This window comes from Mytilus californianus, unplaced genomic scaffold, assembly GCF_021869535.1.
Source record: "Mytilus californianus isolate M0D057914Y unplaced genomic scaffold, xbMytCali1.0.p SCAF_10, whole genome shotgun sequence".
NCBI lineage: Eukaryota > Metazoa > Mollusca > Bivalvia > Mytilida > Mytilidae > Mytilus > Mytilus californianus.
Window position 1 is genome coordinate 62605070 of NW_026262582.1, and position 72089 is coordinate 62677158.

Genomic DNA, 72089 nt, shown 5'->3' on the forward strand with positions numbered 1-72089 from the left:
CACTTCATTTTATTGCCCGGACTGACCTATATTTTTTTTCCGCCAAGAATTTTATGTGAGCCCGAACTTAAGAGCACACAAAATGAATACACATCGACAGAAATGTTACTTAGAATTTGTTTATGTATAAATATAATACTGGCATACAGTATGCTTAGAAAACCACTCCAATAAAAAGACATTGAAATACCTTCAAATACATGACAATCCATCCGTTATGCCGCATTATATCTATATACAGGAAACAAACATGATTTTTATGAACATATACTTAGGTTTTATGCATATATTATTTTAAAAACTCATATATTGATTTTGTGAACATATATTTCGTTTTCATGAACATATACTCCATTTTACGAACAATTATTTAATTCAATGAACATATATTTCATTTAATGTGAATATTGCAACGTTTGATACGCCAAAGCAGACCAAAGGTGGCATAATATCTGTCGAATATACATACAAGAAAACAGGTAGCGCAGACCAATTGTGGCAAAATAAAATGTATTTGTTGTATATGTTGTGTACAAATTGTAATGTTGTACAGATTATATTAATTTAAACAGAATTTCAAGTTATCAGTGTTTTATGAACCGCTTAACACAAATGGATGATACAAGCACACAGTCTTTTATTTCGCATATTTCTGTCATATTTACATGACTACATGATACAGTCTAATATTGAGCATTGATACAAAAAACATAATAAGAACACAAAAAGAATTTTATGGATATGATTTTGGTATAAGAAGAAAAATAAAAATAGAATTTAAACCATTCAGTTGTCCTTATTTCCAGTTTTAGGACAAACAGAATGGCACTAAATGTTAGGTTAAAGTATATAAATTTAAATGTAAGACATTAAGCTGATAAATTTTAGAAGATAATTTTTTATCACCTGGTAAAAAGGTATGTGTTAAAAAACTTATAACTTGTACAAAAACCCTGTACAAATTATAATTTGTACAAACTTGCATCTTGTACACAACATATATACAAATAAATAAAAAAGAAGTGCGGACCAAAGGTGGCATAATACCTGTAGTATTAACTGGCAAATAAAAAGGTAGGGTGGACCAAATGTGGCATAATATCTGTCTTATAAACTGGCAAATACCCGTAAAAACTTATTTCAAACGGGATAGCACATCCTCCTTTTTACGGAGATGTTGTTTACCGAGCCTAGAAATTTTTAAACGATCCGGGTAAACTTATCAATCCTTTAAATAAACTTAGTCTAAAAGACTATCAACTAAACACTGTAATTAGATCTTTGAAAATTGTTTTTATTGGTATTGATAATGATTTTGTTATCATTAAATTAAAATCAAACTATATATTATTGTTAAATACACATGCACAATCTTTCGATACCTGTATCTTGGCATTGCACAAGGTCATGTTTTCTCTGACTGCTTATGGCGTCTTTACACTAAATCCATTGGATGTTGGATGTGTACTGATTGGTAATTCAGTCTTAGATGCATGATTTTCTTTTTATTAGTTGTCATTAGCTTTGAACTAGCTGTCAGTAACTACGAGTTCTCTCAGATCTGTGTCTTGTGTCTTTTGGTTGTTTGGATGTACAAGTACCCGGCCACGTCCACTCTGTGTTTTTGCTAGATGTGTTTCTATTTGTATCCATCTAATCAGTAAAGCCTTTTTCAACTGATTTTTATAGTTTGTTCTTATGTTGTACTGTTACACCCCTGTCCCAGGTTAAGGGAGGGTTGGGCGCCTGCTAACATGTTTAACCCCGCCACATTCTGTATGTATGTATGTATGTGCCTGTCCCAAGTCAGGAGCCTGTAACTCAGTGGTTGTCGTTTGTTGCTATGTTATATATTTGTTTTTCGTTTATTATTTTGTACATAAATTAGGCCGTTAGTTTTCTCGTGAATTGTTTTACATTTGTCATTTTGGGGCCTTTTATAGCTGACTATGCGGTATGGGCTTTGCTCATTGTTGAAGGCCGTACGGTGACCTATAGTTGTTATATTCTGTGTTATTTGGTCTCTTGTGAAGAGTTGTCTCATCAGCAATCATACCACTTCTTCTTTTTTAATATTTAAGTCATTGGTTAATTATTTGTTTTGCAATAAAAATAAATATCGTTCAAATCCCATTTCAATAGCAGGAGGCAACCATAGCAAATGAACCTCATTGTCTTGAGACATCTTGATATGTCTCGAGACAAATTTCCAAGACGCGTCTTGAGACGGACTTAAAGACGCGTCTTATAGACACCGTGTCTTAAAGACATGTCTTAAAGACATCTTGAGACATATAAAACTGTGTCTTGAGATATGTCTCAAGACACATTTTTGTCACATCCATGTCTTGAGACATTGGTTTAGAATAGTGTTTGGTGTATTTGAAAACACACCACATCCTTTATTCTGTGTATGAATTAAGGAAGATGTTTGCCATAATGAAAACTTAAGGCAATGAAATTCAAAATAAACCCCCAAATAAACCAAATAAATAACACAACCCCCTCCCCCTTTCTCCATTTTTTTTTAAATCAATAAATCTAAATCTTTATGGTTAGTTATGGGTTTTCAATAAGTTAGAATTTGACATCTTCAGCTAAGATGTAAATTTAATTTTTAAGTTATATGAAGAAAGAGTTAAAAAGAAAACGAAGACGGGAATGGGGGAAATGTCAAAACTCATAACTTGGTTGAATGATGAATTATGAATACTGGTGAATAAACATTTTTAAGCAATTGACTGCATAAGGCATATTTATAAAAATCTTGATAAATGCTGAACAATGATCAACAAGAGCAGCAATTGACTGCAATAAAAACTTTGTTGTGTTCAGACTACTGAAATCTGCAGGAAAAAATCATCATGAAAATTTCTGAAATTTCAATTCTATCTTCAAAATCACACAGACACAGCCGATGAATATTTTAACAATAAAAGTTTAAATCCATCTAGAATTGAAAAACATTGAGCAATCCAAAGGTACCATTCTTACAAAAAGATACAACACATTGTTGATTTTCCACCAAACCTACCCAGTCAATGATCAGTTTTAACATTCAATTTAAATCAAAATCTGATCACTTCCCAGAGAGGAGTGGATTATTATAAGTCTAGAAAAGAAACCAAATGAGCAAGCAAGCCACAAGAAACATACATGAAAGAATATATGAAAAATACCAATTTAGAGACTTATCTGACCTTTTAAACAATTCAAATTGAGCTCTCAGTCTCATAAATGCAATATATAGATCCATGTCTGTTCCTTAAATTGATGTCCAAAATGACGTCATTATAGGGCAGGATTCCAAATCTATGTCAGATTTTATGCACTTCTAATAGGTCTTCTTATATTCCTAAATCAATGTCTAGATCTTGGCACTACTCTGAAAAAAATAATGAAAAATTATTTTATTTAATTTATAAAGTTTGGTTATCATTCTTTTATCCTTGAGATAAACAGAAAATGACATTAAGGGGGCATAAATCAAATTTTTTCTGAAATATAGGATATCGCTATTTTTTGGTATAAATTAACTTCATCCATTACTTAACAGAAAAATAAAATAAAAATATGGGGTTACCGTTCATTTAAGCTCACAATCTGCCTTCAAAAAAAGCATGCATTTTTGTTAAGGTACTTTTTTTCTGTTGAACTAATAAGAGAAAAAGGTAATATCGAAATTTAAAAAAGAACCTAAAAAGACAGAAAATAGTTTAAATTTTACAATAGTTTAGTGAAAGTACAGCTTGTATGAAAAAAATAATTAAAAATATAGGTCACCGATGAGTTAAAAAAGATATTTAAATTTTAATGCAAAAAAAATGGCATTTTTTCACCAAAGGGAGATAATTTGGAGCTTTTTTTTTAATGATATAAACATTTTAAAAGTCATCTGGGGCCAAAACGAATTGATGTTTTTGGTTGATTTTTGTACCATATCATGAAGTTACAATTAATAGTGTAATAAATAAAATTTGTAATGAAAACAAAAATGTTAATATTTTTGCTGAATTGTTTGTACCCTCGAGCCTCCTTAATTCTTAATTGAAATACTAATTTTTCATCAGCTCCTTGGCAAGGTAGTAACTCTACAAATTGTTATAATTATTTTTCTAAACTATTTCCATGACCCAAGTTCAGAACCTCTTCTGTAGTTGTTTGCAATATCTGAATATTTTCCATTAGTCTAAAAAGTTAGGATATATCAGCTCTAGTATTATTCATCACTTTCGATTAAGAACTCGACACATTGTATAAGCAGCTAGCTATTGAAGCCTGTATTTTACCCATGCACATGCTTTTATTATGTTTTATTTGATTCTGTTGGATGGAATGTTTTCCCCCGTTATTTCTTTTTATAAGTTAACTGAATCATTATGATTTGAAGCCTATTTTGTAAGTACTAGCATAGTTTTTCTGCTAGAATTGAAATACTAGGTCTACTTATACAAGAAATGTTTTTAGTAAAATCCAACAGTAATCAAAGTCAACTATAAAAAGTATATTCTTGTCAGATTCAGGATTCCCAGATGAAATCATGTTAAAAAAATTTTGTATAGTTGGAAGTTATATATATATTTATGGTGAAAAAATATCCAAAATATCTTTGGGGTCAGACAATACATTAGGATCTGTCAAAAAACCCAAACATAATATATCTGAAAAAATCACAGGTTTTATTCGGGGTTTTATACATTATGTATGTAATTATAAATACTTACTTGTCAGAATAGCTCTCTTCTTTTTAAAAACTCAGTTGAACATACATACTTATTATGAAAAACTTTTTGCTTTAAAAAATCTACAAGTAATCAAAGTGGACAAATGTTACAATTTGTTAACACAAGTTATTTTTGGCCCAATACAATAAAAACCAAGCAGCAAACCAAGCTTAAGACATTATTTTTTTTGTTCTGTGCATCTGTTTGTTCGTCCGTCTGTCTGTCTCGCTTCAGGTGAAATTTTTTGGTCAAGGTAGTTTTTGATGAAGTTGAAGTCCAATCAACTTGAAACTAAGTACACATGTTAGGAACTTCCCCATGACATGTATGATATGACTCTTCTAATTTTAATGCATAGAAAATGATAGTTCAAGTGTTCAGGTTACAATTTTTGGTCAAGGCAGTTTTTGATGAAGTTGAAGTCAAATTGACTTGAAACTTGATACACATGTTCCTTATGACATGATCTTTCAAATTTTAATGCTAAATCAGAGTTTTGACCACAATTTCACCGTCCACTGAACATAGAAGAAGATAGTGTGCATGGTTCACCTGTGTACTATGGACACATTCTTGTTCATTTAAATTGGGATGTGTGTAGGTATATATATGTATAATATAACAAGCATTCTGTTAGTATTGCATCACAATACATAGTCCCCTACTGGTTAAAAATTCATTGTAATGGAACGAAATTCTAACTTGATCTATAACTTGTCATGGTGTAAACTACATAAAATAACAAACAAACCTACCACTAAATTCTGCAAACAATTTACTAAGGAAAAGGAAAAAAATCCAAAATGTCATTTATCTTAATACAATGTCTTTTACAAATCTTTTAAAAAATGAGTTATTTCCCTTTGAACAGAAATCTAGTAATTAATAAGTATTTCATCAAAATTTAATTCTAGGGAAAGGGCTTTAACTGAACAAGGAGAAAAGCTAAAATCGTGAAAAAAGGAACTTGACCTGTAACTTGATATGATAAAACAATACACCAAATATCAAATCAATACCTTCAAGCATGAAGAAAAAAAGTCTGGAAAACTGATTTGCCGGACTGACGGATGGACAGACGGACAGAGTGCAAACCTAAAGTCCCCTTCGACTTCGTCGGTAGGGGACTAATAAAATAGGAAACATTGGCTCCATGAATGAATGAGGAATGTGTCCATGGGACATATATGATGCCCCCGCTTGTCTATCATATAAAGTTATAAAAGTACAAAAAATGGTAATAGTGACAGTACTAAAATTTGTACTTGATCTGTATTTCGTGCTTATAAGCATAGTGTATAAGTTTCATAACATTTGGTTGAGGCAATCTAAAGTTAGAGAATGGAAACCAGCTTTGAGACTTACGTACAGACGGACAAGGGTAAAACTTCATATTAACAAGTTATTGTAGAATCCTGAAACTTGATATGTAGCACAAAACTTGAATAAGGTTTAGAAATATTTCTTTCATATAATTTTCAAAACTTTTAAAACAAGGATAAAACACCCATTGGTGGCCTTCGGCTGTTGTCTGCTCTATGGTCTGGTTGTTGTCGCTTTGACACATTCCCCATTTCCATTCTCAATTTTAAAGAAGGAGATAATGAAGTTATACAAGTTTGCCTGTTTTAAATTAAATATTCACAATTTGTCCCTATCAAATATTGTTTTATAACCTCCATATCTTCTGTGAAATTACAGTCACCTTCAGAAAATTGCATGTCCCCTTCTGTGTCACCTGTATATAACATTTTATGCTATGTTAAAAAAGATAGCTGTTCAGTGGTTGGTGAATTATTTAAAATATTGGTCCATTCTGTAAACCTCCACTGAATCATCCCTGAAGTCTTATAAGAATGATTCCAGTTCATTAAATTGTCTTCTAGGCACATGAGGCAGGCTTGGCTTGGTTTCCTTTAAAGGGCTTTGATTTTTTTGTTAATGTGATATCCCATTAGTAGTGAGGCAATTTACTGTTGAGTCAAAAACCAGTTATTTTGTATCAATTTTGTTTGTTGTTATTCTTTGATGCCATCTTGAAACTTGACTAAATCTGCCCTGACCCAGGGTTGATGATGAATTAACTCGTGTAGGTTCAAAAGGTCAAACTAGGGGGGCTCGGTTGTCAGTCGAGTAAACTCAACAGACTCTACTAACCTGAGTTGGACAATTCAAAGAAGGCCTTGAAGACCCATTGGTGGTCTTTGGCTGTTTTCCGCACTTTCATCAGGTTGTTGTCTCTTTGACACATTCCTAATTTCCATTCTCAATTTTTTTAGTAGTCTCTAAATCTGTCACAAATGTCTTGTTTGCTCTGCTAGTTTCAATTGTCTCTGAACTACATACATTTTTTTTGTTTCTGGTAAATTTTCTCACAAATAATGACAATTGCTGATGAGTCATTTATTGAGAGCAGTATAATATCTCCAATATTCAAAATCTGTATAAGGTGGGATCTTTTTTTGTCATACAAATGAGAGTGAAATTTACGTATCATTGATTGAAACTGAAAAGACTTATAAAATCTAGTACTGTTGTTTCAATCTGTTTCTGTGGCCTGGATAATCTTGATAATAGCCGTTAGTTTTCTAGTTTGAATTAATAGTTATATTTTTTTCTTTCAGGGCCTTTTATAGCTGACTTTGTGGTATGGGCTTTGCTCATTGTTAAAGGACGTACGAAAATTGTTGAAAATGTCTGTTTGCCTTAGTATCAGTTGTTTCCAGTTGCTACTCTATGAGGTTTCTCTAAACAGTCAGGGGACTTACTTAAATGAGTGATATTTAAATCACTGATTCATGTAACATTGTGTCCACAAATGTTGGAAGTAAGAGTTGTCTTTCTTTAATAATCACCTATTTAAGTAGTACAAATAAATCACCAGACTAAGTGATTTAATTTTATTGTAGCTTTAAATATAAAATACTAATGATCCAGGGACTAATTATGTTGCTAAAATTATCAGAACCACCATCTGTGTTGATAGGATGACCAGGTCATGTCAGGTGATGACCTTGTTCTGAATCTGGGATAATGACATGAAATCACTTGTTTAGGTATCAAACCTCTATTTTCTTAAAAAAAAATCACTTCTTTAAGTATTATTATTTTAATTACCCCCACTAATTTCAACAATCCCGAACAGTGAAATTTTGACCGTGAACAGTAAAATTTTATTACATAATCTGTAAGATGAAACCTTGAATTTTACAGGAAAATTACTCCCACTGTTTGGAAAAATCTGTTAAGAAAGTATCAGATCATTATGTAAAGTCTTCATTACAGCATTTTTTCAACAAATATAGAATTTACATCTAAAGGATTGCATCAAAGGCATAAACCATGCTATTTAAAAAAAGAAAAAGGTTAATTTTTTCCAATTTTACTAATGATAAGATATAATCTAAACCTATATGTTTAAAATTTTGGTAAAACTACAAAATCACAAATTGTGACAAAATTTCGAATTTGCTACTTAAATAAGTGATTTTAAAATCACTTATTTCAGTAAGTCCTCTGACTGCTAAATCATAAGCACTTCTTCAAGCTTCAAACTTCATATTTTTTGAAGCAGTATGGTTCATCTGTTTTTCATTATTTTACAAGTAAGACTTCACTATCGCTCATGGAAAAATATTTAGCATAAAGAGCCAACATATGGTAAAATCAGAATAAATTCAAGCCTCATGAATTATTTCTTAATTGACGTCTTGTATATATATATCAAATGTATGGGTAATTGTGAGCCTCCAGCTACCCCATGATGTTATCCAAAGATTGCAATAGTGTGGTAGATGCATGATATGTGTTCGGTGTAGAATGAATCCTCAATGGCTGATAAAGTTGATCCGGTGTCAAATATATTTGGTATTTTTCTACCATTTAAAATATCTCGGTCTAAGGAGGTGCTCCAAAAAATGCAGTTGATATTTTATTTTGAAATTACTTGCCACTGGACAGGAAAAGATATCTTCTATTTCAGCATAATGCTCAGCTGGTACCTCCAGTAGGGTTCCTGTCGTAAAAGTGTTGCCATATGAGTGGTCCAATCTAAATAGAGTCCTAACATCTTGTGTCTTTTCCCCCCCTCTTTCCTCTACATTAAACTACTGTTTTTATAATTAATCATCATTGTTGGTTGGTCAATTGGTATTATTGAGCTCTATCTAAGTTGAAGGTACTATTTAATTCCTGTTCTTGTTCCTTGTTTAAAAACATGATGTGTAAACTTTTGACCATTCCTGTGAACTCATTACAGTCTGTCAGTATGGTTTGTTGTTGTAGTAAACTCTTTCTTTCCTAATCCCTGACTAATCCAATATACATGATATATGTCAATTAATTTTGTGAAACATGTAAAATCATCATCCTCTCTTTACTTACTCTGATCAACTCTTTAAGAAGCTAACCCTTGACTAGTAGTAATATTGTACTGTACTATACCTTCATTTATAACCCTCAATCCTTTAAAAAAAAAATTATGTGATCATTTTAAAAGGGATTTTCTTATGGACAAACTCTTTTGCTGTCTGCTTTAAAAAAAATAATGTTTTTTGTATACTGATTTAATCATAATTAATTCATTTTTAATGTCATACTGACCTTAGCAGTTTTCTTTTCTTTTAACCAATACATCTATTCACACATGTATTCGGTTCTTCTTCAATTTTTGGTCCATAGATCAGTGTAGATTCAAATGCCTGGAATATTTGATAATAAATATGATGAATGAGTAACAATTGGTTGTAAAGTGACAAGTAATTAATTTTATTTAGTAATTTTTTATAAAAAAATATCATGAATATCTGATCACACAAATGACAAGTATAAATAAATAAAATGTGTCTTTACCATGAGGTCAGAAGTCCTAGAGTTAACATATCGTTATTCATTTATAGAAATATCAAATGGAATAAATTGGGAAAGTATCATTTCAATTAAATTCCTTTTATTAGTTTTAACCGTGGATCAGTGTATTTATGTGTGAGCTCTGGGTACAAAACTTCAAATCTATCGGTCACAATTTTCAGTGAAAGTTTATAGTTATTCTAATTCTAACATATATATCCTAGGAATGAAAATGAGATATGTGCATGAAAAAGGTGCATTTAAATCTCAATATTAAATTTCTAATTCGTGGTGTGTAAATTTCTTATTCAAATTATTTGAAAAGAGGTTACATTCTACAAATGATGCCCAAGACTAGTAAATATTGATTTGGACTAGTGTAAATTTTCAAAATTTTATAGTCATATAGGGACAATTTTTGATATTTAGTTTCCGGACTAGTACATGAAAAAGTTTTTGGGGCAGACTGCATTAATGAACCATGAAAATGCAGTCGAGGTCAGATGAACCCTGCCAGGCAGCCATGTGTACCTTAATAATACAATCATTCCATACATCAAATACCTTATCACTTAAAGTATCTGAGAAACTGACTTAAGCAGGAAAAGTTAACATTGAATGATGAACCATGAAAATGAGGTCAAAGTCAGATGAACCCTGCCAGGCAGACATGTGCACCTTACAATCATTCCATACATCAATTATATATGACCTTATTACTGAATTGTATCTGAGAAACTGACTTGAGCAGGAAAACTAAACATTGGCCAAGGAACCATGAAAATGTGGTCATGGTCAGATTAACAGTGACTGCCAAACTTACATGTACATCTTACAATCATTCCATACATCAAATTTAGCTGACCTTAAGGTTTATTACTGATACCGGTACATGTAGTGTCTGAAAAACTGACTTAAGGTGGTATGGGTGTCTTCCGCCATCTTGGATTGTAAAAAACACAGAACCTAAGGTCCAGATTTTCTATCAAGTTAGCAAAATTTGATGCAGGAATGCAGATATTTAATGTGAATTTCCATTTAAAAGAACCAATTTATAAGAATATAACTTATGAATATTAATATTTTTACAAGTGTAGATTATTTTTGGTTTTTTTTCAATGTTTTTAAATTGGCATTTTAACAGGAGGTAACTCTAAAACAGTGCATTTTCTGAAGGAATCTACATGGAGTTTTCCTATTTTGTATTTTAGCCAGAAAAAACGTACGGTGACCCTATCTTTTCTTTTGATATTCTCAAAGCATTGTCTGAAAGCTATCTTTTCCTAAATTAGTAATTTATTTTACAATTTTATCATTTTGTTTAGTTTCTAATCACAAAATGGTGTTTTTTCCTGTATAATCCATACAAAATGTGTCATTTTGTCACAACCTGTACATAGCTTGAGAAAATGCGTGGTGACCTATCATTTTTATTATATTTTTGAACATATATCAATAGATACTACATTTTGGCAAAGTATGAAAAAATTCTATCATTTTTATTTTAGACTCCCAATACCACCTTAAGCTGGAAGACTAAACACTGACCAATGAAACATAAATTAGCTCAGTAGTTTTTCTGAATAGAATGGCGTCATATTTTTCATGTTGGGTTCCTTAACAGCTAACTATACAGTCAGTATGGGTTTTTCTCATTGCTGAAGGCTACAAAATATGATTGCCAATAAATAATTGCTTACATCTACTCATTTGAACTTTGGTGAATTATAAGCTGTCTCATTTAATAGGAATCATATCTCCTTATTTTATATTGGTGTTACAAAGAATTGTACAAATATGAGCTTGTATTTGTGACCATTTGATTCTGACAATGTCTGATGGAGGAGGGGCCTGGCAGATTCTGGAAATAAATATTCTGTCCCCCATTATTAGCAATTAGCAAATGTTAAGTTGGAAAGAAATAATCTTGCCTTATCACAAATGAAAATAATAAGTATTCTGGCCACAAAAAAGAAAATATTATAAAATAATTGTCTCTGTCTGCTTTCCATATAATATTCACACTTATTTCTATCATGATTAATAGAATAATAGAATAGAATACAAAAAATGAATTGCTAATCACAGCCTCTGAGATCACAGCATCCAAAGCTGAGCTGAATAATTACATTAAATTTAAATGCAATGATTACAATGATTGTTTAAACAATTGCAGAAATAAAAACTAAATCAAATCAAATAATATATCAAACTATTCAATTAGGACCAGCAATAGCAACCAGAAAAATCAACATTATAACCTCAACAAATTTAACATCACCTCCCCCCCTCCCTTTTTCCACACAGGTAGTCCCCTATTTTTATAACTGTATCCTACCAGAGTGGGATCTCAGACTCAGTGGCGGATCCAGAAATTTTCATAAGTGGGGGCCCACTGACTGCCTAAGAGGGGGCCCGCTCCAGTCATGCTTCAGTGATTCCCTATATAATCAACATATTTTTTTTCCAGAAAAGGGGGCCCCTGCCCCACCTACATGACCTAAATCCGCCTCAGGATCTGAACCATATAACTTATACACCTAATCGCTATTTATTCCATTCCGGATAAGTTCTAAAATTACACAACTTTTTCATCCAGTTGACGCTATCTGGGACCCTGTTTAAACAATGCACCATGCATGATACTTTTTAATGAGACCTGTTTAAAACATCGTAAATACTTCAAACACAATATTTTTTTGACTTTAATTTGAGTTTGGAAAAAGTGGATCATAATCTATCAAAGTTTCCTATTAACACTGGACACTTTTAATTTGCAAAACACTCATTTGCAAATCCGCCGCCTCTCCTTAGACCTACAATGTCGTGTATATAACCAAAATGTGCGGAATTACATGGGATTCAATAATTTCATTGCTTTTCTACTGTTATTATTATATATATTCTGTAATTTGATTTAGAAAAACATGGGATTTTCAATATCCCATGGGATAAGGCAAATCCCATGGGATTGACCATTATCCCATGGGATTTTGGTTAAATCCCATAGGATTTTTTTGGGTCCCATGGGATAATTGTAGTCCCATGGGATATTTGTTGTCCCATGGGACAAAAAAAAATCCCATGGGATTTTTAATATCCCATGGGACAAAATAAAATCCTATGGAATTCAAATTATAAATATACAGTAATGTGTATGTTACAATGAATTCTGTTTGGTAGTAAAAAGTTTATAATATATATATGACATGTATGAGTGTATTTTGGTTGTTTTCATTTTGTCACAAACATGTTTTAAATTTGTTTATATGACAATAAAGATTATTATTATTTTGGAAAGTATAATACTATTTAAAGTCAAAAAATAAAATCCTTTAACTGAAATAAAATGATGACATGTCTTAATAAAAGAAAAAAAATATTGATTTGAAATCTTTGTCTTGTTTGTTTTATTATGAAAAATAGAACTGAAAAAAATATATCATATTCTGACTGAATAAATTGACAAAGCACAGTTAATAGTTTACTCTTTTCATGAGTTAAAGTTTTCTTTGTTATAGTTCCATTGCAATACATGAATATGCAAACGATTTGAATCTTATACCTTTGTGGTGTTCATAATATTACGTTTATATTTGCAAATTTATAAAATAAACACTTTTCCTGTTAAGTTTTAGTTTTTCTTGTTTCAGCTTGCTATGTACAATTATTCAGTCCACTATATAAGAGTCAAGTAAATAAATTATTTCATCCACTAGAATATTCCTACAATTCTAAGACAAAACCTCTTTTGCAATCTGTTCTTCAAAAATCTTCCACCGTACATCTTTATTGGATGGAGCGATTTAAATGAGTGGATAAAGCAAGTTCATTTGGACAACAAAATACTAATATATTTTTTCATTACTCCCTTCTTTCAATTGATAATTACGTTGTTGCATTTACATGATTAAGTTCTTGTGCATCTATGATCATGATAATATGACGCCTTTTTGTTTATAGTCATTATGATGAAATTTCCTCTTTCTTATGTAGGAAAAAAACACATTCCATTTCAAATTAATAAAAAAGTCACACTATGTAGAAAAATATCAACTTTAAGTTTTCTGTTCAGTATTGACTTGTTGAATGATGATCATGAAAACCAAGATGTCTGACCTGCAAATACACAAAACTCAAAAATTATAAATGAAGCGAAATACAGCAATAAAATGGCTATTTTATCATGTTTATGTACATTTTGATAAAACTTTCATTTGAATATTTAAAATTGTAAGAACTCTTATTTCAGTGCTTTGTGTCTATGGTTTTCATATTAGTTGTTTTTTGTGCCTTGTTGCAGTCTTTTGAGTTAAGCCAATTGCAACAAATGTTTACAGTTTGTTCAAATGTTGTGCTGTTATTAAAACCACTGTCCCAGGTTAGGGGTGGGTTGGGTGCTCACAAAATGTTTATTTTATTAGTTGATATTTGCTTTGAATTAGCTGTCAGTAACTGTCAGTACTAATAGATCTGTATGTTGAGTCGTTTTTGTTAAAGGGAAAGAATAAATTTCCAGCCACATCCGGTCTGTGTTTTTGGTAGCTGTTTTTCTGCTTTGTTGCATTCTAATGAGTTAATAAAATTGAAAATGAAAACGGGAATGTATCAAAATAACCTGACCAAAGAGCAGAAAATAGCCCTTTTCAACTGATTTTATAGTTTTTATATTTAAATGAACTGACACTTACACCACTGTCCATAATTAGAGGAGGATTTGGCGCCAGCAAACATGTTAAACCATGCCACATTTTGTAAGTGGCTGTCCCAAGTCAGGGGCCTGTTATTCAGTGGTTGTCAATTGTTGCTATATATCATATTTGTTTTTTATTTTTTGTTTTGTGCAAAAATCAGGCACTTAGCTTTCGCCTTTGTGGTGTTTCCCCCAAGCATGTTTAGCATGGATAGACACCATGCCCTTTTTAAATTGTTTTACATTTGTTATTTCATGGCCTTTTATAGATTACTATGCAGTATAGGGTTTGCTCATTGTCGAAGGCTGTACAGTGAACTAATTTTGTTAAATTTAATGTCATTTGATCTCTATTGGAGAAAAGTCTCATTGGCAATCATACCGCTTCTTATTTTTATATCAACCCTGCCATATTTTGCCTGTCCAAAATCAGGAGCCTGTACATAGTTCAGTGGTTGATGTTGGTTCAAGTCCGTCATATTTGTTTTTTCATAACTTGTTTCTTTTTATAAATTAGTCTGGTATATTTGAAGTTTGAATTGATGTTTTGTTCCAAATTTTGTTTGTGGTGTCTTTTATAGATGACTATATCATGTATAGGGTATGGGTTTTCTCATTATTTACAGGTCATCATTGGCCTCTAATAAGTAATTGCATTGCTTACATCCACTTAATTGAACTCTGGTGGATAGTTTTCTTATTTATCATACCACATCTTATTTTCATAATAATCATTATTCAAGGGCAATAACTTTTATAGAAGTGGACTTACCATTTAGGCTTTGTTGACATCTGTAAATCTATTTTTGTTGATAATTTCTTTTGTTTATAGTTTCCCTTTATCTTTAATGTCCTTGCCCTACACATAAAAGGGTAAACATTATCATTTAATGACAATAACTACTATCACATAATTAGTCCTAGTAGGCAACTGACAATTTTGGATCATTTGTATATCTTGTCTTGCTCATCATTTTTGCTGTTTAATATTATCAATATTCTATGAAAATGAGGTCACAGCAATATTAACCTTGGCAGACAGACATCTTGTTATTTTTATATGACACCTTGCAGTCATTCCATACACCAACAAGTAGACATATGCTTATAATATCTGATAAAATGAAAAAAACCAAGAAAACTTAGCATTGACCAAAGAACCATAAAATGCGGTCATGGTTATATGAATCTGCCAGACAGACATGCATACCTTACAATCGTTACATCCACCAAATATAATTTACCTGTTGCTTAAAGCATATGATAAACTGACAAAACAATGCAAACTTTTCATTGACCAATGAACCATGAAAATGAGGTCAAGGTCATATAAAACATGCCAGACAGACATGTGCTTCTTACAATCATTCCATTCACCAAATATAGGGGCCTTATTGCTAACAGTATCCGAAAAATAGATCAAACCACAAAAACTAAACATTGTCCAATGTACTATGAAAATAAAGTCAAGGTAAGATGAAACTTCTCAGTCAGACATATGCACCTTACAATCATTCCATACACCAAATATAGTTGACCTATTGCTAATTTGAAAATAAGGAAATAGAAAAAGTGACCAAAAAACAAACAAAAAAAATAACATTGAGCAATGAACCATAAAAATGAGGTCAAGGTTGAATAAAAACATGCTAGACAAACATGACAAACATACATCCTTAAAAATTTTCATACACCAAATATACTTGACATGATGCATACAGTATTAGAATAAAATGCTCCGCAGGGCGCAGCTTGATACGACCGCAGAGGTCGAACCCTGAACAGTTGGGGCAAGTATGGACACAACATTCAAGCTTGATACAGCTTTGCATTTGGATTGTGATTAAATATTTGACACAGCATAGGTTTCTGACACAGAATGAATGTGATCTAAGAACTTAAAAATTTTAAATTGGACATTCACCTATTATGGTCCAATATTCAAAATCTAAATACATGGTTAGATTCAGCATATCAAAGAACCCCAAGAATTCAATTTTTGATGAAATCAAACAAAGTTTAATTTTGGACTCTTTTGACCTCAATGTGGACAAAGTTGATAACGGGGCCCAAAAAACAAAAATCTAAATACATGGTTAGATTCAGCATATCAAAGAACCCCATATATTCAATTTTTGTTGAAATCAAACAAAGTTTAATTTTGGACCTCGATTTGGACCAACTTGAAAACTGGGCCCATAATCAAAAATCTAAATACATGTTTAGATTCAGCATATCAAAGAACCCTAAGAATTCAATTTTTGTTAAAATCAAACTAAGTTTAATTTTGGACCCTTTGGACCTTAATGTAGACCAATTTGAAAACGGAACCAAAAATTAAGAATCTAAATACATGGTTAGATTCGGCATATCAAAGAACCCCAATAATTCAATTTTTGATGAAATCAAACAAAGTTTAATTTTGGACCCTTTGGACCTCAATGTGGACCAATTTAAAAACGGGGCCCAAAATCCAAAAACTAAATGCACTGTTAGATTCAGCATATTAAAGAAACCCAAGAATTCAAGAATAAAACCCCATTGAAATTGGTCAAGAAATAAGCAATTTATACGAAGTATCTTCTTTTGCACAATACTGTGCAATTAAATATTTCTTGCTATTGCGCAATACTGTACAATTGACAATTTCTTGCTATTGCGCAATATTGTGCTATTGGATATTTCTTGCTATTGCGCAATACTGTGCAATTGAAGATTTCTTGCTATTGCGCAATACAGTGCAATTGAAGATTTCTTGCTATTGTGCAATACTGCGCAATTGAAAATTTCTTGCTATTGCACAATACTTATTATATAATAATTTACACATCCTGTTTGGTGTGTATCTCCTACCATATCATTATTATTTGCTTTTAAATATAAATCAGAAATAACCAACTTAAAATGGAAAATTTTAAAAGAAAAAAAAAAGGAAAAAAAAAAAAAATCCTGCCCCCCCAAATTTTTTGAACCCCCTTATGATTCATCACCCCCAAACTCAATCCCAGCCTTCCCTTTGTGGAATGGTACCTTGCAGTACAATTTCAGAGAGATCCATACACTTGAACACAAGTTATTGTCTGGAAACTAGAAAAATGCTTATTTTTGGCCCCTTTTAGGCCCCCAATTCCTAAACGTTTCGGCAATTACCCCCAAACTCAATTCCAGCTTTCCCTTTGTGATATGGAACCTTGTAGTACAATTTCAGAAAGATCCATATACACTTACACACAAGTTATTGTTATGAAACCAGAAAAATGCTTGTTTTTTGTCCCTTTTTTGGCCACTAATTCCTAAAATTTTGAGGCAATTACCCCCAAAATCATTCCCAGCATTCCTTTTGTGATATGGAACCTTGTGGTACAATGTCAGAGAGATCCATACACTAACACACAAGTTATGCCTGGAAGTTACAAAAATGCTTATTTTTTGGCCCCTTTTTGGCCCCTAATTCCTTCACTGTTGGTACCATAACCCCCAAAATCAATCCCAACCTTCCTTTTGTGGTATTGAACCTTGTGGTAAAATTTCATAGAGATCCATTCACTTAAACTAAAGTTATAAGGCGAAAACCAATGTGTCTTCGGACGACGCCGGACGACGACGACGACGACGACGACGCCAACGTCATACCAATATACGACCACAAAAATTTTTTTGCGGTCGTATAAAAACTGGACATTTTTACCTCGGAATAGTGATGTCATGGACTAGGAAAATTAGTCTGGGGACATAAATTACTGACATCGGACTAAATCTACTAGTAAATTCTGTATCCATGGACTTTTAATACTAGTTATATTTGTCTGACCAGACAATTTTCATTATTTTTACCAGGACTAATTTATCTCTTACACTAGTTCTCTGAGAGACATGTCACCTTACCTTGACACATTATTCCGACTCTGAACAAACCAGTATTTGCTCTTACACCTTAATAATACAGCGTGCTTAAGGGAGAAGCAGCAAATACCAACTTTAAAGTCTTTGGTTTTACCTGGTTGGGTTCAAAATAAACAACCTTCTGCACTTGAGGTGAACACGCTACCACCAGACCAGGCAGTATAATATAAGGAGTTTACCCAAGATCTAAAATGGACAGTAGATTTTTTTTTCAACATTCTGGACATTTCTACCCTTGTCAGATATTGTCTATCTATTTTGGCCTTTTGTAGCTTATTACGCAGTTTGCCTTTTTAGCCCATTGTTGAAATCTGTACGGTGACCTATGTAGTTGTTAACTTCTCATCTTTAGTTTCTGTTGAAGAGCCGTCAAATTGTCATGATACCATATTTGTATATATTTTTGTCATGTAGGTGTAAGGAGACAACCTTTTGATATTCTGGTGGGATAAAAAGGGGAGACAGATTTTTTATCACCTGGCCTGGTTAGTTTTTCCGGATTCGTAAGGATAGAAAACCCGGTAAATTGTAACAAACCCCTGTGGTACGACCATAAAATTGAGAATGGAAATGGGGAATGTGTCAAAGAGACAACAACCCACCCGACCATAGAACAGACAACAGCAGAAGGTCACCAACAGGTCTTCAATGCAGCGAGAAATTCCCGCACCAGGAGGTGACCTTCAGCTGGCCCCTAAACAAATATATATACTAGTTCAGTGATAATGAACGCCATACTAAACTCCAAATTGTACACAAGAAACTAAAATTAAAAATAATACAAGACTGACAAAGGCTAGAGGCTCCTGACTTCGGACACAATTGTTGGGACAGGCGCAAAAATGCGGCAGGGTTAAACATGTTTATGAGATCTCAACCCTCCCCCTATACCTCTAGCCAATGTAGAAAAGTAAACGCATAACAATACGCACATTAAAATTCAGTTCAAGAGAAGTCCGAGTCTGTTGTCAGGAGATGTAACCAAAGAAAATAAACAAAATATTTGCCAAAAGATTAGTCCAAATAATTATGACGTCTTGCAAGGCTATTTTAACTTTTTTCTGGGCATGTGATAGTCAAAGGTGTGACTGAGTGCGGAAATATGAAGATAGATAGATAGAAAAAAAAATTAAAATAGCCTTGCAAGACGTCATAATTATTTGGACTACCAAAAGATGTAACCTAATTCTTACTTGTTTGGGGAAGAGGGGATTAACCGAACCACTATTCAATCTAAATCAGTGAACTGAATTATTGTCTTTTGCAGTAGTCCGAGTCGACATCTGTAACTAATCGTGCAAACTGATAGTCAACAGTGTACCTTTTTTCAGAATGTCAGCTTACAACAAAGAATCACTGGTGATAGGGGAGTGTAACCGATAAATTGATCCTGAATCAGAAAAGATTTTCCCAGTAACGGAGAACCCCTTTCTTTGAGTGAATATAAATAGTGACGGGGGTCTCACAAATAAATATAAATCTGAATTACAGGAACATCGATTAGCAAAGTAAACTTACATATTAATCTCGAAGTTATTTACGGTAAAGAGAGACTGTGCTCCTGAATTAAGGTATTATACATTTGTGTATTTTACTCGGGGGGGGCACATAGCCAGAAATTAGTAGTACTTTTGCTAATTAATATTCATAATATGTAAATGAGAATTGTACCACGTGATAATAGTTTGAACTGGACTGGCTTGATATCATTAAAATCTTTAAAACACGGATATTATAAGTTGCCCGTCACAGAGTCCTTGTTTATAATCACTCTGATATTTCCGTAAAGTTGTCAGGCGGTCAAAATCAAAACAATGAACGCGAATTTAGTGAATTTTTCGTGTTTTCGTGAATTTATTCTTCTTGAAATAGAGGCATTTTAACTTAACGTGGGAACCTAGAGTTCACCGACTACACATACAAGGTTTGGACTTTCTTATTCTTTGGACATTCAAGTTTCAAGTTTCACCCCGGCAACCTGTATTTCTAATGACCTTGTTAGCCAATTTTCAACACGAAGTTTGCAAATTTGACGTTTCAGCCATTTTAGCCTGTATTTTATACTGCAATGTTAAAAGCCTCTCGCTTCGATTTTTAAAATAGCTCAGGAACCTTGATTTTTGCAACGCCAGTCATTATATTTCGTTTAAATGGTGTATATTGTTGTGTATATTTATTTTCTGCCCCGGCAACCTGTCTATCACTTAAATCAAAGTTAAAACAGAAATTTTTTCTAAATTCCCTATCATTTTAATATAATTTCCGTAACCCGTATCCGATTTCTTTAGTATAATATTCAAATAAGCAAAGTGGCGTTGATTTCTGGATATGACTTCCTATAGCTTTCATGTCGATCCGGCCCCACGTCGATCCGGCCCAAGTCGATTCGTCCCACGTCGATCCGGCCCAACGTCGATCCGGCCCATATTTAAAGTCGATCCGGCCCAATAAAAAAATATATTTATAAGGAATAAAAATAAAGATATATATTAATTGTAATTCATAAATGTTTATGAATTTTATTACAATGTAAAAGGTGTACGGTAAAAAAAAAGGCCTTTGACAAATATTTTCTTTAGATGAGTTTTAAAACAACTATGTTGATTATGTTTTCATTACAAGTTTTCAAGATTATTGGGTATAATTATAATAAAAACGTATATAACAGAATTTAGTACCAGACATCAACACTAATCAGCAGTAATTAGCATTTTCTTTCAATTGACTGTGATCTTAACAAGTCTTTCATCCTGTGTAATAACAAATAGTTACATACACAACGGTACAAGCCGATCCCCAAGCTGATACATGGGTCATTTTAAAAAAAATGTCGAATTTTTAAATTGCAAAATTGATTTAAAGTTACTTATTCAAACAACCCTCGTCATAAGCAAATCAAAACAAACAGTACTTATAGAACAACATATAAAAAGATGCAATCTTGATAATGTCATACAAGAATATATTGAAACATTTTTTATAGGTGGTGCAATATTTTGTCTCTCCTATTACCATGTTCAAAAGAAATTTCTGGTTATTAAAAATAGGTTTCGATAGAATTTTAAGCTTGTATTTCGTAGCCAATAAGATGGTTTTCAAGAGTAAAAACTTCTATATATATTCATTCTGAAAAAATACAATTAATTATTATAACACATAACACCAAACAAAAGATCAAACTATAAAGACCTTGTTGATTACGTAACTTTAATCAATCAGGATTTGATTGAATTAAGTAATTACGAGTGGTATTACCTTAGCTCACAATCATTAGACAATTGTTGAATAAACAAACCAATTATAGACTAATGATTTGATTAAACAAGTCATAATGATGAGTTAAATTTTATAGGTTCCATTGGACTGTAAATATTTATTTAGCTATTCTGTGTGTGAATTAAATAAAATAAAATCGCCATGACATTCAAAGTTATCATGGAAAATAACTTCATATTAATATGTTGAAGCTGCTATACAAACAGACACAATCACACTCATTTTCGTATCGATGTCATCCATCAACGATACTTTTTACAAATTCCATTTATACTGTTAAAATTTGTCACAAAATCCTCCAAAGTCAATATAGTTTATTCATATTTTATTATGGGCCGGATCGACGTAGGGACGGATCGACGTGGGCCGGATCGACTTGGGACGGATCGACTTTGGGCCGGATCGACTTGGGGCCGGATCGGTTTGGGGACGGAACGACCGGATACCTTCCTATATACAAGATGATAGGACGTGCCGCTGGAATAGGTAACTTTTTCCTGCTTGAAAATATGGGAATAGGTGCAGGGGAAAACTATCAGAAATATATGATAAGGTCGATAACGTTCCAATTACTTGTATATGAAAAGCCCTGTCATTTTTTCACAGCCGAAAGTCTCGCCGTAAGTAAACATTACACACAGAATCTTAGCCTTAAATATTCCACTTTTCCAACACACCCCACGAAACCCAATCAATATGGGAAAAGGTTACAATTTTACCCACGCAATATATGAAAAGGTATACATTTTTAAGATCTTAATTATATGAAAAGGGTGGGGTAACAGAACCCCAGCGACACCCCCTATATCAATTAAATATTGAAGTGCGTAGGTTCATATCGTTTGATTCAACGTTTTTTCGGATATTTTTTAGGACCGTTGTCAACATAGTCAAATCCTACCTGCCACTTTGCAACCTGACCTGCAAAAATATAATTCGACTAAAAACAATGCCAGTCAAAATTGCTTTTTGAGACTGGGCGACTGAAAAAGTTTTAAAATGTGACCTTGTGACCCTATTTTGGATTCTCCATTCGTCGGTGTGGCTAAAAAGGGGGCATCTTTATTAAAAAAAAAACCAAGACCAATCATAAACTTTGTTTTCAAAACTCAGTGTCGTATTTTATTGTCTTCCCAACAATTTTTAATAAAAGCTTAAAATGTTTGTTTCACTTCCCTCCTGATATTTTTTTCTCAAGAAATTATAGAATCAGTAAATGTATATATATATATATATATATATATATATATGTCTGTGGTCACCGTCATGCATTTAGATAAGAAATTCCAGCATGCATCATCAAATAATTCATGTGTATTTGTGACATAAACATAACTGAAACATTATATTATTTCCCAGTAATTAGGTAAATCATTTTGATTTACAATTATATATGTCTGGGACTTATGCATGTATATGTCTCACAGGCACTTGTCTCAGAAAAAAAATCCTATATACATTAATAAAGGTATATAGGAAATAAAATTCTGAGACAAGTGCCTGTGATATATCTGTCAGTCCCAGAATAATAAATATTATTGTATCTTAATCTTTGGAAAAATCCGATTAGTCAATTGTTAAATTCTTTTACTTCATAATTATGTCAAAGTATACTTTTAAAGTTTTAAATTTTAAGTTAAAATGAATATTCCGTTTTGATCTGAGGAAAAACTTTTTAAACTGTAATGACATGGTCAGTCAACTGATTTGTTACATGGCTGATTACAGGTAATTAAAGCATGCAGTAATTTTCTATTACGACAGTGCGTGTACCCTGGGGTGTGTATAACGTATTAGAAATACCATAGTTATCTAGAGAACATCCTGTCTATGTGTAATACAGATTGATGACATTACACAAAATTTCTTTCGTTAAATGTAGTTAAGTATCTGTGTTCATTCCCTATTGCAACACTACAAATTTTTCGTAGAAAAAAATGTTAAAATTAAAAAAAAAAATCATTTATATAAAATAAAGAAGAAAAAAGTAGCAAATAAACTTATGTAACTACGCATTTAGTAAACATAATTTCACTTTACATGTACAAACCCTTGCGAAAACGTGTATATAGTTGTGTTTAAAAAGGCCAATTCCCAGTGGATTTATTTCACACTAGGACCACAGGCACTTGTCTCAGAATTTTGTTTCCTATATACTTTAATATAACATTAAAAGTACATAGGAAATTTTTTTTCTGAGACAAGTGCCTGTGACTAGGACCTAAGATAACTAGAACTAAGTTCTTTGGAAAGTTTTTTGTCTGATACATGTATACCTATAGATAATGTACATAATTAAGAACAGCTTCAAATATATGCCTATAAATTAACGGTACGTCTAAAAACCGCTCAGGATCTCCTGAGTGCAGACAGGACATAAAAAGTCACTCAGGACATGTATATATGTTTTACGTCTAGTAATGGACTTCTGGTTTTAGTGAGCGTTGTATTATTTTAGAGATATTTAGTTTTTTGTAAAAAAAAAAAGGGGGTTTTCGCATGTCACGCCGTATGTCAGAAACTATTTATGCTTATTGCATAAAAATTCACACACAAGACGACGGGCGTATCATGCGCTCATGGCGCATGCTGTTTATTGATCTTATAATTTTGGTTTTGATAAAATCAAACCAACATTAAAGAAGTTATTTGGGATACGTCATGCATAACCGATGATCACATTCAATACCAATCATCATTTTGATTAGGTCGTTTGATCTTTAATAATTAGGACTGATTGGTGATGGTTATAAACACATACAAGTAAACTTTACGCATTTAGTAAACATAATTTCACTTTACATGTACAAACCCTTGCGAAAACGTGTATATAGTTGTGTTTAAAAAGGCCAATTCCCAGTGGATTTATTTCACACTAGGACCACAGGCACTTGTCTCAGAATTTTGTTTCCTATATACCTTAATATAACATTAAAAGTACATAGGAAATTTTTTTTCTGAGACAAGTGCCTGTGACTAGGACCTAAGATAACTAGAACTAAGTTCTTTGGAAAGTTTTTTGTCTGATACATGTATACCTATAGATAATGTACATAATTAAGAACAGCTTCAAATATATGCCTATAAATTAACGGTACGTCTAAAAACCGCTCAGGATCTCCTGAGTGCAGACAGGACAAAAAAAGTCACTCAGGACATGTATATATGTTTTACGTCTAGTAATGGACTTCTGGTTTTAGTGAGCGTTGTATTATTTTAGAGATATTTAGTTTTTTGTAAAAAAAAAAGGGGGGTTTTCGCATGTCACGCCGTATGTCAGAAACTATTTATGCTTATTGCATAAAAATTCACACACAAGACGACGGGCGTATCATGCGCTCATGGCGCATGCTGTTTATTGATCTTATAATTTTGGTTTTGATAAAATCAAACCAATATTAAAGAAGTTATTTGGGATACGTCATGCATAACCGATGATCACATTCAATACCAATCATCATTTTGATTAGGTCGTTTGATCTTTAATAATTAGGACTGATTGGTGATGGTTATAAACACATACAAGTAAACTTTGCAAAAAAAAAAAAAAGAAAGCGTTTCCTTGGAAAAATTATAATAATACATGAATATTGTTTTTACAAAAAAAATTTTTTTCGTTTTGTATGTAATAATTGAAGCCATTTAGAAATATAAGAAATCTTCACATAGTCGGGAAATTTTCAATTCAAGTTATTTCATTTGAAAACGTTAAAAAATATAGATCTTATTCGATGTAAAATGTGGGGTCCTTGGAGATCAAAACCCCGTTTAAATAGGGTTTGTCTACTTTCGTCAATGCCGAACATTCTATAATCAAGGATTTGTACAAATCCTTGCTATAATATAATGAATCGCGTCTCCAATATCACCACCATTACATAAAGTACAAATACAATCTTCTCCTAAATATTTGGAATCTAACAATTTCATTAGGAAATTTTGAGTCACGATTTAGTTTTGGGATATTTTTTTCTTTGAATAAACTTAATTTTAAAAACGTTTCAGTATTTTTCTGAAACATTTTTAAAAGGAAACGGACTTGTAAACAAAATTTATTTTTTAATATTAATATTGAACAATGATTGTTAAGAAAACAATCTGCCAAAGTGGTTTGGTAATTAACTGGCTTCATGCTGTCAAAAATGTCTCCTTTTTATAAGTTAATGATAAAAAATAAACTATTTGAAAGCGAATTAATCATTTCCTCAACTAAATACCATCTATAAATAAAGTCAATACGTCAAGAACTTTCTCTCATATATTTAAACAATTGTAAAATAATTAATTTAAACTTTTGTACTGCGACTTTCTGTCCGTTTACCGATACTTATTCCTTGTTAAGTTTTTTCATATCCATTTACGAATACTTATAATGTGATAATTTTTCCGGATGCTTTTTATCCTATTTTCATATCAAACAACCATGTTACCAGTAGAACGGAGTTAAGTACAAATTTAGGAATTAAGTACTTAAAATTTTCAACAACAAAATTTTACACTTTCATTTACCTGGATTTTTTTCTACGCTTCGAAGCCGCCACCCTGTTTCAAACATAGCCAACACCTCGCATGGCGTATTCACGATGTTGAGGGATTGACAATATACAGCAAGTAAGTAATTGGGTGTTGAATGCCAGTAGATCTGAATTTGTAAATTTGTAAATTGAATTTAACCTGTTTAGAACGTGTATTGTTGAATTGTTTAATAAAATTACACACACAATCTGGGCTGATATGCATAAAACCACTTTAAGTTCAAGGTATCAATGAAACTGGGTCTGCATGAAAAATGACTTATCACATAGTACCAGAACCTATGTTTACTGTTAGATGATAAGAAAATATAGCTGTAGGCCTAGTTGAAAATCTTTACAAATTATTTATTCTTTAAATTTCTATTTGACTGTCTGGGTGCTTCTTATGTGTTTTAAATGTTTGCGTTTTGTATGCTATAGTTAAGTTTTATAGACTGTTGTACGTCATTTGGTCGTTTTTAAGTTTTTGTCATGGCGTTGTCAGTATGTCTTCGACTTATAAGTTTTATATAATCTGCATCTCTTGTGCTTTATGTTAAAATGTATCTACACAATTGCTGCATCTTTACACATTCATCAATACACCTAAAAATATGAATAAAGCTTTCGTATATATAAAAAATAAGGAGATGTGGTATGATTGGTAATGAAACAACTATCCGCCAGTTCAATTCAAAAACCTGATATAAGCAAATGTGACTTACTTATTTTAATCAGAGAGATCTTGAATCTGAATTCAATGATACGAAGTGGGAAGGGGTAGAGGTGGATTAAGGTGAGGACATGGGAGCCCGTCCCTTTTTTGGAAAAAAATGGTTTATTATTTAGAGAATCACTGAAGCGGGCCCCCTCTTTATGCATGACAGTTAGTGCCTCCTTATGACATTTTTTGGATCCGCAACTGGTGAGGACTTCATAAAAAAATATTTAGTAAGTTTTTGTTTTGTGATAGATAAAGTATTTACATTCACATAGACAGAAATAGGATAAAATAAACTACCGAAAGCTTAATCTTAAACTTTGATCTGAGGAAAAACTTTTTAAACTGTAATGACATGGTCAGTCAACTGATTTGTTACATGGCTGATTACAGGTAATTAAAGCATGCAGTAATTTTCCATTACGACAGTGCGTGTACCCTGGGGTGTGTATAACGTATTAGAAATACCATAGTTATCTAGAGAACATCCTGTCTATGTGTAATACAGATTAATGACATTACATAAAATTTCTTTCGTTAAATGTAGTTAAGTATCTGTGTTCATTCCCTATTGCAACACTACAAATTTTTCGTAGAAAAAAATGTTAAAATTAAAAAAAAAAATCATTTATATAAAATAAAGAAGAAAAAAGTAGCAAATAATCTTATGTAACTACGCATTTAGTAAACATAATTTCACTTTACATGTACAAACCCTTGCGAAAACGTGTATATAGTTGTGTTTAAAAAGGCCAATTCCCAGTGGATTTATTTCACACTAGGACCACAGGCACTTGTCTCAGAATTTTGTTTCCTATATACCTTAATATAACATTAAAAGTACATAGGAAATTTTTTTTCTGAGACAAGTGCCTGTGACTAGGACCTAAGATAACTAGAACTAAGTTCTTTGGAAAGTTTTTTGTCTGATACATGTATACCTATAGATAATGTACATAATTAAGAACAGCTTCAAATATATGCCTATAAATTAACGGTACGTCTAAAAACCGCTCAGGATCTCCTGAGTGCAGACAGGACATAAAAAGTCACTCAGGACATGTATATATGTTTTACGTCTAGTAATGGACTTCTGGTTTTAGTGAGCGTTGTATTATTTTAGAGATATTTAGTTTTTTGTAAAAAAAAAAAGGGGGTTTTCGCATGTCACGCCGTATGTCAGAAACTATTTATGCTTATTGCATAAAAATTCACACACAAGACGACAGGCGTATCATGCGCTCATGGCGCATGCTGTTTATTGATCTTATAATTTTGGTTTTGATAAAATCAAACCAACATTAAAGAAGTTATTTGGGATACGTCATGCATAACCGATGATCACATTCAATACCAATCATCATTTTGATTAGGTCGTTTGATCTTTAATAATTAGGACTGATTGGTGATGGTTATAAACACATACAAGTAAACTTTACGCATTTAGTAAACATAATTTCACTTTACATGTACAAACCCTTGCGAAAATGTGTATATAGTTGTGTTTAAAAAGGCCAATTCCCAGTGGATTTATTTCACACTAGGACCACAGGCACTTGTCTCAGAATTTTGTTTCCTATATACCTTAATATAACATTAAAAGTACATAGGAAATTTTTTTTCTGAGACAAGTGCCTGTGACTAGGACCTAAGATAACTAGAACTAAGTTCTTTGGAAAGTTTTTTGTCTGATACATGTATACCTATAGATAATGTACATAATTAAGAACAGCTTCAAATATATGCCTATAAATTAACGGTACGTCTAAAAACCGCTCAGGATCTCCTGAGTGCAGACAGGACAAAAAAAGTCACTCAGGACATGTATATATGTTTTACGTCTAGTAATGGACTTCTGGTTTTAGTGAGCGTTGTATTATTTTAGAGATATTTAGTTTTTTGTAAAAAAAAAAGGGGGGTTTTCGCATGTCACGCCGTATGTCAGAAACTATTTATGCTTATTGCATAAAAATTCACACACAAGACGACGGGCGTATCATGCGCTCATGGCGCATGCTGTTTATTGATCTTATAATTTTGGTTTTGATAAAATCAAACCAATATTAAAGAAGTTATTTGGGATACGTCATGCATAACCGATGATCACATTCAATACCAATCATCATTTTGATTAGGTCGTTTGATCTTTAATAATTAGGACTGATTGGTGATGGTTATAAACACATACAAGTAAACTTTGCAAAAAAAAAAAAAAAGAAAGCGTTTCCTTGGAAAAATTATAATAATACATGAATATTGTTTTTACAAAAAAAAATTTTTTCGTTTTGTATGTAATAATTGAAGCCATTTAGAAATATAAGAAATCTTCACATAGTCGGGAAATTTTCAATTCAAGTTATTTCATTTGAAAACGTTAAAAAATATAGATCTTATTCGATGTAAAATGTGGGGTCCTTGGAGATCAAAACCCCGTTTAAATAGGGTTTGTCACCTACTAAAGACATTGTGAAACCAACTATATTTTATGGAAATCTGGACGAAGATATTGACAGTTGGCTGAAAAATTTTGATAGAATTGCAACTGCAAATGAATGGAGCCGTGAAAGAAAATCAAATACGCTTCCTGCATTTTTGAGAGACCGTGCAGCGGAATTCTACGAATCTCTAGAGGACGACAAAAAGGAAGATATAGCAACATTATGTGAATCTCTAAGGAAAAGATTTATGCCCAAGGAATTACAATCATTGTATTACAGTAACCTTTTTCAGGCAAGACAACGTGAAGGACAAAATGTTGAAGATTTCGCATCAGAAATTAATAAACTTGCAACACGTGCATATTCCGATATGAAAAGAGACCAGAAAGACGTTCTAATTAAAGAGCATTTTATTCAAGGACTCAAGCAGGATATTAAACGATTCGTCATGTTATCGAACCCTACAACATTTGAAGAAGCGTTCAGGTCAGCGAAAAGAGAGGAATGCAACAATACTTTGACAAATCGGGACAGACAAACAGTTGCAGCATGCGCAATAAGTACTAACAATTTGGAGGACAACATTAAAGATCTTTCTGAACAAATGAAAGTGTTGGCAATGCAGATGAACAATATACCCACGAGAGGAAGAGGTGGTTTTGGAAATCGTGGGAATAGATTTCAACAATCGAGAGGACAAGGAAGAGGACGAGGATATGGAAGTAACAGAAATTTACGTGCATCAGACGGTAGGCCGATTTGCAATTACTGTATGAAAGTTGGACACGTAGAGAGAAGTTGTGATGAGAAGAATTCTACTTATGCGTCGGGAAACTAAGAGCTGCTTCCTTAATAGGAGGGAAGGCAGCAGGAAAGGAAATGAATCCTCCTAATGTATGTGGAAATAGGAATTTCGGAAATTCGTCTGTCGCGACGTCTGTTCTGAATGATTTAGATATTAGTTCTGAAAAATCTTGTCTCGCCAAGGTTAGTTCAGATGTTTTAAAGGAAAATGAAATGAATCCTCCTGAAGTACGTGGAAATAGAAATTTCGGAAATTCGTCTGTCGCGACGTCTGTTCTGAATGATGTGGTTATTTCCGATGTTGTAAAGGAAAATGTTATTTCCTGTGAATTAAATCCAAAGTTTTGTGTCGCCAAAATTAGAGGATTAGTCAATGAGAAAAGTGTTTTAATGTTAGTTGATACGGGATCAACAGTTAGTATTGTAAATGATTGCTTTGTTAATAGGAGGGATGTATCTGAAGTAAATAATGTATGTATCACTTCGGCAGCAGGTGATAAAATTGAAATAATTGGAAAAGCAAATGTGGAATTCAAGTTTGGAAAAAAGTGTGATTTTGTGTATAATGTTTATGTAGCTAGTAATTTTTCTTATCAGTGTATTATAGGATTAGATATTCTGTGTGATTTTTCATGCAATGTAGATTTAGGAAATAATTGTATTGTGATTAATAATGAGGAATCTATTAATTTTGAATGTTTAGAAGATATGCAGTTATCCGATAGCGATAATTTACAGTATGATTCTATGAATGGAATAGATATAGTAGAAAGTATTGATGAAAATACAAATACATTCAATATAGATGAAGGATTAGAGAAAAGTGAACTAGAGAAATTAGAAGTTCTTTTGCAAAAGTACAAGTCTATATTCGCATTTTCTGATAATCAGCTTGGAAATACTACATTGATGGAACATTCGATTGATATTGGTGAAAGCAAACCAATCTATCAACGTCCGTTTAGAATCCCATTCAGTGAAAGGAATGTGATAGATAATAAAATTAAAGTTTTATGTGATAATTGATAAACTTTCAGATGTGAACTATAAGATTCAAATATGTGATTCGAAAAAGTCTGAACAAACTGTACACGTTAATCGCATCAAACAATTTGTTGATCCAGATGATAGGCCCATTATAGACGGAGAGGACATTGTTCCGAACATTAATCCAATTGAAAATAGTGACAATACAATGGTGAAAATTTTAGATACAATGCGATCACGAAATGAGTCTAAGAGATTAGAAAAACATTATTTTGTACAATATGAGAATGGTGAGACCCAGTGGGTAAAAGAGGATGCTATTAAAGATTTTGCCATTATAAATGACTTTCATATTTCAAATGAGAACAATGATTAGACTTTGAATTTGTTTAAATGTGTTATAAAAGAAAATTAAAAGAACGAAATTTATTAAAAAGAAAAAAAAAATATTGTGTATGTATATATATATCATGTATGAGTAAGCGTGTGTTTGTGTGTCGGGACGTCACAGTTAATTGGGGAGGTATGTCATAGAGTGAAACTTTGCACATTTATTTCTTATCTCAGATCAGTATTTAATTGCCCACATTAATTTACTATGGTCAAGCGTGTTAAGTATTTGTAGATTTATTGTTTTCATGAACTTTAGCAGACTGTCTGATTGACCGTTAAATTTAATGTATGATGCAGCTGTGTTTTAACTGTAATCATTTCTAATTAGTAGCCGTATAATTTATGGTTCTGTTTGTTTATATTCTGTCCCTATACTTGTGTGATCTTGAGGCGAAAGACGATTTAATGTGTGAGAAAGTCATGAAAGTAGGAAAGGCCTTTTCGATGATAAAAAGTAGGTGAATGTTGAGATGCGGGAGAGTTTAAGATAGTTAGTGTTAGAGAATGGATGTGTCTCTATATTGAACAATGTAATTAAATGAAAGTGTATATATATGAACTTGTACATAATAAATATGTATATATGAAAATTAGTTTTTAAAGCCAGTGCCTTAGAATAGCTCCGTGACACTTGTTAAGTTTTTTCATATCCATTTACGAATACTTATAATGTGATAATTTTTCCGGATGCTTTTTATCCTATTTTCATATCAAACAACCATGTTACCAGTAGAACGGAGTTAAGTACAAATTTAGGAATTAAGTACTTAAAATTTTCAACAACAAAATTTTACACTTTCATTTACCTGGATTTTTTTCTACGCTTCGAAGCCGCCACCCTGTTTCAAACATAGCCAACACCTCGCATGGCGTATTCACGATGTTGAGGGATTGACAATATACAGCAAGTAAGTAATTGGGTGTTGAATGCCAGTAGATCTGAATTTGTAAATTTGTAAATTGAATTTAACCTGTTTAGAACGTGTATTGTTGAATTGTTTAATAAAATTACACACACAATCTGGGCTGATATGCATAAAACCACTTTAAGTTCAAGGTATCAATGAAACTGGGTCTGCATGAAAAATGACTTATCACATAGTACCAGAACCTATGTTTACTGTTAGATGATAAGAAAATATAGCTGTAGGCCTAGTTGAAAATCTTTACAAATTATTTATTCTTTAAATTTCTATTTGACTGTCTGGGTGCTTCTTATGTGTTTTAAATGTTTGCGTTTTGTATGCTATAGTTAATTTTTATAGACTGTTGTACGTCATTTGTTTTTTTTTAGTTTTTGTCATGGCGTTGTCAGTATGTCTTCGACTTATAAGTTTTATATAATCTGCATCTCTTGTGCTTTATGTTAAAATGTATCTACACAATTGCTGCATCTTTACACATTCATCAATACACCTAAAAATATGAATAAAGCTTTCGTATATATAAAAAATAAGGAGATGTGGTATGATTGGTAATGAAACAACTATCCGCCAGTTCAATTCAAAAACCTGATATAAGCAAATGTGACTTACTTACTTTAATCAGAGAGATCTTGAATCTGAATTCAATGATACGAAGTGGGAAGGGGTAGAGGTGGATTAAGGTGAGGACATGGGAGCCCGTCCCTTTTTTGGAAAAAAATGGTTTATTATTTAGAGAATCACTGAAGCGGGCCCCCTCTTTATGCATGACAGTTAGTGCCTCCTTATGACATTTTTTGGATCCGCAACTGGTGAGGACTTCATAAAAAAATATTTAGTAAGTTTTTGTTTTGTGATAGATAAAGTATTTACATTCACATAGACAGAAATAGGATAAAATAAACTACCGAAAGCTTAAGTCCACATAAGAGGGTATGGATGGGGGTTAACAGAATAGAGAATAACGGGCAAACAATAAAGATTAAAGAATAATGAAATGCTAAAATATGAGGAAAGAGAGTAATGATCAAAAAGTGTAAGTTTGTAGAAATATAGCTAAAAAAATAAAGAACACAGAAAAAGAAGACCCCCCTCCCAAGATCCTGACTTCAACTTTAACGCTGCCGGGATATTTTGAGACAAAGTGCACGTATTAGTAGTCAGCCGAAACCACTACTGAAGCGTTTTGCATCCATACGTTTTTTTTTCGGGATACTGACTGCATAGTAAATTATCAATGTACTAGTTAATGTTCTCGAGAGATGACCCTATTACAGAGACATATATACACATATGTGTATATATGTCTCTGCCCTATTACGTGTCAGTAACCTTCTCGACACGGTACATTTTACGGCGGCTCATTTTTGTCTTAAGAATAAACATAATTGATAAGTTTCTTTCCCCTGCATTCCTCGATCGCACTTGTAAATAGCACATTGGTCTCAAGACATTGGTACACTATACGTTACAACACTTGGCGTCAGTACTCAAAATTGGAAAAATATTAAATAAGAAGGTATAGAAAATTAATGCACACACACTACTATCAACCACAGACATGATGTTTTTCTCAATTTGCCTAAATCGTTATTCCGCAATACAACGAGGGTGATGAAAACACGGGCACCGGCATGCTGTGAATTTGAAAGTTTCCCAAATGAGTAACTATCCCTTACTTTTCTAGTGTAAAGTTTTATTAATACACATTTGATTTGAAATGGGATATCAGAGATATATATAAACACATATATCATAGGCTGATCCAGGGGGGAGGTTGGGGGCCCGGGCCCCCCTTTCTTTGGAAAAATTTGGTTGATTATTTAGGGAATCACTAAAGCATGACTGGAGCCGGCACTCCCTTATGAAAAGTTCTGGATCCGCTAAATGAGAAACTCAAGAAATTGTTTTCAATTAAGATAAATACATGCAGTTTATAATGGTTTTCAGTTGTTTTTTAAAGGAGAGGCGGATTTAGTGGGCGGGGGGGGGACAGGAGTTCGGGGCCCCCTTTTCTTGAAAAAATTTGGTTGATTATAAAGGGAATCACTGAAGCATGACAGGAGCCGGCCCCCTCTTAGGCAATCACTTATGAAAATTTCTGGAGCCGCCACTGTAAAATCGTCTTCAGTTGTATTATATTAAAAATTTTATACCTGTATTCTATAGTACAAATCACAGGAAAATAATGTAAATTATCTGGTAGAAGCAATACAATTTAATATTGAGCAAAATTTCTACAAACTTTACCATACTCTATTCAAAAATAAACATTATACATCAAGATAACAAAATAAAATTTAAAATCAGGGCGGATGGACCCAGGGCAAACAGATATTAACTTATTCAGGCTAACAAGTAATTAAGGTTGAATGTGAATCAGGGCGAATGGACCTAGATCCAAACTCCAGTAGGGTAACTCCTATAGTTCAAAAGTTCGATCATGTTTATAAATTTCGTCAGGTCACCAGTACCTCACTAATAAAAATGAAACAACATGTTACAGACAATTTACATCTTTAATTTCAGCATAATTTTGGTTTTGGTTATGAATATCTTTCTTCTACATTTTTGGATAAATACTCATTATCCGACAAATTCCAAGTTGAACCTTCTTCAGTAGGCCTATCCCCACCAGAGACCAAATGATGCACAAGTTAGGTATAGGTAACAATATAAATGCAACAATGAGCAAAAGCTATACCATCTAGCTAGCTATAAAAGGCTTTGAATAATATAAAATAAATCAAACAAGGAATTTAATGGTTTTGGGCAACTGTTTTGAATTTTAAAAAAAAGCTTTAACAATGTTAATTTTTGTGTGCATTAATTTTTGCTAATTTTGAATAATGGACAAAAATGTGAGATTGATTATTGTGATTTAAGAAAAATCTGCATACATAAAATTGAAAATGGAAATAGGGAATATGTCAAAGAGACAACAACCCAACCAAAGAGCAGACAACAGCGGAAGGCCACTTACGGGTCTTCAACGCGGCGAGAATATCACGCACCCGGAGGTAGTCTTCAGCTCATAAATATGTATTAGATATAAGAATGCAATACAGCTCTCAGTCGCATTAATAAAAACCTCACAATAAGTTCTGAAAATCAGAATAAAAAGTATTGTAAGATTCTCAAAGTGTACACATGGAGTTATGAAACTTAAATTAATCATGCTAATTAAACATGTTAAAGATTGGCATACAACTTGGAGTAGCCTTATGGCATTGTATAGTGTAATGAATTCAGGGGATAATGGCACTACGTCTGATTTTAAAGTCCTCAGAATCAATCTTTAATATTAATATGCATACTCTTGTACAAAGGAATATAAGTATGCAATAGACATATGGTCTTCAAAAATAAGAGGTATCCATGCTATACATTTATGACAAGATCTTAATCAAGTATTAATTTTGGTTTGTTTAAATATTTCGGAAGTTAGTATGACGTCCTTTCTAATGATGATGTTTTCGTTTAAAGTTGGAAAAAATTGTTTGTACCAACAAAAATAAATACACGAAGTTTATCCAGAATTATGTGTTTATCATTTTTTTTATGTTTAGGTTGCCAGCAAGATGAAAAGAACAATGCAGTTCAAAAGTCAAAATGTGGATAAGCTGAGATACAAGGTCCTACTTTTGCAGATTTTCATATTTTGCATGAATGAATTTGAAGTTTATATCATGGAGGGCAGAGAAAGAAAAGAAACACTTCAATTTTCCTGCTTCTGAAGAATAAATGTAAAACATCTTGTTCGGTAAGTTTTATGCTCTGTTTTGATAGTGTTTGTGCATTCATCTGTCTTTCTCTAAATTGTATTCACTTAAAGTTTTTGGTTACAGTTCACCATGAACTTCAGTTAGTAACTTGTGGTTTTACATGTATATACTCAAAATTTAGTACTTTAAAATGTTCATGTATTTTTGTCGAGCCTGCGACTTTTGTTGCACAAAGCTCGACATAGGGATAGTGATCCGGCGTTGGCATTAGCTAACTTCCTAAAAGCTTTATATTTTAGAAGGTGGAAGACCTGGATGCTTCATACTTTGTATATAGATGCCTCATGATACGAATTCTGTCTGTCAAATGTCCATTGTCCTTGACCTCATTTTCATGGTTCAGTGACTACTTGAATAAAAAGTTCAGATTTTTTGTAATGTTAATTTCTCTCTTATTATGAGTAATAGGATAACTATATTTGGTATGTGCGTACCTTGCAAGGTCCTCATGCTCGTCAGAGAGTTTTCACTTGACCTAGACCTCATTTCATGGATCAGTAAACAAGAACAGTCTTAGATGCATGATTTTTTTATTAGTTGTTAGTGGTTTTGAACTAGCTGTCAGTAACTGCGAGTACTCTCAGATCTGTACTTAGTGTCTTTTTGTTGTTTGGATGTACAAGTACCCAGCCACGTCCACTTGTATTTGTAGTATTTTTATCTATCTGATGAGTTAAGCCTCTTTCAACTGATTTTTATACGACCGCAAAAATTTTTTTTGGGGTTCATATAATGCTATGATGTTGTCGTCGTCGTCGTCGTCCGAAGACACATTTGGTTTCCGGACAATAACTTTAGTTTAAGTGAATGGATCTCTATGAAATTTTACAAGAAGATTCAATACCACAAAAGGAAAGTTTTGATTAGTTTTGGGGGTTATGGTACCAACAGTTTAGGAATGAGGGGCCAAAAAGGGGCCAAAAAGAAGCATTTTTGTAGTTTCCGGACAATAACTTGTGTGTTAGTGTATGGATCTCACTGAAATTGTACCATAAGGTTCCATATCACAAAGGGAAGGCTGGGATTGAGTTTGGGGGTAATTGCCCCAAACATGCAGTAATTAGGGGCAAAAAGGGGCCAAAAACAAGCATTTTTCTAGTTTCTAGACAATAACTTGTGTTTAAGTGTATGGATCTCTCTAAAATTGTACTACAAGGTTCCATACCTCAAAGGAAAGGCTTGGATTGAGTTTGGGGGTAATTACTCCAAGGGGGGGGGGATTTTTTTTCCCAATTTTTTTTTCTTCAATATTTTTGAAATTTCAAATTTTTTGAAAAGTTTCAAGAAGAAATCTTCAATTGAAAGTATTGCGCAATAGATTTTTAAGATCTTTGACCACATTTATTTTGTGTCAGAAACCTATATTATGTCAAAAATTTGATCACAATCCAAATTCAGACAGTATCAAGCTTGAATATTGTGTCCAAATTGCCCCAATTGTTCAGGGATCGACCTCTGCGGTCGTATCAGGCTGCACTCAGCAAAGCATTTTATTATAGTTCGTTCTTATGTTGTACTGTTACACCACTGTCCCAGGTTAGGAGGAGGGTTGGGATCCCGCTAACATGTTTAACCCCGCCACATTCTGTATGTATGTGCCTGTCCCAAGTCAGGAGCCTGTAATTCAGTGGTTGTCGTTTGTTTATGTGTTACATATTTGTTTTTCATTCATTTTTTGTACATAAATTAGGCTGTTAGTTTTCTCGTTTGAATTGTTTTACATTGTCATTTCTGGGCCTTTTATAGCTGACTGTGCGGTATGGGCTTTGCTCATTGTTGAAGGCCGTACAGTGACCTATAGTTGTTAATTTCTGTGTCATTTGGTCTCTTGTGGAGAGTTGTCTCATTGGCAATCATACCACATCTTCTTTTTTATATTTAAGGTTAAGGTTTGGTGGTCAAGTCCATATCTCAGATACTATAAGCAATAGGTCTAGTATATTCGATGTATGGAAGGACTGTAAGATGTACATGACCAACTGGCAGGTGTCATCTGACCATGACCTCATTTTCATGGTTCAGTGGTTATAGTTAAGTTTTTGTGTTTTGGTCTGTTTTTCTTATACTGTATGCAATAGGTCTACTATATTTGGTGTATGGAATGATTGTAAGGTGTACATGTCTAGCTGGCAGGTGTCATCTGACCTTGACCTCATTTTAATGGTTCAGTAGTCAAAGTTAATTTTTTGAGTTTTGGTCTTTTTTCTATTACTAAATGCAATAGGTCAACTATATTTGGTGTATGGAAACATTTTATGATGTACATGTCAGTCTCGCAGGTTTTATTTGACATTTTCACGGTTCATTGCTCAGTGTTAAGGTTTTGTGTTTTGGTCTGTTTTTCTTAATCTTTAAGCAATAGGTCAACTACCGGTATATGTGTTGTATGGAAGGATTGTAAGCTGTACATGTCTGCCTGGCATGGTTCATCAGATTTTCACCTCATTTCCATGGTTCATTGGTCAATGTTTAGTTTTCTTGTTTAAGTCTGCTTCTTAGAAACTATAAGCAATAGGTCAACTGTATTTAGTATATTGAATGATTGTAAGGTGTACATGTATTTCTTGTCGGGTTTATATGACCTTGAATTCATTTTCTTGAATCATGTTGAGTTTATGTGATAGTTGTAGTAAAGCTTTATATTTAGGACTATCAACATGATATCAATGATTAGTAAAGAAGGCGCAACATTTCAGCGTGTGCACTCTTGTTTATACATTATACACCACATTTACTGTTTTTACCCTGATTTTATGGATCACTGAACATAGAAATGTCATAATGTGAAATTATAGTACATTCTTAGGTTAAAGTTTTAGGTTAAGGTACATAGCTTACCATGAAGTTGAATTTCATACACATGTTCATTATGTGGTGAACTTTTAAATTCAGTGCCAAACTAAGAGTTTGAGCCTGATTACATGATTGACTAGACATTGACACATGCTAGTGTTTGCCAGGCATGGTGTCCTGTACTAAGAACTTTAATAGTACTCGCTGAGTATGGAGTTTTTGTGAAAGTTTAATATTAGTGAGATTTTTGCATGACATCCTGTCAACTGCTTGTTGATCATGTTTATACACGTCTTAAAATTAATATCTGACACATTGGTGTTTTGTGAACTTGGAAATAAGTTATTTGATAGAATAATAATGTTTTGAGATTATCAAAATAAAAAATATCCCATTTTTACTATTAATAATTAAGTGTTAACAAAAAGAAGATTTAGGATATATGTATAACCATATATAAAAATGAGACAGCAACCGAACAACACAAAAATAAGAAAAAAAAACAATATAATTTTTTGTATCAATGTTATAATTTCCAACATGTCAAAAGAGTTCAAGGTATTTTCTCATTGAAATAAAACACAAGTGGAACTCTTTCAGAACTTCAGAAGCTTAAAGAAGTGCTGTTTCTATTGTTGGCGTTTTGTATAATATATTGCAAATTCTTGTGAAAAATGGAATGTTATTGTAATTGCCTAAAGTTTTAACATTGATCTATATATATATATATATAACTGGGGAAAATACCCAAATGTTATAAAGAAGAATACATAAATTGATTGTTATATAATATTAGAATAGGAAGATGTGGTATATTGCTAATTTGACAACTCTCCATCAGAGACCAAAGGATGTAGGAGGTTAGCAACTGATGACACTGGACAACCTTCAACAATCAGTAATTCCATACCTCATAGCTATTTTTATTGAAAATCATATGTTATTGCATGTATGCAAACAATTTTTTATAATGCATAACTTCGGATTTTATTGGTTCTTTTTCAGAAGGATTGAAATTCATCACTTAGAATAAAAGGAGAAAACACAGAAACAAGACCAGAATAAATTCAAAGACAAATGTCATATCAGTTATTATTTTCATCACTCAGTCAATGAATCGAAGTTCTATTAAATATCTAAAGATATTAAAACCACAATAATGACAATGTTCTGTGCTGAATGGCCAAAAAGTGGACTATACATTAAGATCACACAATGCTGGATGATAAGAAACTATTAATTTTTTGGATGGAGGGATATCCTGAAAAAAAATTAGATTTATGTAAAAAGCTACTAGTATGTTAAGCCTAATAATAGAGTTTTCATTGATTCCAAATGGGAAAAAAATGGGTTTCAAAAAAGTATTCTAGAATTCATAAATAAACATATATTGATACTTACATTATCTGCTTTGTTGTTTAAAAGTTTAGTTTTGAACAATTATAGAACAATATGATTGCATTAACATTTCCAAGGAAAAAAAGATATTCAACTAAAAAGATTCATCTTAAAACAATTTACTACCAAACAGAATTCATTGTAACATACACATTACTGTATATTTATAATTTGAATCCCATAGGATTAATTGGATTTTATTTTGTCCCATGGGATATTAAAAATCCCATGGGATAATTATAGTCCCATGGGATTTTTTTTGTCCCATGGGACAACAAATATCCCATGGGACTACAATTATCCCATGGGACCCAAAAAAATCCTATGGGATTTAACCAAAATCCCATGGGATAATGGTCAATCCCATGGGATTTGCCTTATCCCATGGGATATTGAAAATCCCATGTTTTTCTAAATCAAATAAAAAAATATATATAATAATGACAGCAGAAAAGCAATGAATTTATTGAATCCCATGTAATTCCGCACATTTTGGTTATATACACGACACTGTAGCTCTAAGGAGAGGCGGCGGTGGATTTGCAAATGAGTGTTTTGCAAATTAAAAGTGTCCAGTGTTTATTGATCGCTTTCTAAATTTTTTCCCTCCCTCAGCTCGTTACTGATGACCTTTGTTTGCGGCCTGTTGACCCAAACAGGAAGTTGTCTAAATGACTGTTTTTTCCGGATTGGACTAAATAGGGGTTACACTAAAGACCTGAAAGTGGACCTGAAAAGACCTGAATAGACCTGAAGATATACGACTCAAATTATTCAAATTGCGATAACTTCTTTATTTTTCAATGGAATTTCTTCAAGTTAGAATTTTATTAAATGTAAAGATCCACATTTCTTCAAAAATAAAATGTTTTAAATAAAAAACAAGTTTTTGAGGCCAAAACATGGACCTGAACGGAGAAATGAAAAGACCTGAACGGACCTGAAAATCTATGGTCGGACTTATTCAAACTTCAATAACTTTTTAAATTTTCAATGGATTTCTTTCAACTTCAGATTTTGTGAAACGAATATTTCAATATACTAATAATATTTAAAAAAAAATATGAAAAATATCGTTGGGGTGTTAAAACTCGGACCTGAACGGGAAATTAAATTACATGAATTGACCTGAAAATCTGCGGGCAGATTTATTCAAGTTCTATAACTGTTTTAGTTTTCAAGCAATCTCCTTGAAATATGAATTTTGTTATAGGAAAGGTATAATATTTCATCGAAAATAAAGAATTTTATCGAAAAATATATTTGTTTAGTTATCGGACCTTGTCGGGGAAATAAAAAGACCTGAATGGTCAAGACCTGAATGGACCACACGGGAAGATGTATTTAAACTGACGCAACCTAATTTTTCAATTTGTTTTTATTTTAAATAAAATTATATTAAAGAGAAAGAATGACTTTATATATATATACAGGAACAAATTTATGACAGGGTATTGATTGTTTTATTGAATACTGTGCGTATCAGTTTTGAGTATATCCTATTGGTATCTCCCGTCAGTTTTGATATATGTTTTTCTTTTGATAAAATATTAGAACTTGAGAAAAAAACAAGATGTGGTTTGATCCCAATGAGACAAATCTCCACAAGAGACCAAATGACATAGAACGAATCCATGACAACTCGCCCCACTGGCAAATCGCCCCACACCAAATCGCCCCACTTTTCCACCAACTCGCCCCACTTTTTAAAAAATCGCCCCACTCTTGTTTACCAACTCGCCAAAAAGGGTAAAATCCAGTTGAATATAGGTCTGACAACTCGCCCCACTTATGAAAAGGGTTAAAATCCCGCTGAATATAGGTCTGCCAAGTTCAAAAATAAATTCTGTAAACTCCTCAAGAAAATTGTTTTACTATTAAATTTATCTGTACCTATGATTTCTTTTATTCATCATTCATTTCGATTCCTTTATGTTCCCATCCTGACCCTCATACATTATGTTATGTAAATGTTACCCCCCCCCTTTTTTTTTAAATCGGCCCACTTATGAAAAAGGGTAAAATCCCGTTGAATATAGGTCTGAAAACTCGCCCACTTATGAAAAGGGTTAATATCCCGCTGAATATAGGTCTGCCAAGTCGCCCCACCTATGGAAAATAGAAAAATCCCGATAAAATTTTGCATGCCAACTCGCCCAACTGATGAAAAATGATGCAATCCCGTTGAATATAGGTCTGCCAACTCGCCCCACTTATGAATAAAAGAATTAAACTGTACTGAATTGTGGCCTACCATATATATCGCCCCACTTATGAATAAAAGAATTAAACTGTACTGAATTATGGCCTACCAACTCGCCCCACTTATGAACTAAATGAATACCTATGAAAACCTTAGAAATTTTTTTTTGTATTCTGGGTACATGTAGATAAGTTTTCATTTAAGTGGGGCGAGTTGGCAGACCTTTATTATATATTCATCTGGATTTTACCCATTTTCATAAGTGGGGCGAGTTGGCAGGAGTATATTTAACGGGATTTAACCCTTTTTCATAAGTGGGGCGAGTTGGTAAACAAGAGTTGGGCGATTTTTTAAAATGTGGGGCGAGTTGGTGAAAAAGTGGGGCGATTTGGTGTGGGGCGATTTTCCAGTGGGGCGAGTTGTCTTGCTTCCACATAGAACCTCTGAGAAGTTAACAACTATAGGTCATCGTACGGCTTTCAAAAATCTATTTTCAGGTTTGTTCAGGTCAAAAACTTGTCACCAAAATAATATTTTTCGTCAATATTTTTTATTTTTTCGTTTTGAAAAAAAAAATATTAGCGGAATTTCAGGTTCATTCAGATTTTTAATTCTCCGTTCAGGTCCGAGTTTTGACACCCCAACGATATTTTTCATAATGTTTTTTTTTTAATATTATTAGTTGATTGAACTTTTAGTTTCACAAAATCTAAAGTTGAAGGAAATCCATTGAATATTTAAAAAGTTATTGAAGTTTGAATAAGTCCGACCATAGATTTTCAGGTCCGTTCAGGTCTTTTCATTTCTCCGTTCAGCTCCATGTTTTGGCATCAAAAACTTGATTTTTATTTAAAACATTTTTTTTTGATGAAATGTGGATCTTTACATTTAATAAAATTCTAACTTGAAGAAATTCCATTGAAAAATAAAGAAGTAATTGCAATTTGAATAATTTGAGTCGTATATCTTCAGGTCTATTCAGGGCTTTTCAGGTCCACTTTCAGGTCTTTAGTGTAACCCACTAAATAGCGATAAGGTGTATTATAAGCCTGCAGGGATTTTCTACTGAAGGGATTTTCTAAGGGTACGACCATTTGGGGGGAGAGGGTTGCAGATTTTATGTCACTTCTAGAGTAGCAGAAAATAATTATGCTGGTCCTGGTCTGGCCACCTTCTAGTTCTAATTGAAAATAAATAATAAAATATTCTGACACTCAAAGACTATGTTTCTACATTCCGTCTTTAATTTCTGATATAAGTGCAAATTAGAAAAAAAATGGCTAAATAAAAAATGCTACTAAGTAAACAGCACTATGTTTCCAAAGGAGATAACACCTTTACATACATATCAGATTCATATTTTTTGTTTGTTTGGCCTCACCTTAATATTTTCGTCTGCACGATTTTTGTCAAACTACGTCATACCGGAAGTGAAAGATACAGCAACACTTGTAAAAATGTTACCAGTGAAAATGCATCTTGACCAGTTTCCAGAGTTAGATAAAGATAGATATGATAGCATCGTTAAGGAGAACGAAGAAAAGGTAATTTCTTTACAGATAGAGATATTTTATTTCCACCTTTCAATAATTTCATGCAGTTAGAATCCATTTATAACAACTCGCCCCATTGGAAAATCGCCCCACTTTTTCACCAACTCGTCCCACCTTCTAAAACATCGCCCCTCTCTTGTTTACCAACTCGCCCCACTTATGAAAAAGTGGAAAATGCGATTGCAAATAGGTCTGACAACTCATTAAATGGGTTAAGGTTCATCATCACAAACGGACAAAAGTGGATGTATTCACTGTTTTACACCTCAAAAACTCTCCTGTGTACAGACTTACCTGTGCAGTTCGGAAAGTTTTAAGGCCTGTCATCCATTAGATATTTAAAAGTTAAATGCATTTTGTGTTTCAGAAAGAATGAAGTCTGTGGAATATAAAAAAAGAAGTGACATGTCATGGTATGATTGCCAATGAGACAACTCTTCTCAAGAGACCAAATGGCACAGAAATTAGAAAGTATAGATCACTGTAAGGCCTTCAACAATGAGGAAGTGTGTTCAAGTTGGGTTGCGTCTGCAGGCTTGAAATTGGTTTATTTGTGCTATTAACAATGATTTATAGTTCATCCTGTGGACCCTTTAACAAAAATTGCTGTTTTCATCTCAAAATTTACTTTCAGCATGATCAGTACAAGCTAATCTGTTAATCTGGAAAAATCTTGAGGCATATTTCATGCCATGCATGCCCTAGAATAGATATATAAATAAAATTAAAATGTGTTTATTTTTTTTAGAAAATTACAAACTAAAACCCAGCAATTTTAGCCCCCCCTTTTTACAGTGCTGCAACATATAAGGTTAATGCACAGAATATTTTACATGTTCCACTCCAACATGTCCAAACATTGTGCTAATTTCGGGGGCCTCAGGACCCCCTTTTTTGAAAATCCTGGATCTGCATCTTGAATATATATATTTACATGTAAGTTGACAGCTTGTGGTTAATCGTGAAGATTGCATGTAACATTAAACAATCATCATTGGGGTATATAGTTTAAAAAATGTGTCCGGTGACCCGGCCAATCAACCAAGATGGCCACCATGGCTAAAAATAGAACATAGGGATAAAATGTAGATTTTGGCTTATATCTCTGAAACCAAAGCATTTAGAGCAAATCGGACACGGGTAAAATTGTTCATTAGGGTAAGATCTATCTGCTCTGAAATTTTCAGATTAATCGGACAACCCGTTGTTGGGTTGCTGCCCCTGAATGGTTAATTTTTAGGAAATTTTGCTGTTTTTGGTTATTATCTTGTATATATTATTATAGATAGAGATAATCTGAAAACAGCAATAATGTACAGCAAAGTAAGACCTACAATTAAGTCAACGTGACCAAAATGGTCAGTTGACCTCTTAAGGAATTATTGCCCTTTATAGTCAGTTTTTAACAATTTTTCGTAAATTTTTGTAATCTTTTACAAAAATCTTCTCCTCAAAAACTACTGAGACAAATTTAACAAAACTTGTCCACAATCATCATTAAGGTATTTAGTTCAAAAAATGTGTCCGAAGACCCCGCTCACAAACCAAGATGGCCGACATGGCTAAAATTAGTACATAGGGTAAAATGCAGTTTTTGGCTAATATCTCTGAATCCAAAGCATTAAGAACAAATCTGACATGGGGAAAAAATATTCATTATGTCACAATCTATCTGCCCTGAAATTTTCAGATGAATCAGACAACCCGTTGTTGGGTTGCTGCCTCTGAATTGGTAATTTTCGAAAATTTTGCAGCTTTTTAGTAATTATCTTCAATATTATTATAGATAACGATAAACTGTAAACAGCAATAATGTACAGCAAAGTAAGACCTACATATAAGTCAACATGATCAAAATGGTCAATTGACCCATTAAGAAGTTATTGCCCTTTATAGTCATTTTTTTACAATTTTCATAAATTTTGGTAAATTTTTACAAAATATTTTCCTCTAAAACTACTTGGCAAAGTGCATTATAGATAGAGATAATTGTTAGAAGCAAGAATGTTCAGTAAATTAAGATCTACAAACACATCACCATCACCAAAACACAATTTTGTCATGAATCCATCTGTGTCCTTTGTTTAATATGCACATAGACCAAGGTGAGCGACACAGGCTCTTTAGAGCCTCTAGTTTTCTTTTTCAAATTGTGACTTGGAGTGAGAGTTGTCTCATTGGCACTCAAACCACATCTTCTTGTAATATATCTATATTATGACCCTTTAAAAAATGGAAAAATTGCTGAATTTTTCCTTTCAGTTCACTAACTTGAGTTTGCCTTGACAAAATGTTATGAAACTTATACACCATACTTATTACCACAAAACTCTGTCGTCTGATCAAGTACAAATTTGGGTAGCATCGCTTTTACATGTTCTTCAGTTATGTCCCTTTATGAATTTATATGATATCTGTTTCACATGAACACATTCACCATTTATTGAGGTATTGCCCTTGTATTTAATAGATAAGATATATGCAAAAGTGGGGACATTGGAACTATGTTCTTTTATTGATTTTCATTTTTGCTTTTCTTCAGTTATGCAAAGATAGTACAGTGTAATACTATATGTTGGAATTCATATCAAGAACAGATAATACACCTATAAGTAGATACTGTTGTGAATTTTTTTTAAAGCTGAAATTATTAATAAACAAACTCATAAATGCCACGTAAATTAATATTTTATTTCAATCTATATTTACAGATAAGAAAACAACTCCAGCATGCAAGAATGAAGAAACATAGTTTGGAATCAAATCTTTGACATTAATTTAATTCATTTTTGTTGCTTATACAATTCTATTTATTTGAAAATTAAAGTTGACTAAAACATAACTGAAATATTTGTCATCTGTGAATATTAGTAAAGGGTGAGAAACATTTATTTTGGAAGGTATGGCTTTCAAAAAAAGATATTACAACTGAAGTCATGGAAGTGTTCATATATTTTCGATAAAGATCAATAATAGTTTAAATGCATGAACCACTGTATCAGGTTAGGGTGAAGGTTGGTGCCAGGTAAAACGTTTAAACCCAGTGCATTTGTTTGCACCTTCCCTATGTCAGGAACCTGATGTTCAGTGGGCTGTTTTATGTGGTTAATAATTGTTTCTCAATTTTTATATATCTTCGACCATTGATTTTCCTGTCTGAAAGGCCCTTTATTGCTTGCTGTTTGGTGTGAGCCTTGGCTCTGTGTTGAAGGCCGTACTTTGACCTATAATGGTTTATTTTTACCAATTGTGACTTGGATGGAGAGTTGTCTCATTGGCACTCAAACCACATATTTTTATATCTATATACATATGAAGGTAGTCATATTTGAGAGGAAGTGTATAGACCTCTCTACCAAGAAATTTGTTTAGCATGCATACATATAATATTTGCGGTTTTTATCCAATGCAATCATGGGTTTGAACGTTGTTTTTAATTTAGACTTGTTTACATTAAGATCCATTTTGTACATCTAGTGATCCGTTTATTTTGCAATCAATGCAATCAGCAGGGTTTAAGATCATCTGTTGGTGGACCTGCTAGTCAAATGCGGTTGTTAAAATATACTTTTTCATTTTTTTGGTGATTGAAAATGTTGTTTGTGCTGTATTTATACCCCTCTTCCAAGAAATTTATTTATGCACACATATACAATCGCAATCATAGGTTTGAAGATTATTTTTATTTAAGGCTTGTATATATAATATGAATGATGCTTAGACAAAATATGATGATAATGCTGATGGGACAGGGTTCGTGTTTTAAGGCCAGTAGCAAATACCTGAATATCAGAATGAGAATATGTCAATGTGATTGATTGATTGGTTAACATTTGCAGTGTCAAATATTTCATGCCTGTTTAGAAGAATAAATGAACAATACCGGTATATGATATTAGGAAGTTCTTAATAAAAGCCATCAGGGATGAAGGTCAGGGAAATTTAAACTGCCACTAAAAAATGAGGGTTTAGTGGAAAGGAACAGAAATGATGCCTTGCAATAGGCCACCTGCGGAATTCCTCTTGTTGCAAGGGTTCTTAACATGCAAAGGGTGGCACTGTCTCTACACAAGGAATCGAATTAAACATCCCCATTCTGTCTGCTTACTTGTACATCCTGCACAGTCAAATGGATGGCTCACTTTGGCAATGGTTTTACTGCTGGTACAAAGAAGACCAAGAGTGACCATACTTCTATTCTCAAGTCACTACTGGAGGTTCAATGGGATATGATCATGAATGTGAAGGAAACATTCTATCTAGGACATACGTTTTCTAGAGATGTTATCTTTGAATGGGTTATTTGTGGAGCAACATCCCATTATCTCTTGAGCGAAGTATAAAAAATTCAATCCTCCATGACATGTTTTGACCCAGAATATCAGAGGAACTTTGGAATTCTAGTTTTCCCTTAAAAAAAATTAATCCGGAAGCATTGTTGATCTCAGAAGAAGTGAAAATTCATCAATTTTATTGTAAAAAAAATTACAATGTCATAAAAAAAAGATCTTGTCCTTATTCACGGAAATCACCTTAAATTATCTTGTCAATTAGTTGTCTTCTAACAAAATAAATTTTGCATATAAAAACGTTTTTTATGTGTTTAAAATATATTTTAAGGGCCACTGGTAATTTTTTGTTTCAATGTCTTCAAGGCACCAACAAATTTTTTCAAGACGTCTTGGGTGAGAGGATACACTTTTTGAAGTTTCAATAATGTCTTAAAGATACATGTCTTAAGACAGAATCCATGTCTCAAGACACATCTTAAATGGTTTCATGTCTTAAGACGTATGCGCTATGTCTCAAGACATAAGGTGTATGTCTCAAGACTGTCTCGAGACGTCTTAAGACAATGAGGTTCATTTGCTATGACGTTATGCATATCCTTTACAGTGGACTGACTGCACATGTCTCTAGTAAAGGATTTCTGATATAATAAATATACAGAAAATTAATTTATTACTATTGTGTCAGAAAGGTGAAACATTATAATATGTAGAACATCTATCAATTTTTTACTTGAAGTGATCAATAATATTTTATCCCAAAACACTTGAACATCATTTCTAAAATATACTTTTCTTACAATTCGGATATAGTATCAAACGATTAACACTGATTGTTTTTAAAAACATAATTGAACAATTATTGGAGTCACTGCAAAGTGTTTCCACTGAAACATATATTACATTGTCATTTAACAAAAACTATTCAAATGTCTCAAAATTCTAAAAACGACAGGAAACATGAAGATTTGGAAATATGTAAATGTACTGAACGCAAACCTTAAATTAAAATTACCGTGATAGCAAAACTCATTTAGTATAACATTAAACAGTACAACTGAACTGTGGATATTGACAAAAGAGAGGCGAAAGACACCAAACTCATAGGTTGAAAATGAACCGACAACAACATGGCAAAAAAGAGAAAGACCAAAAAACAAACAAAAGTACACAACACGACATGGAAAACTATGAACAGATTGAGCAACACGAACCTCACCAAAAGATCGGGAGTGATATCAGGTGCTCTACACGTGGCACCTGTCGTGTTGCTCATGGCAAAAAATTTCTTCAATAATGTGTCAGGCCAACATTTTTTTTCCATCTTAACCTCGCATGTAAAACAAACGTTAAAGAACTGATTTAACCGAAAAGGGACAAAAGTATTGTCAAAATCAAGACATCAGAGCTTTTCATGATATAAAAAAGAAATTTGGTATGATTGCCACAGAGACAAATAATTAACAGAGTCCGAATAACAGGGTTTCAAAGCAACTAAAAGTCACGGTACGGCCTTCAACAATTGTATCCCTCTTAAATAAGTATTCTACAGGAAACAAATGGTATAACGTATAGTATGAGTAACTATTAAAGGCCCCGATATGATAAAATGTGAAGCAATTCAAAGGCATGATTTATAGCAAAGCAATAAACGAATAAAAAATATTATAGGCAGCTATCAACGACAACAATTGTATTTGGACTTGGGACATACACGTATAGAATGTGGCGGGGTAAAAACAGAAATCACCTTGTGCAATGCCAAAAAATATCGACATGATGTAGAACCATAAGCTTACATAAATGTATAGCAATACAAATTTAATTATGTTTTAAATGGAAACTCCGCAAAAAAATTAAAAAATGATATTTTGTTCTTTAAGCATAATAAAGCACATGTTCATAAATAAAAAAGTTATATTCTCTTTGTAAAGATATCAAAATCGATTTTTGAAATTGACTATCAGTTCTCGACATGCCGCCATTTTGTCGGCATCCCCGATCTAAAAACTCACGAGATATCTATAAACCACAACGTACCAAAAGAATCGGGAATTTACCGACCGTGCGTTAAAAACTCCCATCATCAATCGGGGATTACCGTAGTCGTCATTCAGTGTCAAAATGTCTTGTCATGTATAGGATAATTCCATATTTAGACAAGATAATTTTTTTAATTAATAAAGTTATACGTCGGATGAATAACATTTTTTTTATTATGATAACTCACAGCTAATGACAAGGAGCAGTGTTAGGAAGAGGTTTAAGCTGGGACATAACATGTTGATATAGTATAATATTCCCAGATTATAGATATGTAAATGTCGGAATATCGGACATCTCAACTTTTATCATATATGGTGTGTATTATCAAGTATGTTTTTATTTTAACTAAGCTTTATATGATATCAAATTGATACGGGATCAGTTCAGAACGGTCACTTATAAAGAACCTTTACAGGTTTTAATTCTGTTTAACGTGTGACCCTATCTGGTATGTTCGATGTAAAATTAATAGGTTTTTTTCTTTTTATAAATGTTTTGGCTTCCTCCCGAATTGATAATCGGCATGTCAGACTAAATGAATTATTGATTGAGGTCGTGTCAAAGCGACACATTCAGGTAGGTATTCCATGGCTAGTGACATCCTGTCGACTTAAATTCGTATTACACAATTACATAATACAGGTCCATGCATGGCCTCTCTATTGAGGTACCCGGCAGTGTGTTATTGAACCATAAAACTATCAGCTGTAACATACATAATGTGCACAATTTATGTATTTGTGTCTGAAAAGGCATTATGAACGTTAATCGTTGATCGTGTTCGTGATTGAAATTTTAAATTCCACCTGTTAATGAATGATATTCTGATATTAATTATCCATTTTTTTTTGCTGATAATAAGTTAAAAACAAAATTTTAGACATGACCTTTAAAAATTGTCGATTGGCAAACATGCAAATATAAAGTAATGCATCATTTATCGTCACTATCGAAGATTAGAGAGCCCCTTCCATGTGTAATGTCCCTATCTTTATAAGGATTATGAGGACAGGGGAAATAGTCATTGTAAAGGAGCGGAGATAAAGTGTGGCATAGTGAAAAAAAAATATTAACCGAATAGAGAACAATATAGAGAATGTGCGACGAAAGGGGAAATAGTGATTGTAAGGAAGAGGATATAAAGAGAGGCATTGTGAAAAAAAAATTTTGCTTGACAAAGTTATTTCTCGATTATATATGTTTTGTTATACAAAATCACACATCGTGTACCTAATTGGTGTTCACGTGCACTACACTTGATGTGTTAAGTTTCTGCATAGCAAAATAATTATGTATCTCATTTGTTATATCGTAGTTGCACTGTGTTTCTTTGTTAAATTTATTTACTTTGTAAATGATTGTGTAAATAAGAATAAATCTGTATGAAAACTTCAAACTCGTTTAGTTATTGCCTAGGAATTTGATTAGTGTTACATTAAAGATATATATATATATATATAAAAGAAAAAAAAAAGTGAAAAAGTCTATTTTAACAAAACGCATTTGACTAACAGGTCGAACCACTGATGTTCTTAAACCCTGCTGATTGCCATTGGCGATTGCCAAATAAATTGATCACCAGATCTAACAAAATGGATCCTGTTAGTCAAATGCGTTTTGTTAAAATAGACTTTTTCACCGGATATGGTGTACAAATTTTTGCACCTCATGTTTGTGGTAAACCATCTTTTCCACAAGTTTATTGTTTTCTGTTTGGTATTAAATTAATATTTAGATCCATTTTGTTAGATCTGGTGATCAATTTATTTGGCAATCGCCAATGGCAGTCAGCAGGGTTTAAGAACATCAGTTGTTCGACCTGTTAGTCAAATGCGTTTTGTTAAAATAGACTTTTTCACTTTTTTTTGGTCTTTTGGAAATTGTTGTTTGTGCTGTATTTAGACCCCTCTACCACGAAATTTGTTTTACATGCACACGTATAAAAATTGCGGTTTTTATCCAACGCAATCATAGGTTTGAACGTTGTTTTCAATTTAGACTTTTATATATTTTTTCGTTTGGGCTTGTATTATATTTTCCATCGGGTTTATATGATCCGTTCATCCTATTTCGACTCTTTAAATTCAAGAGTCTTTCCTAAATTGAGGTAAATTATATGGCCTTCCAAATACCGTTTCGATCCCTAACATCACTGAAGAGACATTAATTGTCGAAATCCGGATATGGTGTACAAATTTTTGCACCTTATGTTTGTGGTATACCATCTTTTCCACAAGTTTATTGTTTTCTGTTTGGTATTAAATTAATATTTAGATCCATTTTGTTAGATCTGGTGATCAATTTATTTGGCAATCGCCAATGGCAGTCAGCAGGGTTTTAGAACATCAGTTGTTCGACCTGTTAGTCAAATGCGTTTTGTTAAAATAGACTTTTTCACTTTTTTTGGTCTTTTGGAAATTGTTGTTTGTGCTGTATTTAGACCCCTCTACCACGAAATTTGTTTTACATGCACACGTTTAAAAATTGCGGTTTTTATCCAACGCAATCATAGGTTTAAACGTTGTTTTCAATTTAGACTTTTATATATTTTTTCGTTTGGGCTTGTATTATATTTTCCTTCGGGTTTATATGATCCGTTCATCCTATTTCGACTCTTTAAATTCAAGAGTCTTTCCTAAATTGAGGTAAATCATATGGCCTTCCAAATACCGTTTCGATCCCTAACATCACTGAAGAGACATTAATTGTCGAAATCTAGATATGGTGTACAAATTTTTGCACCTCATGTTTGTGGTATACCATCTTTTCCACAAGTTTATTTTTTTCTATTTGGTATTAAATCAATATTTAGATCCATTTTGTTAAATCTGGTGATCAATTTATTTGGCAATCGCCAATGGCAGTCAGCAGGGTTTAAGAACATCAGTTGTTCGACCTGTTAGTCAAATGCGTTTTGTTAAAATAGACTTTTTCACTTTTTTTTGGTCTTTTGGAAATTGTTGTTTGTGCTGTATTTAGACCCCTCTACCACGAAATTTGTTTTACATGCACACGTATAAAAATTGCGGTTTTTATCCAACGCAATCATAGGTTTAAACGTTGTTTTCAATTTAGACTTTTATATATATATATATATATATATATATATAGAACCATTCATACTTAAAGTAAAAGATGTGTGTCGGAGTCAATTGACATGAGAACCCTGTAATACTTGTACGAGTATAGCATGTAAAAATTCCTACTCAATATGGCTGTATTGGAATAAAATTATGACGCTCATATTTCTTTATACCAGTCTCATCTGATTCATAAAAAAAAAAGTAAAATCACAAAAATACTGAACTCCGAGGAAAATTCAATCGGAAAGTCCCTAATCACATGGCAAAATTAAATGACAAAACACATCAAACGAATGGACAACAGCTGTCATATTCCTGACTTGGTACAGGCATTTTCAAATGTAGAAAATGGTGGATTGAACCTGGTTTTATAGCGCTAAACCTCTCACTTGTACGACAGTCTTATCAAATTCCGTTATATTTACAACGATGCGTGAACAAAACAGACATTATAAATAAAATAGTCAAAATATGGGTACAGCAGTCATCACTGTGTTACAATATCAAAACAAACAATTATTTACAAAAAAAGCACAAAAGCATCTATCAAATTAAAAACCACATTCATTGCTTCGCGTGTCTGACGTCAGAAAATGTAAACGTCACATAAGAAAAAAGTTTGTCATTTAATGTTTATTCAAAACAATTTTATAATTTCACATGGGGAATGTTGGTATACAGGGTTAAAAAATCAAAAGTTATGTTAGAATTAATTTCAGAAATAGACCGAGATTTAAAATTGTCCAGAAGTTCTTTAGAATTTTTAAGAATCCACATATGGTAAATACCACTACGCGAGTAAAATAAATTTGTCGGTTGTCGTTCAAAGTATTTTCAAATTTATAATAGAACAATAACATAATGACATATAATAGAACAATAACATAATGACGAGATCTTTTAAAGTACAGAGTCACGTTATAAGAACCACAGAAACACAAAAAGTCGCATATACAAAACACACCAGCAAAAATGAAAGATAATACAAACACATTGACGGGATGTATAAGTACCTAGCCACGTCAAATGGATATCACAGAAAACAAACCAAACAGTAAAAGTAATATTAATAATAGAACAAAGACAAATGAAAGAACAATATTACACGTTGTTAAGATAATAAAATATTGCTGTTAACAAATATTAGGAGTTATATACAATTGGAGCTTCTCCGTGGTATACACCTGTGAAATATATATATATACGAACTTCTGTATTGAATCTACATCTCACAAACATTATTTTTGAATTACGATTTTGAGTGTACTTCCACCAAACCAATAAAAACGTATGGCAAGATATAACCATGCAGGCATTTAGTTTTTGTCGGGCACAAGATAAATAATCACTCTCATAAACGTACATGCATGCTGTTTATAATATCAAGAATTAAAGGTCGATGTCTGTAGATCATTGTTAAGTCCGTCAGTTACTCCGGGAACAGTATATATATATATATATATATATATATATAAAGTAAACTTATACTAAGAAAGGCTTGTTTCAAGAACAACGAGGTTGAGACGAAAATCGTCAATATCAGAAATACATTACTTAGCTATGCCTTTAATTACAACTATTACTAGTTTGGATTAATGACGACTACCTTGTAAAGCATTGCACTAAATTATCACAGAATATAAAAATGGTTATATTTAATTTTCATGTTTTCAAACTTAAAAACATTTATAACACCTCATAAAAAAGGATTATAAGAAAACGAATAAGCGAGTAAAAGTTCATTTGTTGGGAAATTAGTCTCCTTTGATCTCGGATTAACTTGTAAAAAATAATCATACAAAATAAATAATTAATTTATTAGTTTAGATTTATAATGAATGTGAATCCATTAATGAAATAAATGATAATTGTCATTCTTTTCACAAATAATTCGTCTAAGATTTAAATACAAGTTAAAGAATTCCGGTAAAGTAAATTAAACAGATGTGCAATAGTATCTCTCTATATAATTGGGAAAATATAACATTTTTTTTTTAAATTAAAAGTACTATTCTTTTAACTTCATTTTGAATCTTTATGCTAATTGCATAGAACGTAATCGAAATTGTTTCATTTTTATTTTATACACTTCCGGAATTAAAAAGTTGAATGTTATTTTCAAATAATTTATACAATTTTATTATTGTATCTCTATTGTCATCGGGTATTCGATCTTGGTGTATTAAACATGCCATACACTTTCTGTTAATCAATTCAAAATGACAACAATCACACCAGTGTACGCCTTGAGGCTAAATTGCTCCAAGGTAAAGTTCAAACGAAACGTCCTGAAATCGAGAAATAGACAATGACAAAATAATATACACTCTCTATTCACACAGATTTTGCTTTGAAAGGAAAATAAAAGCGGAAAATATTTTCAGTTTAACATCAATAAAAATGTTCAATAGATATTTTATGCAAAAATCTCAACAATAATTTATGAAATTAATTCGGAAATAATTATATATTTCATATAGGAAGTTTTATTCAATCAATGCAAAACGGTACACGTGTGTTCATTTTCTTTCATTCTTATAGTGTGGTTATTAGCTACGAGAAATGGTCATTTGTGCCCTTTTAATTATGTAAAATATCGATAAGCAATTAAGACTTTAACAGATTTAATTTTTTCCCAGCATTCAATAAATCGGGTTAAAACGTCACAACCCACTAATGTATGTCAACCAAAAAAGTTACAAATACTCGATTTTCTACGTTATTAGAAGGAATACAAATTTAAAACTTTGTGAATGTGTTTTTTATGTTAAGATGAACATATTTAGATGATAAGTAAAAAATCGCGGATTTTCCCTTTAATTTGTCAAAAGCAAAATGAATGTACCGATAAAAACAATACTCCAGAATCTCAATACGGTGCTTATTTGATACCATTTCAAAATAAGTTTATTCAAAGGATCAATGGGAGTGCATTGATCGTACATGTCGTATCTAAATTAGTAAACAACATTACCATTGTACAAACATTACATTCATTGAAGCAAACACATCATCTAGGTAACGATAAGTGTTATTAAGTATACCAATTAAATGGAATTAATACGAATCTTTACTGAGTTTGGTCATAAGGTATTTATTCATAACAATACAGAAAGACGTCTGCACTTTAAGGGGCACAATTAGTGACCATAGGAAAACCAACAACTATTACATGTATTAAATATCATTGCAGTCTGTGAGTCATGTTCATAACATGCTGACCAATAGATATACACTTAACTTTTTATCTGTAACTGTATTAAGAAATATGTTTCTCTACAATCTTAGTGTTACTGTTATCCTCTAGAAGAATGTTAACTATTTACTTCAATTGTATTTTTTTTTAAATTAGAGATGTTTCTGAAGAAAATGTACAATTTCATAGAAATGTAATTCACGGGCAATATCTAACGGTGTATTACCTTTTTTATTACACATCTGCTTTCGATGCAATTAATAATTGTACAATTTCAAGACAGTCTGGATCTTTCTTCTTATATCTTCTTTTAGGTATACCTGGAAATGATGAACTGCTATCACACACCACATGTAAAGGTGAGTTTCCACCATAGTATTCACACTGAGAGACATCAGCAAAGCTCTGGAGTAAAAGTTTTACTGTATCTTTATGTCCTTCTTTGCAGGCGACAAACAATGGAGACTCTCCTTTATTGTTACACAGGGCAACACCAGCTTTGTTCTGCAGTAACAATTTTGCTGTAGATGTATGTCCTCCTTCGCATGCAACATACAATGGAGACTCTTTATTCCTATTACACTGAGATATATCAGTTTTGTATTTCATTAACAGTTTTACTGTATCTTTATATCCTCGTCTACAGGCCGCATGTAATGGTGAGATTCCACTACTGGTACCTTCAGAAACATCAGCTTTGCTCTCGAGTAATAATTTCACTGAATCTGTATGACCCCCTGCACAGGCCACATATAATGCAGTGTCTCCTCTCCTTTCACACTTTGAATCCATTGTCAAGTCCGTTATTAGTATGTTTAATGATTTCAAATTGGCTCCTTTACATGCAATATACAATGAAAGCGTCTCAATAAAGTTAAAATGAGAGACATCAGTATTTTATTGTAATAACAGTTTCACTGTATCTATATGCCCTCCTAAACAGGCCACGTGCAATAAAGATCCTCCAATATCATCACACAGAGAAACATCAGAACTGTGCTGTAATAACAATTTCACTGTATCTGTGTGTCCTCTTGCACAGGCCACAAACAAAGGAGACATTCCGTAATTGTTACATTGAGAGACTTCAGCATTGTTCTGAAGTAATATTTTCACAGTTTCGGTATGTCCACCTTTACAGGCCACAAACAATGGAGAGAATCCAAAAATGCTACACTTAGAGACTTCGGCATTATTTTGGAGTAATAGCTTCAGTGTATCGGTATGTCCTCTTTTACAGGCCGCATACAATGGCGACTTTTCAGCATTGTTACACTGGGAAACATTAGCAAAGTTCTGCAATAAAAGTTTCACAATATCGGTATGCCCTCTTCTACATGCCACATACAATGGAGACTCTTCATTCAAGTTACACTGATAGACATCGGCATCATTCTGGAGTAGCAATCTCACTATTTCAATATGGCCTTCTAAACAGGCCACAAACAATGGGAACTCTCGATACATGTCACTCTCAGTCTGATATACATTAGCATCATCCTGTAATAACAGTTTCACTACACCTGTTTTTCCTCCTTCGCATGCTTTATATAAAGGTGACTTGCCTTCAAAGTTTATCTGATTCACATCACATTTAACAGTTTTAATCAGAAAATAAACTATTTCAAAGTAACCACGTGATGCAGATTCCATTAAAGGTGTCGTATCATTCATAAACGAACAAAAGTCCTTTTTATCTGATTTTACTACGCAACCCTCTCGATCAACTTCATCAAATTCCAATAATAATTGTTTGGCATCATCACTTCTTCCAAAAAAGCTAATCAACTTATCTCTAAATGACTGATATATTAATTGTTTATTGTAAAACGTACTTACACTGATAGATTCTTTTAAATCCATTAACAATCTTTTAAAATAATCTTCTTCTTTGTCTTGTGATAGTATAACTAAATCATCATTTGCTGATGCCTCAATAATTGATTCAAAGATGAAGTGATCACGAATAAATACAGTAGGAGCATATCTAATGAAACATTCTGTAAGGTGATTTCCGCAGATAATGGCTGCCATTTTATAGATTACGTCATGTATCATTCTGTACTCTTTACCTCGTCGCTTAAAATAGGTTTCATCTAATGTAGAAAATCCTGCTTTCACTGTATTTCGTGCTATTTCGCTTGATAAGTCTATTTCAAATTCTTTAACAATGTTTACAAGTTTGCATTTCTTATTATCAGGAGCTGATTTTAACATTAGCCAATCTGTATTGAATCCATCATCGAATAGAATACATAGAACAAGAGCACAGAATTGGGCCTTGTTATTAAGAACAATATGATTTAAAGTTTGTGTAATACTGTCCACAGGAGCCGTTAGAAGTTTGATAACTTCATCAGATGATTTCCCTTTTGATAATTTACATATTAATGGAAAGAAATAATCATCGTCAGTGACGTGTTTTACATTGTCAATAAAATTAATGTCACCTGGCAGGTATTTTTGCATCATATTCATTCTTTCCTGTTGTTGTAGGCACCACTCTGGTGATAATAAATTGCATTCTTTTCTTGTAAGCAACTTTAATAGTTGAAACTGGGCTTCTTTATATATATGTAATCTACACGAGATCAGTAGTTTTGAACCTGAAAATTCTGAAATTTTGCCATCTCTTTCATTCTCTGCATCATTGTCAACAGTTTTAAAAAATTTCTCCAATTTTTCTGAATAGTCTCTCCACATGTGTAATGTCTGTAAGTTGATCGATTCCTTTCCACAAATGTCATCTTCAACAAACACTTGTTTCTTGTTTTCATTGTTATAATTGATAATATCTGAAGGTCCTGTTAAAACAGGTATTATCTCATATCCAAACCTGTCATGTAAATATAGGGCAGCATGGTGAATGTTGGAAGATTTACCACAACCGGAGCTCCCTGTGACAATAATGACATCATTGGAAAGTAAAGATGTAAGTATATGTTTTGTTGCTCTGGTTTCAAGAAAGGTAGCCTCATCATTCTTCCATTCTTGTATTTCTCGATTATACTGTGCTACAAAGAAAATACATTCATTTATTGATAAAACAACTTATTTACTGTTAGATATATATCATGTTCAGCATAATAAATATCTAATAAGGAAATGGAAATTTAACTAGAAGATAAAAATATAAACCATCAGTGAGTAGCCCTGTTTCATCTGAATATGTAAATACTGATGGAATTTTAGAAGTAATTAAGGTTATACGTTTATTAAGATAGCTAGTATCATAGACAACAGTTACTTTACTGACACATCGCTAATGCAAGTAATAATTTTGCATTTCATTTAGCAAGATGTAATATTTTTACAATGAAATATGTAATAGTACAGAGCGGAAATATGATACTTTTTACAATGACCTTCATTGCACCCTTTTTGCACGTGTATAGTTTACAGGAGGGTCTGGGTTATTTTACTTTACATGATCATAAACGTAAATCTTTATTCTATGTACGTGAAATGTAATGTGTTATGATGAAGAGATTAATCATTTTTTTGACATTTTATGTAGAAACGTGAAATAGAGATCCATATGCAAATTGTATCTATTTTTGTTAATCTATAGTTGCTCGATGTACCCACTTAACGAGATTGGTGCCACGTTACTAGAATATATTTGAAGCTAACATCGGTATGCGTAAATCAAAGAAGTGCCGTAAGAATATTTGAAAAATTCACCACAATTCGGTAGAGCGGAACAGAATCTGTTAATTCTGATAAAGGTTCGAACAATATAGACACTTTGAAAAAGAAAAAGAAACAAGTGTTGCTGCAAAACAATACGAAAATATAGTTCAGGATTTCCATCTAGAGGAGATTGAAACAGAAATCGTGGACTCAACTGAGTATTCATTTAATTTAGAAACAAAAGTACGTCAAATAGCACAATCATCAACGCTAAAAACAAATGCCACAAATTTTACAACCTCTAGATGCAACGCTCCGCCGTCAGATACTAGTAATTCTTTTAGCACAGAAAATCAGCACTTCACACATTACTGTTACGATATCCGCTCATATTTCCCAGTTGTTGGCGAGTACAATAAGCTCGCTTAGCTCAATCTTCCAAATTTTAATATTGACATTCAACAAATATCGCAGTCCTTTTTGGAACCGGACGAAACAATCATTATTTTTTCGTCTTATTAGAAACTACTCCTTGTAAGCGCATACGTTTTGAGATTTATAAAAAAACTACAGAAAAGACAATCAAAGTGAAATGTTTACCGTATCAAAAATTCAGGACATGTCTACAATAATGTTGATTCGAAACTCAACACAGAAACGATGCCAAATAACGGATGACTGAAAGAAGAAAGGAACTACCCTTATAAGCAAGCAAAACTGTATTTAAAAAAACAAAATACAATACGCTAAGGTGGAGGAAATAATGCAAATTAAGTTTCCCGTTTTATTGCAATCCAAAGACAAGTTGAGCGATCTTATCACAATTTGTGCGCATACAAGAAATGTTCATTATGGACAAGAAAGTACTGTGACTGTATGTTTGCACTAGTACTTCTGGATTCTAACGATCAGACGAAACGTTAAGACATTATCGCGACGAGTTACAGAGAAACCCTTCCCCGTTCTGAGCCCATCGCGTAAATCAAATCACAGTTTCAGGAATGGATTTCACAGGAATATTACCTATAAGATCTAAACAAGGACAGAATTGAAAAGTATATATCTGTCTTTTTACTTGTACTTGTACAAACGCAGTCCATTTAGTAATCGTTCAGTACTTGTCACTTGATACATTTATTTTAGCTTTTGCATTTTCACCATAAGAAATTCACTCCGAAAGTTCATGACCTCGGAAAACAATACTACGTTATGTTGCAGGAGCAAAGGTGATTGAACATATTTGACAAAGTCATATGTAACCGAGAAGCTTAATTGCCATGAAACAACTTGGCGATTTATTCCGAAAGAGCACTTTGGTCTGGTTGGTAGTGGGAGAGATTAATTAAATTAATAAAAAAATTACATCTTAAACTTATAAGATTGAGTACTGGTGCACAGCAACATTCTCAACATGAATATAACTGAAATAGAATGTAAACGCAAAGATATTCCACAAAAATACATTTCATCGGACCCAAAAAAGTATATCAAAAATACCGAACTCCAAGGTAAACCCGCAAAATCAAACGTTATCAACCAACAGAACGAGTGAAAACCAACTGTCATATTCCTGACTTGGTACAAGCATTTCCGAAGAAAATTATGGTTTTAACCTGGTTTTATAGCTAGCCAAACCGCCAACTTGTATGAAAGGACGACAAACCTCTTATTCTTGTACATTTACTATATGGGAGACGAATCAGGGCACTATCGAATAATGGACTTGAAGACAGTACGTATGAATCACTAGACAATCAAAATTTATGTCGGAATATAATATACTTCATTAAAAGATGGAAACAGAAATATCTAATTTCGTTAATCAGCAAACTTTATTCGGATTGAATTGAATCTACTGCAGCTAAATGTGAGGCAAAGAGGGAATCAAAACACAGAATAATACGTGTTAAATCTAACTTGTAAAATGATAAGGTAATGTGTGATTGGTATAAAGACATTTGAGTTGTTGTATACTGGTACAATGTACATAGAGACTTTCAAGTTTAAAAATTCTTTTCTCGGGACTTTTATCCATTTTATCTAGACTCAAGACCTATGATTGATGGGAAATATTCATGCCAAATTTAGTTTTCAAGCTCTCAGGAACTTTAAAGGTAGAAAGCTGAAACGATTTGTGAAAGACAATCTGATTACCACAGGTTTTCACTGATAAATTGGGTAGGTTCTAAAAGATAAGTTATTTATCTAAAAAAAAAGAAATATATTTTATGATTGCAAGTAAGACATCTATCCAGCAGAGACCAAATGATTTCACCGCATGGTTTAAAAAAAATGACAAAACACAAAAACATATAAGAACCTATAAAAAAAAGCTTTCCTACCTTATACATGTTATATTATTGTCATTACAAAAATTTTGGCTAAGTTTATATAAGTAATCGACATGTTAAATCAAATCAGATAAATGATGAATAGTAAGGAGACTTTTTTGGTGTGAGACGACAGGTTTAAATATAGAGAGCTAATCAAAGTCAAACTTCATAGAACAAGCAACATCATTGCTAAAAGAAACAAGTTAAAAGTTGGTACGTCCTACAGATAACCCCCCCTAGAAAAAAGCCGCGGATAATATAACGGAAGAATTAAAAACCGATTGTCATGTATGGCCTGTGTAGTATTTCAAGGGTACCCAAAAGTATATTTCGAGGAACACAGATAGATACTTAATTAGTAATACTCCACCTGTAAAATAAAATTAACAGAACCAATTTTACTTGACCAGATATGCATTTTGTCTCTACAGTGATGCTCGAACACAAAATATGTATCGTATTTCCAACCATAATTGCATACTCGACTACCCCCCCCCCCCCCCCAAAAAAAAAAAAAAAAACTAGTCGAAAGAAAGAATAAATGGCTCCAAAAATTTTCAAGTCTTCCCTGCCTACCAGTTCTTACTCAAAAATCCAGGAAAACACCAATTTTGTGGTCTTTGGTTTACCTGAGTGAGAATCGAACCAACGATATTTTGCATTCACGAGTGTTGTGCTACCACGAGACAATTAATGTGGTTTTTTGACAGAAAAGTTGAATAAGACGAAATAGTTGTTTACCTAGGAGGCATGACGTTTCGGCAATGATATCAGTACGGCCTTTAGATCTTTGAGACTATATGGTCAGTTTCTCTGACTTGCATATGTATAAAACATATGTATAAAACATATAAATGTATGTCTTACAGTATATAAAACTGGTTCTAAGGCGCACTCATGCAAATGGATAAATTTTCGAAAGATATATATTTCACAAGTCAACTTAAATTTAAGCAAACTACAGATACACTGCTACATCTTACAAAAGGCATGTAAGTGCATAAAAAATCATAAAGATTTATTCTTTGTGCTAATTTCGGAAAATATCTATTGGAACATGATTCCAGAAAAGTTGATTTTTTAAAAGTTAACGAAGAATGATTGCAATGTGATTAAGTCAATGTGTATCAATCCTTAAGACTGGATAAACTTCGTACTATCTTATAGTTTTATACCCTGAATATTCTTTGGAATATGATCTATTTCTTGTCTTTTTACTACAGCTTTTAAGTCCTCAATTTCTCTGGAAACACTTGTTGTCAGTGCACTGACGTTTTCTGAAATAAAACAAATTTTAACCTCCTTTGAATTATAAAATAAATAATTTTGTGATGTGTTTGATATAAGAATAAACTCATTTAACCTTTACATTTTTAGATCTGTACATTTTTGCACTAGTTATGATATTGTATAACAATATATTTTAAAATTATGTAGGTGTTACAGTATATACGTTTCTAGGATGATAAGGCCACTGTCACATGCTTGGGTATTGTTGCAACATTTAAAAATATTTTAAAGGTAATACAAATTTGTGTATGCTTCTTACTTTTTATATTTTTTTTAAATTTTATTTAATTATTGATAAGTTGAACACACTAATAAATAATGGGCTTGTATAATCTTTATTTTGAAGATGTAACACAAGTTTGATTTCGTTACCGTCATATCTATGAAAGGTATGAAATTAAGATATTCCCTGAACAAATTTAACCTCATCATATGCAGACTGTGTACAAAGGTTTTGCAAATTGAAAGAATCTTATATTATCCTTCAAATTCAGGTTATGCTACATAATGATGTTTTCACACTTTTAAATACTTCAACGTTTTGGGATAACATGCATGTTGATCACCTACAGTACTGTATATTTCACCGATCATTAAATAAACGACACTATGTATTCAATAAGGCCTGGTTCATATATTGCCTCAGATCTACAACTTAAGAAAGAAAGTTTGGTAAGATATCAACCTTTTGGCAAATCAGATGATTTATTTCACCGATTGTAGACTTTCGTGGCATGATACGGGTTATGTTCTTCTCATATATTTCATGATGGTATGATAATAAACCCCTAACGAGAGGGATTGTGCTTGATTTTCATATGATGAGGACATAATCTTTCAATCAGTTTTATTGAGGTCTGGAGCTGGCATGTCAGTAACTGCTAGTAGTCCTTTGTTAATTTATGTATCTTTGTCATTTTGCTTAGTTTCTTCTGTTACCTATTCTGACATCGGACTCGGACTTCTTTTAAACTGAGTTTTACTGTGCGTATTGCTGTGTGTTTGTTTATTCTACATTGGCTAGAGGTATGAGGGGATGGTTGAGATCTCACAAAATATGTTTAACCCCGCCGCAATTTTGCAAGTCAGGAGCCTGAAGCCTTTGTTAGTCTTGTATGCTTTTTTTAAATTTTAGTTCATTTATATGTTTTGGAGTTTAGTGTGACGTCCATTTTCACTGAACTAGTACACATTTTTGTATAGGGGCCAGCTGAAGCCCGCTTTCGGTTGAGGGATTTTCTCGCTGTGTTGAAGACCCACTGGTGACCTTGTGCTTTTTTCTGCTCTTTGGTCGGGTTGTTGTCTATTTGACACATTCCCCATTTCCATTCTCAATTATATTTCTGTTATATAGTAGTAACTTACAAGCAGTGCATTCATTTAGATTTGATAACTGCCATTTGACACATTGTTTAAGGATTGTGTTTCTTAAAGATCAGAATGTTTTTATGATTATTTCGACTTAAAATGAAGCTATTAAACCAAGGATTTCTTATGATAAAGTTGAATTCTTCCCTTTTGAACGCCATCATGATACCTTTATATGTCTTTTCGTCATTTTCTATTGCATACTTCATATCTACATGTTTGTCTTTCTTAGAAATAAATTACCGCGTACTTATGAAACAATATAGCTTTTTAATTGCAGTGAAGCTAAATCAGGATTATGAATAATTTCTTCTTCAGTATCACGATCATATTGGTTGCTTGTATGAAAATCACGATCAAACAAAAGTATGTGCTCTACTTTTACTATCCCAGTTCCATGTTCAGTAAAGCTCAAAAATCCAGGTCAAAACCCCTATTTGGAATATGTTTGTAACTTCACATCGTAATGAACATATGTATGTTTGTATTTTCCTTGGCTTTCAAAACGGCTTTGAACGTTCCTGCTGAAGATAAATTCTGAAAAGCGATTCGAACGCCTGAAATTGATGAAGTGTTGTTTTAATTTTAATTGTGGAATATCAATCCTTGAGGGTATCATCAGTTCAGTAGTCAGTTCGTCGCTGCTGACATGTTTTATAACAATCATTTCTAAGATTGATAATTCATAAATTTAGATATTATAAAGAAACTAAGGTTTCAACTCCCCCAGGCAAATATTTGGCGATCATTTTAAGTGTTTTATGGTCTTGACACCAGCAATATAGCATACCATAAAGCAACAGGTTGATATGCCATGGGCTGGACGTAGGAACAAATGAAAAAATAGATACACAGAAAGACTAAAACGCTTCTACTGTAGGTGGGGCATAAATGTGTTTTCACATTTTCATAATCATTTCTACCCTGTTAATCTTGCATAATTTCCAAGGTACTATGCCTCAACGCTTAGATCAGTAAAACATGTCTTTTTAGCTAATACCTTCTAAAAAGAGGCAACTCTTTTTGTAGATCCCGTATTGCTGATTATTCTTGCTTTTTACAGTGAATGTCTTTCTTTTATAATGTTCAAGATAAGTTTCTATACAAATTTGATTCATGTTTTCAGTTTTTTATGACTCTTGTTCTACTTATATTTGTAACTATTAATTGTTTTCCTCTTCATCGTTCATACTTTCAATATATTAGACAAAAAAGCAAAACATTGTAACAATTTGAAAATTATGGACAATGACTACAACAAAATGATGATGGTTTCAAAGCCATGACAGCCTGATTTAGCATACTGCTTGCAAGGAGAAATGCAACTTGACGTTCCCGGGGTGAATAAGATGGTTGTTTATTTTTCAATTGTGCATAAACATTATATAAATAAGAAGATGTGGTATGGTTGCCAATGAGAAACCTCTCTTCCAGAGACCAATTGACAAGTTAACAATCATAGGTCAACGACTTTCAACAATGAGCAAAACCCATACCGCATAGTTGGGTATAAAAGACCCCGAAATGACAAATGTTAAAAAATTCAAACGAGGTTCTCTTTTTGTAAGTGATTTTTTATTTTTGATTATTGACATTTTAAAACACATCATTACATACCTATTTTCTCTTCGTGCTTCTTTGATTCCTAAAAAAGACGTAACATCTTTTATGACTAAGCAGCACTACAAAATGTCAGCATTCTTGTATTTTATTTTTGCCTTCTGTGAGTATAAACCTCCCTAATTGATGTATTTGCAGCAATTTTGCTTGAGTGTGTAAAACATGACGTTTATTTTACTTACCTCTGTTTACCATGTTTACGTACCTTTTTGAGGAGTAACAAAAGTCATAAGTAGCCAACTCAGCTATAAGGCTGCTAGTGAGGGAATGATTGTAAAACCTATTTGATCATATGCATGAAAGGAGGCGTTTGGTATATGTCAATGAAAAAGCAAGCCGAACAACACGAAAGAAATCAAACGACATATAAAGAGAAACATACAGTCTTCAATAAATTACAGGTGTAAAAATAAATCTCAAAGAATCTGAAATGTTGTGAAAAGATTTAACTATAACCGTCGATGATCTGTTATCAACGCCGAAATCGTCAAAATGACAAAAACAAAACAAAAATCCACATAACAATATGATAAAAAATGTCAGTTTTTGAATTTGGACCAGATTTCATATTTACAACAAAATTTTAAAATTATTATACTAATGCACTTCATACACACGTAAGAACATATGATGTGGTTGTATTCATCTTCTTAAGCATGTAAACATTGGAAGTGTTGCACTAAAGAGGAAGGACAGCTATATAATCAATATGAAACTTTGATATATTGATACTACTGCTTGCTTGATATCACTGAATAATTTTTAATTATTTCAAATAAACCGTCCAATTTATATAATATTACATAGTAAATCTATTTATGGTGGTTTTTGATAAAAGTATCTAATATTGAGACCATGAACATTTTAACATGGGTTTAATTCTCGCATATTTTGCAATAACATCAAACGTGCTAAAATGTCCTCCGCACGGACAATATATTTACATTGTCGGAAAATATAAAATTTATTTGTACGAGTTTTATAGAACAGTACCTTTTCTACAAAACTGTGAATCGTAGATACAAATTTAATGTTTAAAACCATGTAAAAAGGTTACTTTAGGAAGAACCTTACTGATTCCAAAAGTAACTACACCGAGGATGATATCATAAAAATGCTGGACTTTTTGATTGACAGCATATTTTTTTTTAGATTGATGGTAATAATATTTCAACAGAGTCGGTATTTATTTTGTTATCATATGAAGCAGAATTTTATAAAATCTTCTCAAAGACAAAAAACAAAATATGTCACTGAATAACCCACATTTAAGTGAGTCCTTGCATTTCATATTTCTCAGTGAAATTGAAAATAAGGATACTTCAAAAATTGAAAGATCTGTTCCAAATCTTGATTTTTTATCCGATTTTGACACGTATGAATGACTTCAAACTGGAATCATTGATAAACGTTGTGACTTCAACTCTCTAATTGTCAACTCCCTATTTCCCAACAATATCATTCCCTCTGACTCCTACATCCGACAAAGAGCAGAGAACAGTCCAAGTCCAATTGGTCTTCAACACAGCGAGAAGTCCCGCAACCGGAGGCGGATTTCAGCTGGCCCCTAAACAATAATGGATACTAGTTCAGCGAAATAGACGCCACACTCAACTTCGAACCATACAAATGAACCAAAAAAAAAAAAAAAAAAAAAAAAAAAAAAAAAAAAAAAAAAAAAAAAAAAACAACACACAAGACAAAGTCTATAGGTTCTTGTCTTGGATCAGGCGCAAAAATGGGACGGAAAAAATATTTTGTGAGATTCTAAACCTTTCTTATACCTCTAGCCAATGTGGAATAAACAAACACACAGCGATACGTATAGTTTTACTCAGTTCAAAAGAAGTCCGAGTCCGACTTTAGAATAGGTAACAAAAAAATCTAAGCAAAATGAAACTTACTGTTGCCTTCATTTTAACCTCAATCTAACTACTGTATGGAAACACTTCATCAGTTAACGGACCGTGACAGACAGACACTAACTGAGAAGACAAGCCAATCTTAGATTTCTACAAGTTTTCAACCCTTGAATAAAATGTATGTATCTATAAGAAGTTTGCAGTAACTGATATTTCAAACAATGTTCTACGTCTAATGGCAAGGATGGCACATGTCTCTACAATGCATGGTACTTTTGGCCTCGGATATATAGTTTTTAATTCACCAATTTGATTTTCAACTAGAATACTGTATTCAACATGTTCAGCGACAAATTTCAGAGAACTTTTACACATTGCGCTACCTATTTCCTTTTTTATTAGATTATTTTGGGAAGGACTCCAATAGCACAAAATGAACTTTTACAATAATGAGAAAAATGCTCAATGTCCGTTCTTTTCAAAATTATTTAAAAATAACTAATCGAAGACTTCAAATATAGAAAAAAAATATCAAATACTGACCGAACAACACAAAGCGTAGCGCATGAATTAATAATCTTGCTGTTCGGTCAAGAGTTGAAAATACATTGTAATTCGATATTTGAAGTCTTCGATTATCTATTCTTTTTATTGCATTGACCATTTTTTCGGATTCATTTTACACGTAATTTCGCTTGAAAATCATGATATATTTATACACACGTCTTAACATGTGACAACTTTAACGATTGACGTTATATGTGTCTGTGACATCGTGGCATCACCGCCTGCACTGTGTTCAGCGCGTTTGACCACTCGACCAACTAAACTATATAAAAATATAGCTTTCTTTAGTCGAGTAATGTCTTTCCTGGTCGGCTTTATCTAGGGTTGTAAAATAGTACATGATACAGTAACAAGAAATTTGTTTTGCATGCACACGTATAAAAATTGCGGTTTTTATCCGACGCAATCATAGGTTTGAACGTTGTTTTTAATTTAGACTCGTTTATATTTTTTCGTTTGGGCTTGTATTATATTTGCCTTCGGGTTTATATGATCCGTTCATCCTATTTTGACTCCTCAAAATTCAAGAGTCTATCCAAAATTGAGGTAAATTGTATGGCTTTCCAAATACCGTTTCGACTCCTAACATCACTGAAAAGACATTAATTGTCGAAATCCGGATATGGTGTACAAAAACCTTTGCACCTTTTGTTTGCGGTATACCATCTTCTCCGCAAGTTTATTGTTTTATGTTTAGTATTAAATTTATAATTAAGATCCATTTATTACATCGGCGATCCGTTTATTTGGCAATCGCCAATGGCAGTCAGCAGGGTTTAAGAACATTTGTTGTTCGACCTGTTAGTCAAATGCGTTTTGTTAAAATATACTTTTCCCTTTTTTGGTCTTTTGGAAAATGTTGTTTGTGCTGTATTTAGACCCCTCTAACAAGAAATTTGTTTTGCATGCACACGTATAAAAATTGCGGTTTTTATCCAACGCAATCATAGGTTTGAACGTTGTTTTCAATTTAGACTTGTATATATATATACAAATTTTTGCACCTCATGTTTGTGGTATACCATCTTCTCCGCAAGTTTATTGTTTTCTGTTTTGTATTAAATTAAATATAAGATCCAGGTTACATCTGGTGATCAATTTATTTGGCAATCGTCAATGACAGTCAGCAGGGTTTAAGAACATCAGTTTTTCGACCTGTTAGTCAAATGCGTTTTGTTAAAATATACTTTTCACTTTTTTGGTCTTTTGGAAAATGTTGTTTGTGCTGTATTTAGACCCCTCTACCAAGAAATTTGTTTTACATGCACACGTATAAAAATTGCGGTTTTTATCCAACGCAATCATAGGTTTGAACGTTGTTTTCAATTTAGACTCGTTTATATTTTTTCGTTTGGGCTTGTATTATATTTTCCTTCGGGTTTATATGATCCGTTCATCCTATTTCGACTCTTTAAAATTCAAGTCTATCCTAAATTGATGTAAATTATATGGCCTTCCAAATACCGTTTTGATCCCTAACATCACTGAAGAGGCATTAATTGTCGAAATCCGGATATGGTTTACAAATTGTTGCACCTCATGTTTGTGGTATACCATCTTCTCCGCAAGTTTATTGTTTTCTGTTTTGTATTAAATTAAATATAAGATCCAGGTTACATCTGGTGATCAATTTATTTGGCAATCGTCAATGACAGTCAGCAGGGTTTAGGAACATCAGTTGTTCGACCTGTTAGTCAAATGCGTTTTGTTAAAATATACTTTTCACTTTTTTGGTCTTTTGGAAAATGTTGTATGTGCTGTATCTAGACCCCTCTACCAAGAAATTTGTTTTACATGCACACGTATAAAAATTGCGGTTTTTATCCAACGCAATCATAGGTTTGAACGTTGTTTTCAATTTAGACTCGTTTATATTTTTTCGTTTTGGCTTGTATTATATTTTCCTTCGGGTTTATATGATCCGTTCATCCTTTTCAGACTCTTTAAAATTCAAGAGTCTATCCTAAATTGAGGTAAATTATATGGCCTTCCAAATACCGTTTTGATCCCTAACATCACTGAAGAGACATTAATTATCGAAATCCGGATATGGTGTACAAATTTTTGCACCTCATGTTTGTGGTATACCATCTTCTCCGCAAGTTTGTTGTTTTCTGTTTTGTATTAAATTAAATATAAGATCCAGGTTACATCTGGTGATCAATTTATTTGGCAATCGTCAATGACAGTCAGCAGGGTTTAAGAACATCAGTTGTTCGACCTGTTAGTCAAATGCGTTTTGTTAAAATATACTTTTCACTTTTTTGGTCTTTTGGAAAATGTTGTTTGTGCTGTATTTAGACCCCTCTACCAAGAAATTTGTTTTACATGCACACGTATAAAAATTGCGGTTTTTATCCAACGCAATCATAGGTTTGAACGTTGTTTTCAATTTAGACTCGTTTATATTTTTTCGTTTGGGCTTGTATTATATTTTCCTTCGGGTTTATATGATCCGTTCATCCTCTTTCGACTCTTTAAAATTCAAGTCTATCCTAAATTGAGGTAAATTATATGGCCTTCCAAATACCGTTTTGATCCCTAACATCACTGAAGAGGCATTAATTGTCGAAATCCGGATATGGTGTACAAATTTTTGCACCTCATGTTTGTGGTATACCATCTTCTCCGCAAGTTTATTGTTTTCTGTTTTGTATTAAATTAAATATAAGATCCAGGTTACATCTGGTGATCAATTTATTTGGCAATCGTCAATGACAGTCAGCAGGGTTTAAGAACATCAGTTGTTCGACCTGTTAGTCAAATGCGTTTTGTTAAAATATACTTTTCACTTTTTTGGTCTTTTGGAAAATGTTGTTTGTGCTGTATTTAGACCCCTCTACCAA

General features: G+C 32.6%; 2 long non-coding RNA genes across 5 annotated transcripts; one reads left to right on the forward strand and one right to left on the reverse strand.

The window, feature by feature from the left end:
• Nucleotides 1-13048: 13048 nt before the first annotated feature.
• Nucleotides 13049-19581, reverse strand: LOC127718363 (uncharacterized). The gene is made up of 3 exons (XR_007989780.1): nt 19490-19581; nt 15038-15124; nt 13049-13691 (listed from the first exon to the last, which is right to left on the reverse strand). It is a non-coding gene; the product is annotated as an uncharacterized LOC127718363 (long non-coding RNA).
• Nucleotides 19582-25997: 6416 nt separating this feature from the next.
• LOC127718362 (uncharacterized) lies at nt 25998-40202 on the forward strand. 4 transcript variants are annotated; one of them, XR_007989777.1, is made up of 3 exons: nt 25998-26055; nt 35794-35987; nt 39808-40202. It is a non-coding gene; the product is annotated as an uncharacterized LOC127718362 (long non-coding RNA). The 4 variants fall into 4 exon arrangements; XR_007989778.1 differs by lacking the exon at nt 25998-26055 and adding an exon at nt 32152-32209; XR_007989779.1 differs by lacking the exon at nt 25998-26055 and adding an exon at nt 32944-33743.
• Nucleotides 40203-72089: the final 31887 nt, after the last annotated feature.